This window comes from Carassius gibelio, chromosome A20 (genome assembly GCF_023724105.1).
Source record: "Carassius gibelio isolate Cgi1373 ecotype wild population from Czech Republic chromosome A20, carGib1.2-hapl.c, whole genome shotgun sequence".
Lineage (NCBI taxonomy): Eukaryota > Metazoa > Chordata > Actinopteri > Cypriniformes > Cyprinidae > Carassius > Carassius gibelio.
Genome location: NC_068390.1, coordinates 24,951,965 through 25,008,467, shown reverse-complemented (window position 1 = coordinate 25,008,467; position 56,503 = coordinate 24,951,965). Strand labels below are relative to the sequence as shown.

General features: G+C 34.9%; 2 protein-coding genes across 8 annotated transcripts; both read left to right on the top strand.

The window, feature by feature from the left end:
• The first annotated feature begins 5,506 nt into the window (after positions 1-5,506).
• On the top strand, positions 5,507-26,360 carry LOC127938500 (glycerophosphocholine phosphodiesterase GPCPD1). Of its 5 annotated transcripts, XM_052535162.1 has the most exons (21): positions 5,529-5,725; positions 6,342-6,429; positions 8,014-8,104; positions 8,199-8,283; positions 9,534-9,609; positions 11,181-11,222; positions 11,314-11,437; positions 11,745-11,970; positions 12,116-12,278; positions 13,114-13,243; positions 13,821-13,875; positions 13,969-14,061; positions 14,297-14,374; positions 14,463-14,502; positions 14,977-15,035; positions 15,179-15,244; positions 15,336-15,472; positions 16,489-16,624; positions 16,761-16,921; positions 23,371-23,423; positions 25,480-25,693. In XM_052535162.1, exons 2-21 carry the CDS (start codon positions 6,381-6,383, stop codon positions 25,521-25,523), a joined length of 1,908 nt encoding a protein of 635 aa, XP_052391122.1. In that variant the 5' UTR covers positions 5,529-5,725; positions 6,342-6,380; the 3' UTR covers positions 25,524-25,693. The 5 variants fall into 5 exon arrangements, with proteins under 5 accessions (XP_052391121.1, XP_052391119.1, XP_052391122.1 ...); XM_052535161.1 differs by lacking the exon at positions 23,371-23,423 and having other exon boundaries at positions 5,507-5,725; positions 25,480-26,360; XM_052535159.1 differs by lacking the exons at positions 23,371-23,423; positions 25,480-25,693 and adding an exon at positions 17,455-22,871 and having other exon boundaries at positions 5,526-5,725.
• A 797-nt stretch (positions 26,361-27,157) lies between these two features.
• LOC127938524 (beta-soluble NSF attachment protein) lies at positions 27,158-35,709 on the top strand. Of its 3 annotated transcripts, none has more exons than XM_052535187.1 (11): positions 27,167-27,347; positions 29,786-29,865; positions 30,119-30,235; positions 31,019-31,065; positions 31,434-31,511; positions 32,319-32,374; positions 32,526-32,610; positions 32,706-32,810; positions 32,895-32,963; positions 33,627-33,677; positions 34,251-35,709. In XM_052535187.1, the coding sequence occupies exons 2-11, from the start codon at positions 29,817-29,819 to the stop codon at positions 34,350-34,352; spliced, it is 759 nt and encodes a 252-aa protein (XP_052391147.1). In that variant the 5' UTR covers positions 27,167-27,347; positions 29,786-29,816; the 3' UTR covers positions 34,353-35,709. The 3 variants fall into 3 exon arrangements, with proteins under 3 accessions (XP_052391148.1, XP_052391147.1, XP_052391146.1); XM_052535186.1 differs by lacking the exon at positions 27,167-27,347 and adding an exon at positions 28,367-28,579; XM_052535188.1 differs by lacking the exon at positions 31,019-31,065 and having other exon boundaries at positions 27,158-27,347.
• Positions 35,710-56,503: the final 20,794 nt, after the last annotated feature.

Genomic DNA, 56,503 nt, shown 5'->3' with positions numbered 1-56,503 from the left:
TGATTCAGGACTCGAGGGAGAGGGTGATGAAAGATGCTGATAAGAAATAGCAGCCAATTAAGTGACTTAATCCCATCCTTCCAAAAGTTTCTACGTCAAAAATGACCTACTGATCCTCTTTCAATCATCAATTACTCTCCGAGGTCACGCTTGTCAGCTGATCGCAGCCCCAGTGCCCTATCTGAAATCAATCAGACATCACTGATTACCTCTGCAGTCCAGATCCAGATGAGAACCCGCAGTGGCAGATGTGTTGAACTGAGATCTGACATTTGAACACTGTGCACCAGACTGATGCCTTGTGTCTCTAGGTTACAGACGTGATCTCCCATTTGGATAATATGATCTGAGTGTGTTATAAACATCAGCCTGGTGTTCCAGCATGACCTCCGGCATTCGATGCGGTGTGAAACTAAATGAAGAGAAAAGTGTATGTAAGACTGCACCGTTCTTGACTTATGGGCAAAGATCCTTCAAAGATGAACGTTAAAGAAGTTGACCCAATGCTGCCCTTTAGCTATTTGTACATCGTCTCTGGTAGAAAAAAAAGGACAAGAATTCAGACTGACAACAGTAATGTGAATGACTGCTTTCATCAGGTGAACATCATAGCTTTGCAAGTTTACTAAAACTAATACAACTCTTTAGTACATTGCCATTTTTAAAACAATATACACAACTGTTCAAATGCATTAAATTGAAAGACATTTACACAATTATTTAATGTTACAAAATAAAATAAAAAGCGTCAAAGTGACAAAAGTGGGCACATTACAATATAGAGAGATTTTCATTAAGAAGAAACTCCTTATCTCAGGAAAAGATGCAGTTAAGGATCAGCAGAGGGGAAAATTAATGCTGGAAATGTATATATATGTATATATGCCACTATATTAAATACCAAGATCTAAAAAGTACTGTCAGAATATCCAGAAATCTTTAAAAAGTCTTTATAGGTCAGTATCTTGGAGTTTTTCTTTTTCAGCAGAGATGACTAAGGGCCAATCCATCAATAAAATTGAATCTTTGGTATTTTTATTCAGGTGATAATTGTGCATGAACAGACAGGATGCTATCAGCAAATGCAATTGCAATATGCAATTTATCTGCCATAATAAGTGTATTTATGCTTTAAAATGCTAAATATCTTTGCTCAACTCTCTCATTTTCATGAAGACATCTAAAGCCCGATATTCTATTGTAACATAGCGCCGCCTGCTGGCGACAGTATATGTCACCCTTTACTTGAACATACCAAGTTCAATGTGCACTAAGCTTCTCATGTTTGGTAAGAGTCTTGGCCTGAAGACATCTACATGCCAATATTCAGTAATAGTCATAGTGCCACCAGCTGGCAGCAGGAAGTTTGGCACATTTAAATGACTGTGACATAGGCCTATTGATCCTACATTGACCACTTTAAATGCATATTGCTCACCGTTCGCTGTTTTCCTAAAGCCACCGGGTGGTGGTGAGCCCGAGTGTGAGGACCCTTACATAGCTGCTTCCAGCTTTAATTATATACATTTTCCATATTACTGAAAGTTTGTTATTTCATAGATGTTACAGTAAATTATTATTATTATTATTCTAAAGTTACAAAGTTGCTGTATAACTGCAATAACCCAGGAAAGAAACTTTGATAAAGTTGGCCGTTCAACTAGTGTCTTGAAAGTTTGCTCTGTTTCAAGTTGAAACAGAGCAAAATTAAGACTGAAACAAGCCCTCTGGCTTTTCCTTGTTATTCAATTACATGAATAGCAGTCTAATTCTAATTCAGTGAACAGTCTACATCAGTTAGTCTTAAAAATGCCAATGGGAGCATTCAGAGTGAATCACACCACTTGTTCATGTAAATGAATGTGAACTGCATTTAATCAGATCTCTGATTTTCTGATTTCGATAGCTTTTTGCATTGTGGATATTCTTTGTGTGTGGGACATACAACAAAAAGTGCAAGGGATGAACAAAGCATGTTTCTGTTGTTTGTGGTTTTCTGTGTGTGTATGGACTTACAGTTGGGTTTATTTATTCGCATGCATAATTTGAAGCCTCCACTGCTTGCCCCTCTCAAAATAATTGAAATGCGAAGGTCACATATAAAGGCTTGTCATCAATGTCTAGTGTGTGATGTGCAAATGAATCAAACCACATGCAGCCCCGAAGTGCAAATGGCCTCTGAGTGATGTCAGATCCATTATAATGGCATCTGATCTACTTTAAAACACGTATGCTGTTCACACTGGCAGCGTTTCTCTTTATTAATGATGGTGTCATTATGCATGGCAGGCCATCTGCTGGTACAATACAAACTGAGTTTGATTGAGGGTTAGAAAGATTAAGTTTACTTTATTTTTAACATAAATAGCAAGAAACACACACACACACATACACATATATGTAGGCCTATATATATATATATATATATATATATATATATATATATATATATATATATATATATATATACGTTTATTTTTTTTATCATATCATAAAAGTCTATTATACCCTTTGATATTGTTGATTTTATCCAATACAAGTTTATAGTTGGAGGTTGGAGATGATCAAACTTGGAGAATTGCTTTAAAAGCGAGATGCTTTATTGGTTCATTTGTGGAGAGCTGCAATATAAAATGTCACAACATCCGAAAGACTTTTACTTGTGTCAGCTTCTACTTCTACTTTTTCAATATCTTTCTAAATCTGATGGTTCGCAAAATGAGGATCTATGCATTTCTCTGCAAATCTACAAAAGAGCAAATGAGCTTTATTAGAATTGCTTAAAATGGTTGTTGTTCCTGTTACGTGCAACACTCTCAACATTACAGACCTTGGTGAAGAAACCACAAAAGAGACAACTTTTTTAAAACTGATAGTCTGCTTACTCTGCTACCTACAGGATAGGACTTATTGGGCTGAGATGTGGCAGATCAAACACCTTTTTTTCTGAAATATTCAGGTGGTTTTCAGCTCTTCCTACAGGGACGGCTCAAGTGAATTCTGATGCCTTGAATTAATCATCACAGTATCTGCTCAAACTGCTATGAAACTCCACTGAACTCTGAATACATTAGAGGTACTTTGGTTTAAAGGCTACAAACCACGATTTTTCATCTGCACACTCACCATCTCTAGGAAAAAGATGATTGAATGTTGCAAACAGAAATGGACAGGCTACACTGCAGCATGTGAATTGAGTGGCATATACCATCGCTCCACTAGGTGGCGTGGTTCCTTCTACAATCTGAAATCTTATTAAAAAATTATTTTGAATTTTTCTTTATATCAGGACTACAACCACCTCTTAGAATTGTGTAAATACAGACAGAAGCTTATGTTTACCAAGACTGCAAATATTTAATGTAAAAATACAGTATAATATTGTTTAATATTATTACAATTTAAAATTACTGTTGAATTTTTAAATATATTTTAAAATGTAATTTATCCCTGTGATGAAAAGCTGAATTTTCAGCATCATTACTGCAGTCTGAAGTGTCACTCTAAATCAACTGCTTGTTGAATAAAAGTATTAATTTATTTAAAATAAAATCTTACTGAAAGATATAGTGTATACAGTATGAAACAAAGTATTTCTATTTCTTGAAAAATATTTAGCTTCTTGCAATTGAATAGCTCATTTACTTAAATAAGAGACAGATCTTGCACTGTTTAAAGTAGAAAACTATAAAATAGAATAAAACATTAATGTGTAAAAGTAATTACATAAATGGATAAAAATCAAATTAGATTTTTAAAAACAAACTAACAACAAAATTCAAATTATATTAGTTATAGGCCTAGTTCTGATTTAAAGAGAAATATTTAATAATAGTTTTTGATTCCTCAATATTACTTTTTGAATAGAGGCAAAAAAAAAAAATGTACTTCTGTTAAAGTTTCTGTGTATTAAAAGTTTTTTAACAATTTTTGTATTAACAATGTCTCCATTATCGTTTCATCTGAACTTTCTAAACATTTCAATTACACACACGCATGCTATTCTCTAAAAGTTTCTTTGTATTAAAAGGCTTATTCAGACAGAAAAAAACCCTCAATCACATTTCCCAGCATATTTCCAAAAGAAGTATTGAAACGTTGAAAAGAAGAACTCAGCGTTCTTTATCACACGAAGAGGTTGTCCAGAGTTCTCACTTCTTCTCCTTTCTTGAAAAATACAAGTACGAAAATAACCAAGAAAACATCATTTGTACTAATTGCATTCTGAATAGCTTCATTATAATTCTTTTCTTTTGTATGCATTTTGGGGTGAATTGACACTGTACTAATTCAACATTTAAAGATGTTCTAGGCACACACTTTGTTCATTATCTGTCTATTATCTCATACACAAGGCAAATAGTGGGAGGGTGAAAACATGGTATAAGAGAGAAAGAGACTGACTCATTAAATATTTATAATCCTGCGGTCTCATCCATTCCATTGTGCTTACCCTGCATTCACCATTTTGAGAGCAATAGCCCTCTTTTCAAAAGACCAATTGTATTTTATCTCTCAATGGCTCATGCATGAAACAGGAAGAGCTACCGGGGACAGCAAACATCCATCATAAAGAAATCAAGGACACAGCAAAAGTAATTTATGACTGAAGATATGGTTTATCTTTTGCATTGCATGAATTCATGACATGATGTTCTGAACTTTCATTTCTATTAATCTGTTTTCACATAAACTTTTTCTTAAACATGCATGTGTCTGACTGACCTCTGTTATGCAACTCAGAGTTCCAGACTGTGTTCTTTCCTTAGGCACGTCATTATGCAACCAGCTCTGTTGAAAGAGGGGCGACTGGGAAAGTCTCATTTTACAAGTTACAAGGTTCATCTGACCTTTCTATCCTTTTCAATTTCACACACACACACACACACACACACACACACACACACACACACACACACCCTCACTATTACATTTTAATTTGAAAATATAACTTGCCCTGTTTCTTTGAGTAAAATAACTTTATCTGGTTAATTTATTGATTGGTTCACCAGCTATAAAATGAATTATTCTCAATATATATATATATATATATATATATATATATCATTATTTCCCTATATATTGTATGGTGATCACTGAACCCTTCCAGAGAGCTATAGAAGTATCAGTGTTTTCAAGTTTAATGATCATACGCCCAAATGGATGGCAGTTAATTTATTTTCCTGCAAGGATTACTCTCAACATAAAAATACTATAGCAGAAACACTGTATTATAAAGCAATTAATATACTTATCAAGAAGAGCCTACCATCGTTAAAATCGTCGATGTCATTTAATGTCATGAATTGAGTTCAACTAAAACGGGGAAAAAAATATGAAAAAGGCTGTTTATTAATTTATTTAATATTAATCTCTTTATTACCATAGACTGTAAACTCCACCCAACGCGTACGTCAAGGAAGAAGCCTCGCCCATCGAACGTCAATAATTTCTTCCACCAATCACATGCTTGCCAACGCTATTTTAAATATTTTACTATTATTATTATTATGATTTATTTCAACCAGCACATGGATTCACATAACTGATATACGTAATAATTGTAAGCCTAATACCTTGACAAATTTCTTTTAAGAAATAGTTCACCGTTAACAGTGCCGCATCACCGGGCTCCCAGAGATCCGCGTGCGTGTAAACATGGGCACGTCAGCGAGGGATTAACGTTTCCCAGTACTGGAGAATGGATATTTGTTTTTAAACTCAGGTAATTGTCATGTTATCATGCTTTAAATTACTGTATCGACTGAATTAGACACTGAATGTACGCTAAACATTTCGGTTTATGCTACCCATGTGCACGTTTTCGCTCCGCCAAAAAAAAAGTACTAAAAAATAGGCTGCGTCTCAAAACCTAGTGAGGTCCCTGTCTAGGAAGCGTTTTTAAAAAAGTAACGATGTTTTGTATGTAACATTAGGCAGTTTAACGTGCTATGCTTGAGCTCTCGGATACCGGGTGTTGTTGTTGACAGTAACCGGCTGCAGCCGGTTCAGACCGTGTTGATTTTTGCTTCCTCCACTCAAACAGTTGAGCTTCATCAAACGTGGTGAAAGCTTCTGTTCAGCTCTCAAGATCGTGTTTAGATTCAAGGATCTGCCATAACATCATTTCACTCTCCAATATTGCACCCAGCAGTATTAGAAAATATGTGTGTTGATGTTTACGGCGTGTTCAAAATACATGTATAATGTAACGGATTCTAAAAGTGCACAGCAGTTCTACAGTCAGGCAAGTATCAGACCACAAATCAGCTGATGCTGTTAACTTGGCTTAGATTTGTTTTGCACCGGGGATCAGATGTGTTTCTTTCCCTCTGTGCTAGGTCACTTCGTTCTCTTCTCCATCTGCCTGAGTGTCAGTCATGGACAGCACTAAAGTCACTCTGACAGTCAGAGGGACCACAGCAGTCGGTAAGAGGAATTATGAAATATTAACATTGTGTGTAACTAATAATAAGTCATTAACAAATATTGTATTATCAGTGACACTTTAGAATAATGTTAATGCTAGATAACATGATCTAAGCAAGAACAAACCTTCTACAACATTTATTATTCTTAGTTGGTGTTAATTTCAACATTTACTAATGCATTATTCAAATAAAAAGTTGTGCTTGTTAACATTAGTTAATGCATTCACTGTGAATAAGCATGAACTAACAATGAAAAACTGCAGTTTCATTAACTAACATTAACAAAGATGAATAAATACAGTCATATATTGTTCATTGTTTTTTCATTTTAATTAATAAATTAAATAACGTTAATTAATGGACCATTATTCTAAAGTGTTACCGTATTATCAATCAGAAGTTCAATGGTGAAATATGTATTCATATCTTTTGACATAAGGTTATCTCTTAGCCACTTAATACTAATTGTGTAATTTTAAAAGTTCTTATTAATAAAAAACAATGAACACAGTATAATTAAAATAATGTAAATGTGACATTTTGGAATTGTTGCAGTGTGTTAGGGAATATCTGACCAAAATGCTATATATATTTCTGGATGATATAATTTAAAGAAGTTGCTACATTGATGCTTTATTCGTAAAACTGAGAACATCCCGTTGAACTTGAGTAAAATAATGACAATTTCAGATTTCTTAGTCACTTGGTTTGTATGCTGTTTAAAACTTGGTCAACTCAGTTTTACCGTGTTTTATGGTTATAGTTATTAAAGTCGATTGTTTGATGTGATTTAAATCGTTATATAATGCAATGTAATAATGTAATTATGATATAAATTCAAGTTATTCTGTTATAAATTACATTTACATTTTATTATTTTAGCAGACATGCTTATCCACAGAGTAATAGGTTTTTATAAAGTGTTGTTATAAAGCATTTATAAAATGTTAACAATTGAAATGTAATATTTGGTTGAATAAAGTAACGTTTAGTTAGTAATAAGTGTTTCTAAGCAAATGTTAACTTCAAGATAGATCATTAATCATTTTTGCATTTTTAACAAATGCCGACATTTATCAAAGTAATTTTATTTCTTTATGAATTATTATTATTATACTTATTCAGAATCAGAAATATATTAATGGACATTTTAAAAAACATTAATCCTCGAATAACTTAATTTTTTTAAACATATATTAAATTGAATTATTAAATTATTACCTTTTGGTATTATTATTGATTTAAATGTATATTTTTGTATTGCGGTTGTTAAGATCAAATTGTTAAATTATGTTAAACAATGTATTGAAATTATATTGTAAGCATAATACTGCTGATTTTGCTATAGATGTGGCATTTAATTGAAATAAATGCAATTATTTAATAATGATCTAAATAATGTTATTAAAGAAACGTATTACAAAGAATACAACCTGTGTCTGTTTATCTTATGGCAAATGTTGACATATGATACTTAAAGTGTTGAAAAGAATGTAATATTTCTTCTGTATCACCTGGAGATACATTCGTTTGCTTAGCACAAAGGAGAGAAATGAACTACCATATTTTGTTTTTTTATCAGGTGAGGTGATTGCAGTGGTTGGCAGCTGTGAAACCCTGGGCAGCTGGTGTCATCAAAGAGCCGTGACCCTACAGCCAGCAGAGGAGGATGGGTACAAGTGCAATGCCATTTTATGTTTGCCTTCCAGCACAAACTTAGTTACCCATGACCAACATATTTGTCTTATGTGTCTGGTCTCACCCCAGCACCCTGTGGAGAGCAAGCATTCAGGTTCCTAAAGGGGGTGAAACCAAATATCGCTATTTCAAGGGATTCATTTTGGAATCTAAGGTGAGATTTTCTTTTCCTCGTAAACAAGTAGAAGTAGAAGTGATTCCTGGAAGGTTCACACACATTAAGGACTAATGATGGATTGATTACCCAACACCTTTAAAGGGCAGTCTCGTATATTTATTTTTAGATGTTGTTGTTTATAATTCTGTTCATAACTGGTTCATTTGTAGTCCATTCACACAGAACAGATTCAGAAACATGAGACGTTGAATGAGGAAAAAACAGTAGGAGCTGTTTTTATTTTTTCTAAGTTGAACTTCTTGAACCTGAGCACTGTGTTTTTAGAACGCAGTGTCATTCGAGACGCCCAAAGAGACATGATCAGAGTCAGTCAGACATGTCGTTCTAGCTTGTGTTTAGACATGTTTATATAGAAAAACAATGGAAAAGCAGCACATTGAGATCTAAAAATCTGTTCTGTGTGAACGGCCTCTTAAAAGCATATCAGAATTTATGCAGTATCTATTGTTTGTGATATACTTTTGTGATTTTCTTGAATATGTCCAGCTGTTTTCTTATACATGCATGACTAGATTTTCTTTAGCGAGTTCTTTCACATGTGGGATGTGTGGGTTATGTCTTTTTCAAACATTCCTCTAGGGCTTTCTTTTAATCATCTTTATTTTTTAGGGTACAAGGAATTAACTGTAATATTCTTTAAGTTGCTGAAATCCTTCTGTGTGAGTGTGTGTGTGTGGGATTTCCAGGTCATTCTTCTCACAGAAATTAATCTCATTTTAGCTGAACACCACTCAGTTCTGGGTAGTTTTTGTTTTTCGTGAAGAATGACATTTTCTGGAACAGGTTTCCTGCGAGCCCTTTCCTAACATGCTGTGTATTTCATAACTTTAGCTGTTATCTCACGGCCAGAAATATTCTTTTAGAATTTATAGTGGAAATATTTCACCAAGAATTAAGGTATTCATAATTAGGGAAGTATTAGCAGAAATGTAATCTCATTTTAAGGGGGTAAGTACAAGGATTTAAAAAGTTTATTTATTTATTTATTTATTTTTTTACATATAAATAACCTGGAGATCTCTAGTTAAACACTTTGAAAAATGCCAATGTGTTTCTTCTGACTAATCAGTCCACTTTTCAGATGTCAACCAACTGGCTGGCTGGCAGAAAGTGGTGACTATATCTCATATTCTTTTTTCGGGAGTGAGACTTTGGTTCGAATGGCCAAAGTGGGCTTTGTTTTTCCTAAATCTGTCCATAATCTTAACCCCCATTTGGAATTACAGAATGCAGGTGGGCCATGTCAAGTCATAGTCAGTAGATGGGAGACCCATCAGCTGCCACGCTCATTGAGTCCCTCAGGTATCTGATCCCAGAATAGTCCACACATTTGAGTGTATCATGCAACCCGTAGACCCCTTCCTTCATTTTGATTACATTCAGATCAGTTTGTCACGTTTAACTCTAGGTGTATGTTATCAATACATGCTGTCTTCAGCTTTTTAAAGACAACATGAAACATTCCCAACACATTTCAAGTTTGAAATATATATGATGTTTTTCAACATTAATGAAACTAGTGGAAAGTAATGTTATGTGGACTTGATTTGACCTCTCAGAACGCTGGATCTTAGAATGGACATGATTGTTGTTGGTTAATATTATTTTCCCCTGCCCGCATTATTTTCTTGAGAAAATGCATCATGCACATTAAGACCAGCAACATTTATTTTTCAAAGTAAATAACCCTATTTACTATATAAATAACTACATAAAGTCTTATTGTGCATGCATTATTGATGCAAGTTCTAAAGAAATGGTAAATTTAGACTTCATGTTGTCTTTAATGTTGATTTTAGTGTCATTTGTCACGGACAAATGTAATGTCAGTAAAAGCCACTTAAGGGAATCTAATGGAACTTAATTATTAGAAACCATAACATTTAGTAGGCTATTACTCCTCATAGACAAACAGAACAAAGCAGTTTTCACATGTGCATTCTTGGTTTGACAAGCAATGCTTTTTTTTTTTTTTTTTTTTTCATCCCCTAACTTAGCCACTTTAAAATTTTGAGTTCAGTTATTTTAAAAAAGTTTTTTGTTTTTAAATAATTGCATTCATTTTTAATTGTTGATTTTTTACATTAGAAACTACATTTCTTTTTTTATTTTAAATCACATTATTTGCATGCACGTTGCACAACACATGTTTTTTGAATAATTCTATTAATAATTTTGAGTTAATCTTTATATTTAAACCATGTAAAGAACACATGCATTAAATACTCCTTTATTTACAAGCACAACACAATTTTTTTCTTTTGAAGTTTTTTGTTTTTTTGTTAAATAACTGCTAATATTATCTTGAGTTGATTTTAAATGCACACTTGCATTTAACACTTCTTTATTTACATATACAACCCACCCTTAACACATGCATTTAGCACACTATGCAAAATAATATATTTTAAGGGCATCTTTACTTTTTTATTTTAGTTTTTGCTAGACAGGGTCCATCATTTTAATCATGTAACTGTTTGCTCCAGATGTGTTATGTTCTATGTTTCTTACAAGTTTCTCAGCATTTTTTTGTGTTTGTGTTGCCAAAAAAAATGTTGCTTGCATGGTAACACTTGCTGAATTATGCATTCTGATTATTGTTTATTAACTTTTGGCAACCAAGTAATAATCCCTTTTAAATTATCTCTAGTGTTACTCTTAAATTATATAATATACAGGCTACAAACGTGAAGAGCACCAGCCAGTACAGAGCAAACTGAACACATATTTTATCTGTATAATTTGTTTGTTTAAGAAACAAACCAGAAAATGCACTGGAAAATGTGTTTGCTCTGTACTTGTACCTCTTAACTTTTGTAGATGTGTAGCAGGAGTGGTTGACCTTCCTTATTAAATTTGGTAATATCTTGCAGAACCAGAGCTTGTGATCGACGATGGACATTTTGGAATCCATAGTAAGTTTAATGAACTCTAGTTTTAATGCAAAACAAAACAATATCATGTCATCTTACTTTAATATGCAAATCAATTTTGTTTGATCTGCAGGTGGGATTGAGTGTGTGGACTCTGGTTGGTTGACGTGCCAGACAGAAATTCGTCTCAGGCTTCATTACTCTGTGAAACCTCCAGTATCTATTACTAAGAAAAAATTTAAGAAATCACGCTTCAGGTAATATCCTCCACAGAATACATATTTAACTTTTAGAAAACTTATCTCAAGGTCAGCCAGTCACATTTAATTAGAAAAGTTAATTAGAAATCAGTTCTATAATATAAATAATTATTAGTCAAATTGATCTGTTAATTAATGGTAGGGATGCAAAATATTGCAAGCAGTTTAGTAGAGCTTTTTTTTTTTTCAATTCAAGCACTATATTTTCTTCTAGCCCACATACTAAACTAAACATTTGTCTTTTCAAATTCACATTAAACTGTTTTGATGCATATATAATTCATCCAATCAATGGCTGCTTTAGATTGAAGCTGACGCTGGATGGTTTTGAGGAGGACGAAGAGGAAAGCCCTTCACCACGGCATAAGATATCGACTACGCTGGAGATCAGTATGATCAGTGACAGCGGATATAAGTCTCGTCATTCCCAGCCAGAATGTGGATACGCCCTTGAACCCTCGCAGTGGATTGAATACATTATTCACACCATGGACCCCGACAACCTAGAGCTCACCTTTGAGTTCTTTGAGGTACAGAAATCTTTGGTATTGTTTTGACCACAACTGCATCACAAAGCATTTTGATGATGGAGTTTGTATGTTTATTTTTTTACATTCATTTTGCATGAATCATGTTGCTGATTCACGGCTGTTATGTCACATTGTTGTTGTTTAGGAGGACCTGAGTGAGGCCGTGGTTCAGGGTGATGTCCATCCAGGCCACGTGGGCATCGCATGCCTCTTGTCATCTACTTTTGTGGAGAGTGGTAATGATCAGGGTGTGGTCACACTACCCATCATGAGCCGAAATGCCAGACAGACAATTGGAAAAGTTAGAGGTATAAGCAGTACCAAAATGCACTGCTATTCAAATCTCATTTGTACACCATAAAACTAATGCACATTCCTGCTGCCCATGATGGTATCTGTTCTTCCACTGCATGCACACAAAATTTGCTTCTGTAAACACATTACAGACTATGTAAATAAAGGGTAAAGTTTCTCATGTTGGCAAGATCCACTCTGCTTGAATTGTTGCTAAGTAGCTAGATAATGCGATTATGATATCATTCTTTTATTGATGTGCTAATTTCATTAATTGTATGCTACATTTACACTAGTGCGTTTTCATTTTAAACCAGCGTTTATCGTTTTAATTTTTCAACAATTGAAAACGTCAGGGTTGTGTAAATGTCAGCGACATTGCAAAAGTTAAGCTTTTTAAATTGTAAGTGCAATAGTGTACACATAGCCTTAAGCATTAAAGGGATACTCCACCTCAAAATGAACATTTTGTCATTAATCACTAACCTCCATGTCATTCCAAACCTGTAAAAGCTTTTTCCTCTTCGGAAAATAATTTAAGATATTTTGGATTGTTACTGTCCCATAGACTGCCAAGTGAGTTATGCTGTCAAAGTCCAGAAAAGTATGATAGACGTCGTCAGAATAGTTCATCTGCCAGTAAAAAGCCTCACGGTTTTCATCCAAAATATCTTAAATTCTGTTCCAAAGACTAACAAAGCTTTTATGGGTTAGGAGCGACATGGGGGTAAGTGATTAATGACAAAATGTTCATTTTGGGATGGGGTAACCCATTAAGTTTTGACTTCACTAAAGTAAAAAATTAAGTATCAACTAATGTAAATGCTTTTATTCTTGATGTGATTTCAGTGGATTACTTGGTGACACGTCCTATCCAAGGCTTCCAGTGTGACATGAGGCAGTCTTTTACCAAATACTGGAAGAAAAGGAGCGCTTTGGATGTTGGACACAGAGGAGCAGGAAGCACTCTTGCTCCCAAGTGAGTAGCAACAGTTTGGATGATCGGCATTTCAGCATGCATCTACAAGAATCCTGAGTCTGTCCGCTTTGATTTAGTGTCTTTCCTTATGGGTAGGCCCACAAGGCATCTGTGCAAGATTTTTACAGAGGGGGAAAATTATGTCTGTGTCACTTTTTACCAAAATTAAAAGTGGTATTTCAGGACCATTAAAATGTTGTGCTTTATGATGATAATGCAAAAAAAGGTTAACGGTCTTATGAATTAATATTTTTGATTACAAATAGAGACAATTAGTATTTCACAATAGTAAAATCCATTCAGATCCCCTGACGATTTGAACTGAATTTATAAGTAATCACAATTTAAAAATCACATATTCATCAGTCCTATTTTATTTTTTTACGTTTTAACAAATGTTGCTTTTCAGTCATCTAAGGTTTATATTGACTCTCTAATTTTTGCACAGCCTGTATAAAACTGTGAAGTAGGACAACACAACAAGCACGCCTGAGGGTTGCTGCATGAACAGAGTTAGAAGTGCATGGGATAGAAGTGCATGTTTAACAGAAATAAATATGATTCTCTTTTATTTCAGACATCACAAGATCAGGGAAAACACAATTGCCTCATTTCTAAGTGCGGCCAACCATGTGAGTGTAAATGAAGAATGCAACTCATCCAAAATATATTAAGTTTTGTTATATGAAATATAAGGCTAAGGCATATCTGTTTTTTCCCCACAGGGAGCTGCTTATGTAGAGTTTGATGTTCATCTCTCTAAAGATTTAGTTCCAATTGTGTACCACGATCTCACCTGCTGCATTTCTATTAAAAAGGTAGCATTCACATTTGGTTTCTATTACTTGACAGTGAAAAGTCACTATTTGAACTCTAATTTGAACAACTCTTTGTGTTCTTCAGTGTACCTTTTGTTTTCACTCCGACTGAAGACTTCCTACTTAAACCTTTCTAATTCAGATTTGAACAGTCATAAACTCTGATTAAAACTGCAAAACAAAAGGAAGAAGAATAATCTCCTTTGTGCTTTACATTTCTTGTGTCCTTTTATAGAAAACTGACAAGAACTCAATGGTATTGTTTGAAGTTCCTGTCAAGGATCTTACGTTTGATCAACTTCAGCTTTTAAAAGTAAGACTCAAATTCTTTTACTGTTATTGATCAATGAAATTATCTCCAGTCTAATATTGATGAGTGCGCATGTGTTTGTCTTTCTCAGCTCGTCCACACAACTGCCTTGGAAGTTCATGACCACAAAGGTAGAACTTGATTGATTTATATCACAAAAGCACAATACATATGCAGATCATTATATATCTACTTGTCAAACTAGTTGATGGACTTAATGAAAGATTAATGTGCATTGTTTTGTCTGTTAAGGTGTTGATAAAGAACAGTGTACCTATAGAGAGCAATAGTCAGCGATAAGAAGGAAATCTTTCAAGACAGACTAGTCATTAGCTTTGAGGTTGTTAAACAATGTTTTATGCCTATTTCAACTAACATTAGTTCATTTAGGATGTGCATTAAATACAGTCAATGACAAAAAAGAAAACAGTTATTTAATGCATAATGGGGTAGTTCAAATACTCATTTGCTGTAAATCAGTATTATTTTATCTCAGATCTGGTCGGTATGGTTTAAGGCTCAAAACACAAGCCTCTGTTGAGCTGTAAATAAAGAGTTAACTGTTGAATAGATAAAGATTGTTTGTGTGGTGTTGATTTGTCTAGAATTGCAAGATGAAGAAGAGTTTATAGATGAGCACCAGCCTTTCCCTTCCCTTTCACAGGTATGACATCTTTAGCTCTTCATATAAAACTTTGACCTCATGAATCTTTTTTTTTCTTAAGTTACTTAAACAATTTTTTTTTCATAGATGTTTGCTTATATTGCCCACCTCTACTGCTTATCTCATTCGATATCATGTTCCAGATATTCCAGGCTGTTCCAGATCACGTGGGATTCAACATTGAGCTGAAGTGGATTTCTCAGTTCAAGGTTTGTATTGCCTAAAGTGATGTGTGCGTTGGTTTGATCTCAGTGTTACTGGAAAGAAAAGCACCCTTGTTGTGTTTGTTTCTCTAAACAGGATGGCTCCTGGGATGCTAAACTCTCCACCTACTTTAACATGAACCAGTTCTTGGACATTATCCTCACCTGTGTACTGCAGAACGCTGGCAAAAGGAGAATAGTCTTCTCATGTTTTGATCCAGATGTTTGCACAATGTAAGAGGCCTTGTTCACATGCATATTCTATAAATGCACTGATGTTTAAGGTTATATATATTTTTACTATAGCAGACAATTTAAGCACAGTTTAAACCAACAATATGTTTTTTCAAATGTATAATAAGTCCAGGGACATTTATCAAATAAATAGTTCACTTAGAAATGAACATTGGCTGAAATTGTACTTACCCTCAGACCATCCAAGATGTAGAAGAGTTTGTGAAATGTAGTATTGCATCATTTGCTCAGCAATGGATCCTCTGCAGTGAATGGGTGAGAGTCCTAACAGCTGATAAAAACATCACAATAACCCAGAAGTAATCCATACCACTCCAGTCCTTCAATGAATGTCATAAAGCAAAAAGCTGTGTGCTTGTGACAAGCATCAAGATTCATCATCAAGATGTTTTTAACTTCAAACTGTTGCTTCAAACTAAAATACAAGTCCATAATCTACAATATTTCTTTCTCCGGTGTAAAAGTTATCTAGTCTGAATCAGGAGAGAAATATGTACAAATCAAGCACCGTTTAAGCATTTCTTAACAAATATGTTGTCAGATTTTGATGTGAGAGGACAACAGGTGACTTTTTTTCCTCTGAAGGAAGCGTTATTATGGATTATAGACTTTTGGTATTTTGGCCAGAAGCAATGGTTTGAAGTTAAAATGCCTTAATGACGGGATTTGTTTCTTACAAACACAGCTTTTCTCTTCACAAGTCATTAACTGATGGTCTGGAGTGGAATATTGTGGATTATTGTGATCTTTTTATCAGATGTTTGGACTCTCATTCTGACGGCACCCATTCACTGTAGAGAATCCACTGGTGAGCAAATAGATGTAATGATAAATGTTTCCAAATCTGTTTTGATTAGACTATCAATGCATCTTGGATGGCTAGAAGGTAAGTTTTTAGCCGATTTCCTTTTTTGGGGGAACTATTTCTTTAAGGAAGTAAAAAGTCAACCTTGATGTTGTTTTTAAGTTTAAATAAGTGTTGTTGTCTTCTTCAGGGTGAGGCAAAAACAGAACAAATACCCCATCCTTTTCCTGACCCAAGGAGTGACAGACCTATACCCTGAATTCATGGACATCCGCTGTAAGACCACTAAGATCGCCATGAGCTTTGCTCAGAGTGAAAACATACTGGTAAGAGAAAGTGTGTGGGGTGACAGCACAGCTGTTGATACTTCAGAGACAGAGACAGCCAGTTTGGCAGCATCAAACTGTGCCATGTTAAATTTCATGACAAAGACTAAAAAAGGACTTTTGTTTGTGTTCACAGGGAATCAGTGCACACACTGATGAGCTCTTGAGAAACATGGAATTCATCAGAGAGGCTCAGTCTAAAGGTTTGGTGGTCTTCTGTTGGGGCGACTATAACAATGACCATGAGAACAGGATGAAGTTGAGGGAACAGGGCATCGATGGCCTCATATACGACAGGTGGGCTATAATTTGTCTTTCTGTACAGTTCCTCCAACAGCAGTCTTTAGTAGGGCTGAGAATATTGATTAAATGTTTACTTGCACAACATACTGACAATATATTGTTGAACTTTTCACATGTGAAAACCAAATCAGCTAGCCATAAAGGAACCGTAGCAATATCAGTCTAAGAAAAGGGGTGAAAAATGGTCATTTGTGTTTTTGGCGTAAGAAACAAAAACTATAAGAACACATTGCATAAGCCCACAAGAGGTGATGTCATGTATAATTTGACTGCCATGTTGACTCTTTCAACATCATCAATGATCGTGCACTTTTTCAGTTAGTTACAATCAGGCATAACCTCTGGCTGTGTAATATGTATACGGAAAATATTTAGCTGTAAAATGTATCCAGTAAAACCACTTCTGAGGTCTTTCAAGCACTGACAGATGTTGACGTAACATGCTGTGTTTGCTGGTCTTTTTTTTTTGCAGTTTCTGACAGTTCAGCTAATATTTGTTCTGTATTTTTGTTCCTTCTCTGCTGTAGTAAAACCCTCAAGACCTGCTTAGAGAAACTCTGTTGCTGTTTGTTGAAATTTAAAGGAACAATTCCCCCAAAAATTAAAATTCTGTCAACATGTACTTACCACTGCTCATTCCGAACCTGTAGGATTTTATTGTTTTGTTTAGTTTTAGTTTTTCATTTATTTTGTGATAATTATTTTCTTAGCAATTTTGAATTAATTTTTAAATCAATATTTTTCATATATATATATATATATATATATACACACACACACACACACACACACACACACACACACACACACAAACACAGACACACACAATACTTAAATATGTACTTTCAATACATGTATACAGTAGTTATATATAGGGATGTAACGATTCACCGCGATACGGTACATCCGGTGGCGGTGGCCAGGACACGCAATTCTTCTGTTGTTTTTGTTTGTTTGTTCTGTTTTTTTGTCATTCTTCTTCTATAAGTTTTACCAGGGACGAACTCCTTAACGTTAGGCATCACATCCCAGACAATTTTTTTCCGGGTTTTGATTATTCAGACATTTTGTTGGACATTCTAGTCGGAAGTTCAACTGTGTTGTTCGTACAGACGCAGAAGAGGAAAATGCAACAAAACGGATGAATTTCTTCTTCTCACCCGCACCAATAAGGACTTTCTGAACTCTGCTGCACTGTGCTTCACTGAATCCTGGCTGAGTGAAGCCATTCCAGACAACACGCTTCATCTGCCGGCTATCAGCTGTTCAGAGCAGATCACATCGCGGAGTTAACGGGGAAAACGAGAGGTGGTGGATTGTGGTTCTACATCAATGAAAAAGGTATGCTGTCCTAACTTACAGGAACTCATCATAACCTGTAAACCTTTTTACTCACCGCGGGAGTTTTCCTCTTTCATTCTCATGAATGTGTACGTGCCTCCGGACGTGTGCGTGAGCGCCGCGATGCAACAGCTGGCAGAACAAATAACTGAAATGGAGCAAAGATTCCCAGACTCAATTTGAATAATTCTTGTACATTTTAACAAATCAAATCTCTCCCGTGAATTGCCAAAATACAAGCAGCACATTACTATCCAACCAGGGACAGTAATATATTGGATCACTGTTACACAGCAATAAAGGATGCATATCACTCTGTCCCACAAGCAGCTTTTGGGCTCTCTGATCACTGTTTGGTACATCTTATACCGACCTACAGGCAGAAATTGGAATCAGCTAAACCTGTATTAAGGACTTTTAAAAGATGGACTAATGAAGCAGAGAGTGATTTACAAGCTTCTTTTAACCTCACTGATTGTAGTGTTTTTGAAGCTGCAGTCACCGATCTTTACGAGCTCACAGAGACTGTAACTTCATATATCATTTTCTGTGAAGATATTTGCATTCGTACCAGGACATTCTTATCATTTAATAATAATAAACCGTGGTTTATTGGGAAACTCAAACAACTTTGTCACGCCAAAGAGGATGCTTACAGAAGTGGGGATAAAATATTGTATATCCAGGCCAGGAACAGGCTAATAAAAGGAGATCCGAGTGGGTAAAAGAAACTACTCAGGAAAGCTGAGAAAAGAGCTGTCAGCAAACAAACCAGTGTCAGTATGGACTGGTCTGAGCAACATCACCATGTACAAAACACCTCCCCCACAGTCTGGAGAATGGACAACTGGCTCACGATCTGAATGTCTTTACTGCAGATCTGAAAAGGATAGTCTACCACCCCCCATCGACTCTGATCTCCATTTCACACATTCACTTACCACCCCTGCAACCCTCCTCCATCCTTCCCGCACAATTCAACCTGTGCTTAATGTCTGTGTAGAGGACGTGAACCGGCACTTCAGGAAGCAGAAATCTAGAAAAGCTTCAGGCTTTCCTGACAGACAGGCAGCAGCTAGTGAGATTGGGCAAACTCACATCCATTACTATCACCATCAGCGCCGGCACCCCCCAGCGATGTGTTCTCTCCCCACTGCTCTTCTCTCTCTACACAAATGACACTTCAAATGACCCCTCTGTCAAGCTCCAGAAGTTCGCAGATGACAGTGGGACACTCACATAGACTCAGAGGTTGTACTTCCTTCGCCAGCTGAGGAAATTCAACCTACCACAGGAGCTGCTGAAACAGTTCTACTCTGCCAACTAGGCAGTCATGTGTTAATCCATAACTGTCTGGTTTGGTTCAGTTACCAAATCAGGCATCAAGAGACTACAACAGACAGACAGGACTGCTGAAAGGATCATTGGAGCCCCTCTGCCCAGGTTCTAAGATCTTTACATCTCCAGAGTGAGGAAAATGGCCAAAAATTACCTTGGACCCATCACACCCAGCCCACTCTCTTTTGCAACTGTTGCCTTCTGGTCAGCGCTACAGAGCACTGACCACCAGAACAGCCAGGCACAAAAACAGTTTTTTTCCCACAGGCTTTATTCAACCTGAACAAGGTTGAATAAACAACGTCCATCACAGCTAACATAGTTATCTGACATATTTATATTAAACTGCACACTTTGTAAATAACATATCTGCACACTAATAACATACCTGTTCATTTATCTAAACAATTATCTTTTTTCTTCCCTATACTTTTGTTTCTGTATGTATAGTACATTATTTAAAAAAAATATATTCCTTTTTTAATTTTTTATAAATATTAGTGTTATATTACATCCCGACTTTGTTATTCCTGTTTATGTCTGCACTATGTTGTATTTTCTTCTACACTAGAAGCTCCTGTCATCAAGTCAATTCTTTGTGTGTGTTAACATATTTGGTAATAAAGCTCTTCTGATACAGATTCTGATCCGGATGAAAATCAGTACAAATATGTGATGATTCAAATCAGTTGAGATGTTACACGAATGGCGATACATTTGGGGATGAGTTTTTTGAATGTATCTCTGAGGGCAACTGACTGTCTTTATAAATCTTTAGATGATGTTTTCTATTCATCTCGTCTCTGTATAATTCTTATTAATGTCCCCATGAAATCAAAATGAAAGCTTTTTGGGTGTTAGTATCAATATGTTAGTCTTAAGGTTATATGTTAGGGAGTGTGCCTCAAAACTGACAAAATTCACATTTTGAAGATATAAGCATTCAAAGCTTGCAGTTCATCTATTCTGCCAAAATGACTCAACGAATGGTTAGACGTCACATCGCACTTCATCTTCTCATCATAGCTTCTGACCAATCAAATGCTCTCTAGAATCTGAAGTGCCCGCCTCCTGCACTATAACTATAGACACTGAAGCACCTGCTGAGATCAGTCACTTGTTCACAGTGTAGTATGTCCTGTACAGTGAATGCCTCGTAGTGCACAATGTAGGTGATTGGGAATGATTCAGACAGTGTACCGTATTTTCCGTACTATAAGTCACACTTTTTTCATAGTTTGGCTGGTACTGCGACTTATAGTCAGGTGTGACTTATTTATCAAAATTAATTTGACATGAACTGAGAGAAATTAACCAAGAGAAAACATTACCGTCTACAGCCGCGAGAGGTCGCTTTATGCTGCACAGTGCTCCTGTAGCCTACCACTGAGCAGTATAGAGCGCCCTCTCGTGGCTGTAGACGGTAATGTTTTCTCTTGATTCTTGGTTCTAAATAAATGCGACTTATAGCCCAGTGCGACTTATGTTTTTTTCCTCATCATGACGTATTTTTGGACTGATGCGACTTATACTCAGGTGCGACTTATAGTCCAAAAAATACGGTAAATATGCTTTAGATTGGTGCAAATGAGGTCTGGCTTCACGTTGTTTCACGCGAACTGTGGCAGCACACACCCAGACTTTTCTTGACTATAACCCAGAGACGTGATCGAAAACAGAGCGGATCATTTACACGAGTCAGCTTTTATTAAAAACTTTAACAACTACACAACCTCAGCATGTTTATGATCACTATTTAGTTCTACTAAAAGTTTCATATTGCATCTAGGGAGTAATCTATTAGACCGTGGCTGTCAAATGCGGCTTTACCAAGCTCAATGTCTCTTGGCTGAGGACAGCACACATAATCAAAATGCCAATGGCTATTTTAAAAAGGGAGCGGGGATGCTCAGTATGTCCTGTCCTCTCTTCCTGTTTCAGTTGAAATTAAGTCACCACATAGAATAATGCTCTGTGTTTTAAGGCACTTTAGGGGACCTTTAAAGCAGCGTTCATAAAAAGGCCCTGATATACTTCAAACAAAAGGGGGGAAACAAACTGATATGACATAATTTCGAACAAAATTTGGCAGAAACAAAGTTTGTTTTGAGTTCGTTTTGGCAGTTTGAAACACCTGACCAAAGCAAACTTTCTGGAGGAGTTCGTTTTGGCTCCTAAATATCTTTATCTGAGATTCCAATGGTCCATGGTGGTTATGCAATCGGTAGCAGTGTTCTGAAACTCCACTTTCTTTGACATGCAAATTTTTCGGTTCGTTTCTCATTCAACGGAGGTCAGGCAAGAGAGAACAATATCTCCGGCCTAGTCACTAGCAACAAGAATACACTGGAGTGTCGAATAGCTGAGCTGGCACAAATACATCCGCACCTGTACAATTGCTCGCGGAGAGACTTTAAAGATTCAGAGAAAGCATTTAATTGCAGCGGAGCTTGCAAAGAAATTGCAGCGGAGCTTGGTGTCAACAACCAGGAGTTATGCAAAAAGCGACGTAGAGAACCATCCGAGACAAGATTTCCAAAGCCATGAAAAGAATGAAAGGAAAGAGATTAGCAAGTACCAAATACATGTTTCAAATAAAAATTACTCCACAGTGCAGTTGCTGTTGTTTTTCTAAGCAAATTTAAAGAGTATACAATAGATTAAATGCCAAACAAACATACAATAAAAAAAACTTTTTTTATCATAAGTAAATCATGACACCACATAAAATATAAAAAGGTGTAACAATTTATCCAGTTTAATTAAATAAATTAACACTAATAAAATAAAGTAACAAACTGACTCCAATATATAATTTTCCACATCATGCAAAAAATGTTGGTATTCTGACCATTGGGGCCAATCGTACACCTAGATTGCTTGTTTAGGGCATATGCACAAGCATCAGAAAACATTAATCTACACCCCACTTCTAGCAGCACGGAGATGTCGGAATGTTCGAAAACAGTATACCAGTGCTCAGCCTTTTTGAACATCTTTTTGCCCCCAAATGAAGAACGAAAATTAACTTTGTTTGAAGTAAAGCGGAGCCTTTTAGGCGCAGCGCTGCTTTGTTTACAGTGGTAACCAAGGAAACGCTGTATCTGCTGTTCCATAAGTGCCACCTGCTGTCAGAGAGCATCTCATTCAGCGCTTTTGCTCTTTGTTCTGTGCAGATGTTTCACGTAGTGAAGTTTCACAAAAATAAAATCAGAGCAGTCTGGTTTTGTTTTAAAATGTCAAATTATGCAATCTAATTTAGATTTAAAAAACTGCTCATGCTGCATGTATTCAGCATCTTTGGATTGTGATTCAAATGCAGTAGATGCCTCTAATTTTTAATGGAAAGAGCACAGTAGCCTTTGTTAATATGAAAATAAAAATTGTTTGATTGGATTTAGGGTTTGTTTAAAAAAATTATTTCACTAAGAAATCTGCAGCATTTTCTCCCAGCAATAATAAAAGGACACCTTTTCATTTATAATTAGTCTTAAATCTAATTTTGTTTAGAAAAAATTGGAAATTGGTATAGATCATTTAATCGTTAGTTAAGTGAATCGTTACATCCCTAATTATATACAATAATAAGGTCTTACTACCAGACAGTTTGAGAAAGTGTTCGATTTTAACCTTTGCTTAGTTTCGTGTTATTTTTCCTTGTTAACCAAATATTTCTATGCATTATTGACTCTATTGACTTTTAGTCCCTTTTTTAATATATATATTTCTCACACCTTTTCATGGTAATGTGCCTCTTTTTTCAGAATACATGAATGCTTGGTGCCAAAGCCTAATGCTTCGACTTCCTCTGATGCCCGTAATGTCACCTGTTTTCCAGTTGTTTGTTTGTTTTGTTTTTTTATTAGCATTTGGCTGCTTCCTCACTTATCATTCTCACCGACTAGCACCAAGAGAACCGTATTGTTTAACAGCAATGATGTGAGGCAGTAAAACTGTGGAAATTAGTTTTTCATTCAAATGATTCAGCACTGGGTTGAGGTTCAGCTGCCTTTTACATCATTCTGAGCATTTGAGACTTCCTCTTTATATGGGCGGCCTAGATTTCCTCCCAGAGCCCATATCACACAAATTACAGTGCAGATGTGCATTTGTTTTATTTCCACTGTGAATTTTTCAGTACTAGCCACGTTAACAGTGCTTGAATCAACCTCAGTGGACCTCAATGACTTCATCATTGAAGGATAAATAAATGAATGAATAAACGGATGGCTTCTGCTCTCAAACCAGCATGATTGAGGATCTTGATAAAGGCATGGCAGAAAAAAGCTGCATTTATCTCCTTAGAAATGATCTCACCTTAAACGTATTTGCTGTGCCAGTAAACCCTACTTAAACACAACTAGATCAGATTATTGTCTGTTATTGTAATATTATGCAAATGTGTTAGAATAATTAGAGTAGATTATAAATCCCAAACATTTAGAATGGATGACTCCTTTTTCATGAATAAATTATGTTTTATTCCTTGGGGTAACCTATGGAATATATTTTTAATAGCTGAGTGCTTACTGAACATGTTTTGGCATGTCATTTGTAATGGATAATGAAGAACATAAATACAAATGTTCCAAGCGCCAACAGAAAGCCCATCAGTATGCATAATGCTCTTAATCACACATATATCATCTGACACCATGATGGTAGAAACATTGTGGTAGAAGACTTGTTGATGTCAACTTTGACTTTCCTCGTCACACATATTTAGGTGCTGCACACATATAAATTAATAAAGTGGTTCCAGTTTCCACGGATATCTTTTAAATGCTATCATGTTTTCTGAATTTATTACACTGGTGACTAAACTTTGAATGAATATCTTGTTCTTGTGAATCTAAATAAGATCCCTGAGCCTCTTTCAGCTGTGAGAAGTCCCAAGCAGAGGTTGGATTTGTTTATTCTGAAAGAGAATGCGGCTTGTTTTTAATTTATTGACCTTTGTGAGAGTAGACATCATAAAGTCAACATGAAATTCTAAATATATGTTTTTTAAGTGTTCATACCTGATCTTAATATAAACAATTTCTATTCCAAAGAAGGAATAATAATGCATAATCTTAGAGGAATATTTCACTCAAAAATTATAATTCTGTCATTATTTACTCACCTCCATTTGTTTCTTTCTTGTGCTAAACACAAAGAAGACTTTTGAAGAATGTTGTTTTCAAAACAGATGATAGTACCCATTGACTTTCCCATACTACTTCTGTATTATATCTGCTTTTGTGTTCAGCGGAAAGAAACCTTTTGGTTTGGAGTTTTTAAAAGAATCTTATTTAAAAGAATCCAGTCTGGAAACAGTTGTAATTTGGAATAAAAATTGTATATACCTTTTCATTCAGACTGCAGAAGTACAATAGGTTGCGACAGCTGTTCATGTTAACTTTAATTTGATATGGATGAAAATGAGGCTATGGGGGTACAATCACAGTCTGTTTAAACTGTCTCACTGTCCTAAAGTGTCATAATTACCATGTTTTCTGGAGATGTTATTTTGCCCAACAAAGATTTTTAATTTTGTTCGTTGCACAGACTATACTTGTAATGCTCAAAGCTTCGTTTTCATTTGTCATATTAAATATTCTGTCTACTCCAAGGTCTGTAGCAGAAATGAAAAGCATGATATGGCACAAATATGGAGATGCTTATCATAAAACACTGAAAACTACAGTAAAATCCACTCACATTTTGTTTTTGCCTTTGGTCAAAACCTTGGTATGATCCCCTCCCCTTCACCCCGGATGGCTACTTTTATTATTTATTATTTGTACTTCTTGTTAGATGGCACTCCTTTCCTTTCCCTCAGATTGACCCAGAGCTTAAACAAATGTTTTGCAACGTTTCTTTGTCCACAGAATTTGTGATGACAAACTCGAGCAGCCAAACATCTTCAAAGTAGAGGAACAGGGTGGAAGTCTAAAGGAGGTCATTCAGACGTGTGCCTGCTCCTCCTACAGCATTCCCTGCTCCTCCAGTCCATGTGCAGGAAAATCCCAGGAGTCCAACGGGGAGTGCGATTCCGGCCTCAGTTCCTCTTGAGACGCACACAGCCTGTCCACTTTCACTCGATGTCTGTAATCTTTCAACAAAGCACCAGAACTAAGCCACAAATGCACTCCGTCATTAAAGCCAAACTTAAGCCTGAGATATTTTATAATCGAGTATAACCTTGTAAAGAATGATATTGGGGACAATTACACAATGCTAACTTCCACAAAGGCAGCGTTTTTGCTTAATTAAGCCAATTTGCTGTATATGGTGATGCAAAAAAATGGTGTATAGAATATAGAATTTTTTTGTTGTTGTAATTTTTTAATATTCTGTTGAGGAACACCTGATTTTTTTCTCTTCAAGTATTTATCGATTTCTTTATCAAAGTAAGTATTTAATATTAATACAGCGTAGTATTTCAATTTCTCGAACAACAAAAATGCAGGATTATTATAAAAGCTAACAATAGCTATTGCATTTGAGTAGCTAAGAGTGAGGCCTGCTTCTTTAAAAAAAAAAATCTCGGTTGTAAAAAAGACACTTGAAAATGTTTCTCGCTTGTATATTATTATATTTTCACTACTATACTGTATCTATCCACAAATTCATTCTTAAATGAAACTAATGGTTTCAGCAGAACAAAATTGAATCATCTTTTTATTCAGATGTGAAGTTGGCATGAGCTCTTTACTGTAAATGGGATATATATTTGAATGAATGTGCCTCATTAAACCTGTATATGCTACTGAGTGTCAGTGTGATCTTGTCTCTCAGCAAGTTTTTATTCTGCTTGTCCTCACTACAGCACATGCAGTTAAATCATGCATGTTTGCTGTTCAGTGCCACACTGGTCTCTAGCTTGCTGTATGAATTCACTCTCAGACAACATAAACCAGAACAACACTCTGAGAGCCAGAATATTCATATTTATTTACAATGAAAGTTGGGTCTTTGCTTTTATTCTGGGTGATCCCAAAATTACCAAATGCTTGGGCACAACAAATACGATGCATTATGGATAGAAAGTAGTACATAGGATAGGAATGAAAGTGCACACTTCAAATTCAGGTTTTATAATGGCTGCTATGTCTTATAGTGCACTATAGGAAAAGGGTGCCAGTTTGCACCAATATATTGTTCACTCTCCATGAATAAATTGTGATTTTTTTTTTAAAGAAAAATATATCATTTAATGTGAATATTTGATAGGCCAATCTTAATTTAGTATGCAAATATTGCTGTGCTATGGTGCTTTTTGGTTGGATTTTGAATGTAAAATATGAAATATAAAAATAACAATACAAATTATAATGATAATATATGTAAAAAAAATATATATATTTAGTATTGAATAATATAAATTAAAAAAGCTATTTTCCAGGCATAAATAATAATATTTAATTAATAAAAAATGAATAAAACATACACAAAGTAAACATTTACAAAAAAGGGTTGGATGTAATTTTTACATTAAATAGATGGAGCTGACTTAATTGTGGGTGAAAACAACTATAAAGATGAAAAATAAAACGGAAGTAAGAATTCAAATGCTGTTAATCTTTGATACAGGGTGATTGTAAATGTTAGAGTATGCTGACTTCATAGATGTGACATTTCAATGTTTGATGTTGAAATGCTCTTTTATCTGACACAGGTGAGGTGGCCTTTGGTGTGACGTCATTCTGCAGCTGTGTCCTGTCCATTAATATTTAACATTCTTTGCTGGCCGCAGGTGAGCATTTCCTCTTTGTTCTCTTACATTATACATAAAAGCATCAATGGAAAATCACCAGCAAAACTCCATTTTACTCTGAAGGCTGTGTCTGAAATCATAGTGAGCTGCCCACATTCTTAAGCTACTTATAATGGCCAGAGATACTGGCAAGTTTTAATACAAGTTACCAATAGTTATTTTCCACATATTGCTGCAAACGAGTGCAGAGGAAAGAAAACAAACCATGCTTTCCTGAAATGAGTCTTATATAAACAAAGGAAGGAAAGGTGTGATGCTTTTATTGTACTTTGTTGATGATTTGATTCTTGAAAGTACACACTCCTATAAAGTTGTTTTCTTCAGCCTGTTTCTTTCATTGTTTTGCTGTCTTTACAACTTTAAGATATTACCTATGTTATGTTATATATCACTCTATGTCACACTCACATTTATGTTTATAGATTGGTTATTCTTATTCAGTAACTTTTTCTTTGGGAGTATTTTACAGTGCATATTCACTGTTTGATGAAAGACCCAAGCAAACTAATACTGAGCTACTTTCAGTGTTTAAGCCCTTAAACTTGTAGTGAACTAGTCTTGCGATCTACAGTACCATCTAGTGCTCAGTATGCAATGTGATTACTTCGTCATAATATTCTGCAGTGGCATGGCAGGAGCTTGTTGCCGATTAATCAACATCGTGGTGAAAGCAAAGCAAATTATATATGAGTCAACCTGAACCAACATTAAGCCTACAATATTTATCTTCACATACTCTAACTAAACTAAACCACACATCTAATCAAAAGGGGGGGGGGTAAATAATATAAAATTGAGGGTAAAATAATTTAAAAATAAATCTAGGCATAATTTCTTACAATATAAAATGTGCAATATTACGTAACGCGCATTGATGTGTGTGTATATGGGAGTTGTAGTTTATTTGTGTTCGATTCTTTTTACCGGCCGTTCATTTAAGCTTGGTTGCAAAACAACAAATCCCATAATGCTTTGCTCGAGCGTCCTGAACGCCTACGCTTAATAAACGCAATGACAGTAATCCCCCGCTGTCATAGTGACAGATCGCGAGAGAAACGAGCAGATAAATGAAAATAGGTTTTAGTGTTTATCTGTTCATTTAACTAGGAAATAATGGACAATTCCGGGAAAGAAAAGGAGGCAATTCAACTTATGGCTGAAGCCGATAAGAAAGTGAAGTCTTCCGGCTCTTTTTTAGGAGGAATGTTTGGGTAAGATTAAATACACGCTTCTTCCTTCCTTTTTATCCGATCAGTCCGCTAGTCTGTTAAGATATACTGTCAATATGATCATGTTGCCAAGGTTTAGCTTTATGTAAATCAGTTAAAACTGAGTTTTTAGTTCATAAAAACGAAAAATAAATGTGAATTTTATTGTACAAGGGCCCAAGCTGTGACAGGCCGCTTTGCGCATCAACCGATGGAAAAAAAGGCTTGTTCATTATAATGCATAGTTGATCTTTTTGAATAACGATTTTTGTATGTTCATAATTAATTAATTAAATAATAATATAACTGATGCGATTTTATGATTTGGCCACCAAGTAAAGTGTTATTGCGTTGATGGCGTATTAGTGGCACAGTGGCTTGTTTTTATGTCACTATAATAATATTAAAAAAGGGAACACATGTACAATGCTACAACCTTGTTTATTAGATACAGATTTTATTTGTTACTTCTTTTTTATATTTACATATGCACTTGAATTTTTAGTCTGTTGCACATTATATAATAGTTATTTAAAATTAATATGAAACAAATATATGGTACTATTTTAATATTAATATTATTCGTATTACATTAAAATATCTACGTGTACTTATTTTAAATATCCTGATTAATAAAACAAAATATTAAAATAATTTAGAATTTTTAAATATAACATTTTTCAAATATACATTTAAAAGTATAACTTTATTTTAATAATTATAATTTATGGATTTAAACTTTACAACAATGTCTGATTAAAGCCATTCTTCAGTTTAATTTCCTTTTTTTTTTTTTGAAGAGCTCTGTGTCGACAGTAACAGTGAGATGCTTTATTGACAGTCCAAACATATTGAGCACTTATTCAGTCTTATTTATAGTAAACAAGCTCTGACCTAGTATGATGTGAAACAGATTTATTTCAAATAGGTTTAATTAATATGATATGAGGCACTTGAAAACTGACCCGATTGAATATTCCCACCAGGACACAAGTTTTCTAGGCCTTTCTGTTTATCTGTCCAGCTATAATTTTCTGACTTAACCCAATAATATATATACAATAAAATTTGTCTTGGTACATCAATATTAACCAATATTAATAAAGTGTTTACCTTCTAGTTTGTAGATTTGTTAGGGCAAACGTTATAGTTTTCATTGAGGTATTAAATTGCAAAAAATGCATAACTGAATCTTCTCACATCTTTCAGAGGAAATAATAAAGTGGAAGAGGCATGTGAGATGTACGCCAGAGCAGCCAACATGTTCAAAATGGCCAAAAACTGGAGTGGTATGTGCTTTTTAGTGGTGCAGACATGACAAGCTTCTGTAAATCTTTAATAAGCAGAATTGTATTATATAATGCTTAAAAGGTCATTATGTAATAGACCATGTATAACTGCTAAAATATACATATTTCTGAATGAAAATAATCTCATTAAGGAAGTTATCCTAATGTCATCTTGAATAATTCTACAGCTTGGTTTGTAATTGACAGGATATATTATGATGTTTATTATATATTCATATTCTGCTGTATCCAGCTGCAGGCAATGCTTTCTGTCAGGCGGCCAGACTTCACATGCAGCTTCAGAATAAACACGATTCAGCCACCAGCTACATCGATGCGGGAAATGCTTTCAAGAAGGCAGATCCACAAGGTGAGGTTCACAGATAACTTCCAGCTTCATGACAGTCGGTTGATTTATTCAGTATTAGCAGATGTTGATACATGTCAAGATGAATATGTAATATATGACTGTTGCTGATCCATCATATATGGCCCTGGAGCTCAAAACCAGTCTTAAATCACTGGGGTAGACTTTAAGCAATATCCCAAAAATCATTGTATGGGTCAAAATGATAGATTTCTCTCTTATGCCAAAAATTAATTAGAATATTAAGTAAAGATCATGTTCCTTGAAGATTTTTTGTTCATTTCCTACCGCACATTTTGTCCTCATTTTCCTACATTTTGTTTAATATTTAATTTTAATTCCAGTTTTCACATCATAACGATCATATTATATAAATGCGTTCTAATTTTCATCTTTCCCTTTTTATTTAAATTAATAAAACAATATATATTCATCTTTCACTTTTTATTTAAATTAATGAAACAATGCAGAACACTGGCCCTCCAGGACCCATTGCCGCATTGCAATTTATATTAGGAGGTAGAAATTATGCCACAATCCACTCACAAATGTGTTGCAAAAATCATAGAAAGTGTGCATTTGAATATACAGTGTATTAAAAATGTAAGTAGGTATTTACACGCGTTTACATGGGCTGTATGTATATATATTATAGAGTAGATTCAAGAGTAAATCACTACACATATAGACAATAGGATTCAGATATATTGTGTTATTTCCATATGGTTGATCATAAGTCTGACTGTCTAACTCTTCCTCCTCCTTCTCTTTAATGCTTGCGATTAGAGGCTATCAAGTGCTTAAACGCAGCCATTGATATTTACACAGACATGGTAAGATGTTTTTGTAGCAGTCAAAATCATAGTTGATATAATGTTCATCCAGGCTGTTCCATTGCTGTACTATGTCATTTTGGGTATTTTTAAACAGCATTTCCAGTTTTAGCTGTCTAGCAATCCACCAACTATCCCAGCAGAAACTCACATAGAGCAGTTTAACATTTTATGACAGGCATCCCTCCCCTTTTCAAAATCTGGGAGAAATTTCTTAAACATCCCAAGATGAAGCCTAGAATCTGTATCCAAAGCACATATGGAATCAACAAAGCATGTAGATGTTCAGATAGAAAAGTTTGATGGATACTGAATGAGATATTCAACTGACAGTCAGGTTTATAAAGTCTCCTCCGTTCTGTCTTCAGGGAAGATTCACCATCGCAGCCAAGCATCATATCACAATCGCTGAGGTGTATGAATCAGAGCTGGTGGACATTGAGAAGGTACAAAAATGATATTTAGTGTAAACTGAAGGTGCATCTTACACTGAGAATGCAGAGTGCTGTGAGACAGCTATCATTTGTAGGGCGTTGTATTTGAAGTAGTACAAGTATAAAACACAAAAACAGCTGGATTGATGCTTCTAATTAAACAGATATTCATAATTCAGGTTTGAAAATGTTTATCTCAAAATACATTTTAACCAGATTGCTGTCTAGCCACCAGAAAGGCTATAAATCAGCACATTATAAATCTGCACATTTACATGCGCTATGTTTAATACACCAAAAATGTTTAAGGTTATGCATGAAATGTGCTTCTTTTCTCTGTGACAGATCATAGACAGTTAAACAAAAACCCAGTTGAGAAAATAATATAATTATAATGTACCGGTATTATTTATTTTCAAATAAGGTCACATTTTAAATGAGGTTCTTTTCCCAGAGACTTTATAAATGGTCAAGAGAAGAAGAAAAAAAACATCAAGAGAAAATAATATTTTTCATTCAAAATAATGTATAATATTATGTAATAATAATACGCAAAAAATATTTTGAGAAATATTTGAATGTATTTTTTTAATTATTATTAATGGATCATTAATCTTTCATAGTAATAATAATAATAAAATAATTTATTATAAAATCATTGAAATATTATTAATAAAAAATACCAATGTAAACAGCTTTTATAAAGGTTTCTGGAGTTTTCTTTTGATAGTTAGCAGCTATATAGCTATTTGTTATGAATGTAAACACTCAATGTCTGTTACCTTTAAGATTGAGATTTCTGTTTTTGATTCTCCAAAGGCGATTGCACATTATGAACAAGCTGCTGACTATTACAAAGGAGAGGAATCAAACAGGTAAGGCTGCTTAGTAGAAGCCAGATAATAAAGGTCTTGTTTTTCCTCCCACGTTTAACCACTTTGTTTCTAAGGAGAGGTTTCTAAGATTAATTGAGGTATTTTGAATGGTGCTTTAAGCTTTGATATGATCTGTTTGCTTAATTTACAGCTCTGCAAACAAGTGTCTGCTGAAGGTGGCTTCATACAGCGCTCAGTTAGAGCAGTACCCGAAAGCAATAGAGATTTATGAGCAGGTAAGCCGCCATCTGTCGGTCTCCTGCAGATTCTTGCCACATTACTCGCTCACCAGCAGTTGCTAAATCACTCGGGAATTCCTGTCTGTAAACAGGTTGGAACCAGCACCATGGACAATCCCCTACTGAAATACAGCGCCAAAGAATACTTCTTCAAAGCTTCCTTGTGCCACTTCATCGTGGACGAGCTAAATGCAAAGGTCAGCTCTCCGTCTCCATCAGGTCAGAATACATGATTATATATGGAGAACTGCTGCAGATAATATATGGGATTTCTGTTGTAGCTCGCTGTTGGAAAGTATGAAGAGATGTTTCCAGCCTTCTCAGATTCAAGAGAATGCAAGCTTCTGAAGGTTTGTTATAATACAGTTTACTACAGATAAAAACACATTTTATAATCAAACCATATCTGACAGGACTGCTATGTTTTCCTCTCCGGAAGTGATTTTCTTATAGCATCTTTATAAGGGTACATTTTATAAAGGTGGCATGCATGTATTTACACAACAGTTGAATAATGTTATGACTGTGATTATTGTAATTTTCAATAGCATACATGAAGTATTTAAAATTAAAAGGAACTTATTACAGAATAGGGCTGCAATATTATTATCTTTTTACGGCATAATCTTCTTTTTTACTCATCAAATCAAGAATTCACATTGGTTTTCTTAGTAGTGGTAAACTGTTATTCTTATCTGAAATAAACTGTATACAGAAAGTGGGCAAAGAATGTTCCCCATCACTGATGCAGTTTGCATTGCTGCAAAAACAATGTGTAAAATGAATTTAAATTTTAAACATGACAGTCGTAATAGGGCATTTATGTTCATTTTGATGCCATTTTTTAACCATTGTTAATTTCCAAACTCAGAAACCTCCAATTGCATAATATCATGATGAAAACCACTCTGAATTTTTCGCAATATCCAGGCAATCCCTCGCATTGAGTTTTGCACCACTTTCAGAAATGAATATTCATTGTTGTATACTTCTAAGAGGTTTTGTCCTTACAGAAACTTCTAGAGGCACATGAGGAGCAAAATGCAGAGGCTTTCACAGAAGCGGTATGACTTTCAGCTTCTTCTTCTTAAAAAAAATTGATATCATTGTTCCATTTTATTTTTAAAGAGTAAATGAAATATATTTTTCTAATGTTAAAATACTTAATACTTCAACCGCTGGCATGAGTCTGGAGTGGGTCATGTCGAAAAGTTCGTATTTACGAGTTAAACGCACATGTAGAAGAGGGAAACTGAACTTTCTTTATATCCCAGGTTGAGGGTATATCTGTTGGAAAATATGGCATTTTTTTCATTTACTGTAAAACTAAGATGTACAAAATTTTATAGTATTCTAAAATCACAATAAAATCTAAAACAGTTAGATGTATAGTACCTTTTTAACTTGATAAAAACACTACACAAAAACATAGCTGATGTGCATTTCTTTATCTTTGAGTTTTGCTGAATAGTTTTGTTGGTATATCGACATCTTTCTTTGATAAGTAACTTGAACTCATAAATTCAAACTTCCCAGGAGGAGTTGAATGCACCATATCTACTTCTTTGCAGTTTGTTTTTGTTGATGTTAACATCACAGATATCTCGTACTGTCTTCATTCTTTCACCGTCTTTTAGGTGAAGGAGTTTGACACCATCTCACGCTTGGACCAGTGGCACACCACCATGCTTCTGCGGATCAAGAAGACCATTCAGGGGGACGAGGGTGACCTAAAATGATCTGTACGGTGGGGCGATCACCCACTGCATGGCACCCTCCTTCTCCTCTTCCAGTTTTCATCAGTTTTGTGCAATGGCCAAGTCCAGGTTTCCCAAAACAGTATGTTAAAATGTATTGCTACAGCATTTGTAGAGAATATACTTATAAGCCTGTACTGATACATTGATATCCAGTTTTATAATATAGCACATATCAAAATATAGCTCCGGTTTCTCTGTTGCATTACGAGGGTATTTTTGGACATAACAGAGTGAACCGGTTCAGGAGAGGGAAATTCAAGAATACAGTTTGAGATAGTCCTCGAGTTCTTTTGCAAAAGTTACTGAATTGCATCGTGCTAGCGCTGCATGAATTGTACAGATAGAATTATTCAGTCAGTGCAGCAGCATTGTGTATTATTATTATTATTATTATTATTATTATTATTATTATTTTGTTGTCTGCTCACACTAGTTGGCACGCAGGCCTCGAAATGCTTTTGTGCACATTTAATAACATCAGATGTTCATGCAGAATGATAATTTCAGTTTCCCACAATGCACCATTTTGAATTGGTATTTAAGTGATTGCAAAAATGTCTTGTCATATCCAAATTTTAAATAATTTCTTATTTATTATATTATTTAAAAATGTTACTTCTGGGTTGTTTTCTTAAATGTATATTTATTTATTTCGTTAAATTGTTATTTGAACTATTAGTCACATAATATTATTAATTTTATAATATTATTAGTCTGAAATATTATAAATATTATTAGTCTAATAATATTGTGTTAAAAAAAGTAATTGAACTAAATTTTACACTGTCTATCATCTCCATTGGCACTGAAATTGATGTGTTTGTAAAATCCTTGTATAACTCTTATTAATATTCTCAAAGTGTGTGTGGTGTTGTGAATGCATAGCTCATGTACACTCTCCACTCCTGTGGTCTTTAGCAGCGTATGTCATTCTGTGTTCAATGTGTCGTGACGTCTGTATTTTACCAGATTCTAGAGTTTTTAAGAAGCCATGAAGACGTACAGTACCAAACAATGAGCTTTCCCACAGAGCCACCGATGTCTTCGCTGAATGTCTGTGAGAATGTACAGAAATAAAAACAAGTACTGAAATGGCTACACAATTTAGGCAAGTGAAAGTCTGCTATATTACCTGGTTAGTGGTGTTCTCTATGCCATTATAACTGTAATTACATTTTGGTGTGTAACTCCTGCACTGTTTGTGCTGCAGACTTTGACAATAACTCAAATAACGGTGTTTAAGAAAACATAAATATAAGAAGTATGTGTAAATATATCAATTTAATTTTGTATGTATGTAGAATATTTACAAAATAAATTTGCTGCCCAAATCAAATTTGATTGAGTACCGGTACCCACAATATATATATATATATATATATATATATATATATATATATATATATATATATATATATATATATATATATATATATATATATATATATATATATATATATATATATATATATATATATATGCATGCATGCACGCACGCAGGCACACACACACACACACACACACACACACACACACACACACACATATATATATATATATATATATATATATATATATATATATAGACACACATACACAGAGACACTTACATTTCACATAAATTCTCTATATTTCAACCAAAATCTAAAAAAAAAAATATTGAAATAAAAAGATAAATTAGAATTGACAGATAAATAAGGAAGCTGAATTCAACAGACATTTTATTGGGTTAAATTAAGAATTGTTGTCATGGTTATACACATAATAGGGTACTAAAAATGAAGAATTGTGCTATGTACTTGTATTGGTGAGCATAATAAATATTATCAATGATCATTAGTGACAAAAATAAATAAATACGTTTTACCAGAATCACTAAAAACCTTCCCTAGAAATGGAAGGGATTACACACCCACAGTAATATATGCATTTACTTTGACAAATTAGTTAAAACTGGTTGTTAATATTATGATAAACACTTAAGACAAAAAAATCACTTTGACTCTGTTTAATAATTACTAAATTATTATAACAACTGTATTCCTGTAAAGCGTGTTGTTTACTTAAATATTAAGCCATTTATTGTACATGATAAATTTTTAGCTTTGTTCGTTATGGAAACGGCCCAAAATAAACCAATTGTTTACAGTCCTATTCAAACGTCTTTTATTTGCATAATTCTTTATACGAGTTCATTTAACTACTTTGGTGCAAAAACTGACCAGAGAAAGGAAAGAAAATAAAAGGAGAGGCTAACGCAGTTAGCATCATTAGCTTTGCTTTAGATGAGCGATGAACTACACGTGAATAGGTCATATGTCTAATTTCCATCTGTGACAAGTGACATGCGGTGAAAGGAGGGTTTGCACAGCACGATGGATATTTCTTATCGTAAGGTCAGTAAAACGAAAGCCCTACACAAACCAAATCTACAGGCACAACCTGCCTATGGGCACAACAAGAGTATTTCCGATAGATGCCGCTCATTAGAGCCGAGGGCAGGGCATCATGGGAAATTCATCTGTTAAAAATAAAAACAATAAAAAACTTTAATTCCTGAAAGTATTTTGGTGTATTTTTAATTCACACATTCTGTGTAAAAACAACAACAATAATAATACATATATTTTTAATTAATGGAAATAAATGCAAAACTCTACAAGTAAGGTAACATTAGGATTTTTTAACAGTGTTAAAATTCTGTTTTGTATTGTTGGGTGAGATTTCTCTGACCCAACTTATATATAAACATGCATGAATAAAGCAATATTTTATTTTATTTTTTCAAATGAAAGTTGTATCAAAACAGAGTTGTGTTATATTTAAAGATTGGATATCAATTCAACATAACTTGCATAGTTTTTTTCTCAGACCTCTAAAGACATGGCAGTGGTGGAAAAATATTGCTCACCCTTTAGACACAGCTTCCCACTTTGTTCCTGTGGCTTGTGACCTTAAAGTACTAAAGGGCAACTGAGTTCATGGGTAACCCACGCTTACTATTTTTACCTGTGAATGTATACAAGGAGGTCTGCAGATACAATCTGCACTCATTTTGGGGGAGAAAAGACCAGTCAGCAGTTCTTTTTTTCATTTCTCAGAGCGTAGTGCAGGTGCGTAGAGATTTGTGCAGCCTCCTAGTACAATCTGAAACACCAGCCTTGAGACTCATGTTCACAGATGGACAGAGATAAATATAGATGAAGCCCAACAAGCTTAGTTTTTGGTTTTATTACAAAGCTGCTGGCAGTAAATCTCTGCAGTAAATGAATGGGTTCAGAACTGAATCTCATAAAACTGCATCGCACATGAAGCCAAGGTTTAAACACATCTTCAGATGATATGTAAAGCCTCTAGCTATTTAATATTAAAAATACAGTTAGGAATATTATTATTCATTATATTTCTGCAGTATGTAAACTATGTGCAATACATCTGTAATTACCAAATTACCAAAATGATCCATTATACAACAGAAGACAATATATTTTAGTGAATTTCTCTGAGACCATATATGCCACAGTTAGAAGTCTGGACGGAGCACATTCAGGGCTTTTTAGAGTAATCAAATGTTTGGAGGTTTGATCATAAACACTCCCTCTCTTTGTTCTTTTTATATGCTGATATTGACAGAATTAGGCCTATCAAATTTAGCACTCTTCGTGAATAGAAATATGATCAAGTTTTGTAATTATGATTAAATCAGACTCATTTTCAGATTGTTTGTTGTAAATAAACTTCTCAGAAAAAATGGTATATGGTTTCAAATCAGAATATTACTTTTTAGTATGAAACGGGGCATAATTTCCATTCGTGTTGTGTAGAGGACACCAGAACAAACATTCTGTCCACTAGATGGCGCTGTTGCACACAGATTAACTGAAAGCAGGCGAGTGGAACTGGACCAGGTTGCTATGCACCAGTAACATTTATTCCTGTGCATTCATTTGATCTGGACAGGATATGTCAAGCTCAACCTGACTGGAAGTGACACAGGCATATTTCTGGAGTTTCCACTGCCAAGATGTTTTCCCCTCAACGCAGCTCGAGTTTCATGCACACAGCGAGGGTTCATAAAAATAATCCGTTTTTGTTATTAATGATCTGTTGAGAGAAAAACGGGCTCTTTAATTATTAATTCAAGTCATGTTCCTTCATGCAAATCAGATACAAGTTTAAATGTTTTCACCGCCGCGGGGGTTGGGGGGTTGCGTGTCTACCAAGCGCTCTTTATTGACATAGGAAATCCATATGCCTCGCATTTCCCTTAATGAGTTCTGCAAGTGCGCGGCTCCTTCCGGTGACTCATGCTGCACTTGTGTGGACCGGAGACTGTGGTTTTCCATTTACCTCTGGAGCTCAGCCACGGCGTCGGCACTGCTGTAACCCCAGCTACAGAAAGCCCTCCCTCTCCTCTCTCCCCCGGCCCAAAACAGAGCCACATCTGCCCCAGTGCATTAATGCTGATGTTGGTCTGAAAGTCTTGTTGAGTGTCGGAGAAAGAGCGAAAAGGAATGCTAAAGTCCTACTTTCACACTATATATATAGTGGTAACTTGCATAACAAACACAGTTAGTGGCAATGAGTGATTTGTCTTTCTTCTTGAGGTGAAAATTGGGTTGCACTTTTATTTTACAGTAGCCTACATGTACTTAAATGTATTTTTAGTGTACTTACAGTGTATTTATATAAGGAAGTTCTGGTAATACAAGGTAACTACATGGGGTATGGTTAGGTTTAGGGGTATGTTCAGGGTTAGTACCAAGTTATTACATAGTTATTGTAATTACTATAATAAGTACATAGTATGTACACGAGGAACAGTACTGTAAAATAAAGTGCTACCGAAAAATGTATCTGTTAATGTATGTTCATAAGCTATAAGGGGAACCAGGGCTATTTGTCACAATGATTATTATCTTAGTAATATAGTGGAGTATAGTAGAGTTTTTAATCGTCATATATTACTTACATAGAGTCTTTTGTATTTACAAACATGTCAGTTTGGGGCAAAATGCACATATGTTTAATGTGTGGAAAATTTGTACAATTCAAAATAGCTAGTTTTTTTTATTATGTTATAAATTTATAAGTATAATATAGGTTTATTTAATATAAATGTATGTCATTTATTTGCTCTTTAATTTTCATTTTTTTAAATAAATATTTTTAATGATATTTTATTATATAACTAATGTGTGTGTGTGTGTGTGTGTGTGTGTGTCTGTACGTATGTATGTATGTATATGTGTGTATATATATATATATATATATATATATATATATATATATATATATATATATATATATATATTCATTGGTATTTTATATATTATTATATTCTGTGTATTTTTGCACTGCAGGCATGTTATATAACAAGTAATTATTTATAACAATGTACCAATAATGGTATTTTTTATTACATATTGTATTCAGGATAATTGTAATATTTTGAAATTATATATATATATATATATATATATATATATATATATATATATATATATATATTATAAGTTTGGTATTATTAATATTTTTTCTTTTACAATTTTTTTAAAATGTTTTTTTTCTATTATTTTCATACTTTCATATAATAATGTTTGGTAGTTTTTGTAGTCAAAATTGTAATGTTTCTTCACAGAAACTGGCATTCAGAAGCAAACCTGCACTGAGATATATTTACTGGAGTTGACAAGTGACAACTGTCCCGTGTAAGTAGCAAATATATTACCATTATGGGTTGTGGGAACTTATTCTGTTGATATACAGGGAAAATATGAAAATATTACAGATGCTATAATAAAATGCAAATATGGTGACACATATTTCCGAATTTTGGAGTGGACAGAAAGAAACCAAACAAGCCCAACTTCTGAAAATATCTTCTGTATTTATATTGGCGGTTTTAGTAGATGCCGCTAAAGTGACCAAAACAACCACTTAGTGTTTATATGCCCTGGTTATGAGCTGCAGTCATAGTTTTCCTCCTATATTGCTGGAATGGAGGAATGTTGTCCTAGACTGACCCGGAGTTGCTCTCAGATCTACCCATTTGCTGGAAAGCATTAACATGTTGGACCATAGTGAGTTTTCAATACAAAATAACCATGTAAATCTCTGCCCCGTTTCAGATTTAACCACATTGTTAATAGTCCTCCAGTCAAACGTACTTCCAGGCCAATGTTCCTCTGTGGTTGGTAGTTCTTCCATCTCGATTCAAAATAAATGTTATCATGGACATTACTTGGCTTGAAACTCAACAGGCAGAAGCAATGGAAGTGTGTAATGATGTTGATGATGAGAGGACAGGGTTTCAACTCTTTAACTTCCTGAGTGTGTTTCTGTCCAATCGAAATGTCTGTTATGGAGCTTTTAGTTTCAATATACTAGAACAAATAAGGAGGTTTGGAAAGTTTTGAACTGTATTTTTTTTTTTTTTACTTTTTGAGTGTGTTTATGTATATGTAAAAATATTTTACAAAATGTCCCAACTTTTACTGATTTGGGGTTGTAATATATTAAATTAAAAGAATGATAACATGAAAATTTCAAACCATTTTTGCCAGTAGCAGCTTGCCCTGAACTGACAACTACATTAGATTTTATTTTGACTGAAATGACATTGGATTAAACTAACAGTTTAAAAATATTAACAAAACTATAAGTTTTATTTAGAATAATACTAAAATAACACTAAATAATCAACATGCCATATCTCTAATGACTAGTTGTTGTTTTTTTTTTATATCAATTAAATTAAATTGAGCATCGAAAAAATTCAAACCAGCACTTTAGGTTACAGTGGTGTGTCTGACTTTGAAGTCATTTTAAATGTCATTAATTTTTTTTTTTTTTTTTTTATTGCAATGATTAAATTACATGCTTAAAAAGAACACAGACATCAGACAAAAAAGAACTGACCTCTGCAAGATTTGGCTTTTGTGATGCATAAATTGATTTCATTATTCCACTTAGCCCACTCTTTCAGTAAATGGATCCAAGGCTGTTTAATTTCTCTAGTCTGAGAAACAGAAATGTAGATTATCTCAGCACTGTTTAAAATGTTGTACTGTCTTGTTGAAATAAGATATTCAGATGAACGTGTGCCACTGAACTCTTGTTTCATTGACAAAGATATCCAGCTTGGAGAGATAGAGGAGTGATTTACTGCCATGACTCACTGTTTCCTGAGTTTCTCCTTCAACCGTCCTTGTGTTTTATCCAGTGTGTAACAGAATACGGCTCTTAACACACTCTCAGCCTGACTCAAGGACAACCACAGGTTGAGAATAGAGCGTTTGTGAGATGGTTGGTTATCGATTTCACTCTAAAATGGGCGAAATTAGAAAGACACGTTTGACCGAGAGTAATTATGGTTTCTGTATTTTGTGCATGGATATTTGAATGTCACAAGACAATCAGTGTACTAGCAGTCTATGTTCTTTACTGTGACACCATATAGGAGTGTTTCCTCAGCAGTGTAAATTAATTAATCCATCGTTTTCCTTTTTCTGAAATTTCCAAAGTCTAATTTCCAATGCATCTCTAAATATGTATTATGTTATGGCATTTTAATGGCGCTGACATTTTTGGAAGGGTTCATGTCATAGCTACCATTCTTGTATCCTAAATACACACAATTAAATCTTATTTTCAAATCTTTTTGCATAATTTGACAGAATTACAGCTCAACTTGAAATGGTGCACAATAAAATATTCTGATGATTTTTGATTTAGATTTTTACCTTGATGTTTTCCTCACATATACAACCAAGTACACAATCCTTTGAATACTTTATTAGTGGCAAAATACATATTGAAATGAATTTTAAATGTGTTAAATAATGAAATGTATTAGTTGTTTAATTTTTGAAAACTGTGATATCTCACCTTTTCTTTTAGATTGTCATAGATTTATTATTATTATTATTATTCAGGGGCGGATCTACCAGGGTGGCAAATACCACCCTAAAAGAAAGCCTTGCCACCCCTGCTGCCACCCCAGTTGGCAGCAACGAATTAAAGGTTATAGCCAATTTACGAGCGCGAATCTTTCTGATTCGTGATCCCGCTCCGAACTCCCGAACTGATTCAAATGATTCGTGATCCCGCTCCGAACTCCCGAATTGACTCAAATGATTCGCGAACTCTCCACGAACCCCCGAACTGATTCAAATGATTCGTGATCCCGCTCCGAACTCCCGAACTGATTCAAATGATTTGCGATCCCCAAACTGACTCAAATGATTCGCGAACCCGATTTGAACTGCCGAATTGACTCAAATGATTCGCGAACCCGCTACGAACTCCCGAACTGAAATGATTCGCGATCCCGCTCTGAACTCCCGAACTGACTCAAATGATTCGCGAACCCGCGCCGGACTCTCGAATTGATTCAAATGATCCGCGAAGCCGCTCCGAAATCTCGACCTGATTGAAATGATTCACGAACCCACTCCGAACTCCCAAACTGACTCAAATGATTCGCGATCCCGCTCCGAACTCCCAAACTGACTCAAATGATTCGCTATCCCCATAAACGACTCAAATGATTCGCGATCCCGCTACGAACTCCCGAACTGATTCAAATGATTCGCGATACCCAAACTGACTCAAATGATTCGCGAACCCGCTTTGAACTCCCGAACTGACTCAAATGATTTGCGAACCCGCTCCGAACTCCCAAACTGATTCAAATGGTTTGCGATCCCCAAACTGACTCAAATGATTCGCGAACCCGCTTTGAACTCCCGAACTGACTCAAATGATTCGCGATCCCCATAACTGACTCAAATGATTCGCGATCCCGCTACGAACTCCCGAACTGATTCAAATGATTTGCGATCCCCAACCTCTAATAATTTACAAAGTATTAATATACTGTAATATTTTGTTGTTGTTGTTGTTGTTGTTGCTATAAAAACAGACCTAAGCCATCAATAGCCTTTAAAATAGCTTAAAATGCATTATATAAAAAATAATGAGGCAATAATGATTGGTTAATAATAACACTGTTAAAATACATAATGTAGGCAAATACAAAATAAACAATTTATGTACATGTTATTACAAATGCCATGTGATTGCTGCTGTTACACTTACAGGACAATCAAATCCTGGTTTAGGCTACTGACCAAACATTTCATTCAAATATTCACTTGATAACTGTGACAAAATTCAGTACATATATGTCTGCCATATGTTGCCACCCCTCAAAAATTTCTTTACTTTTACAACTTATTTTGTGTATAGTTATATCATCAGCATGGATGTGATAGTGGTGTGTTTTTGAAGTCACACAGTTCCTCTTGTGTGTTTAATCCTAAGGTAGTCACAGCAGTGAAACTGGAGTTTGGATGACCACAGACATGAAAATAACCTTCACCATAACAAGTCACACTGCGGTTGTGAATAGAGCGAGTGTTATCTCAATGAACCTGCGGCACTGGATATGATGTCATTATCCTGAAATAGATATTGTCATCTTGTTAGCCAGACAAGTCTAATATTGTCAGTTTGATCATCCCGAGGGCTCAGGTTTGCCTGTGTCACCCTTGAATAACTCATTTCTATTTGCTTTATCATTGATTGCTTGATCTTCAGCCAATCAGGACGACTGATCACACTGTGATGCTTCACAAATGTGTGGTGATTAATGCATATCTCCCTATCAGATAACCTTTTAACCAATTAAAACTCATGCCAGATGCAATTGCCTGAAGTCGCAGTTGAAAGACATTTGATATGTTCAGAATAATATACTATCATGCTAATCTTACTATTTCTGCAGTATATAAGTGTATTGTGCAAAGTATGTGAATTATCATGTGCTTGAAATCCCTTGATGTTAAAATGTGAATTTACAAAAGAGGACATTAACGGATTATATCTATACAGTATCTCACTGCATGCACATTTTAGATCAAATATAGGCTTTAAATTGCATTTTTAAATTAGTATGTACAGAATGCAAGTAGTTTGTCTATATTTAGTAAATGAATCCCTGATGGCCTACTAAATTTGCCATAAAGTGCAGTATCTAAACTAGAGCACATTGGATGCCACAATGCAATGCATTTGACCTGACCGTTTGAGTGACACAGAGGAGGCCGTCGACAAAGGAATTATTGAATAAAGTTGTTATTTTTGTTTTCTTCACTTACAAAAAGTGTTCCCGTCACTTCATATAACCCAGATTGCACGTCTGATGGTAGATAGAGTATTCTGACGATGACTTTTCATACCTTTTCTTTGGACCTTGTACTGCATCCTTCATAACTCCAAAAAGTCTTTAGTTTTATTATATTTATAAGAGAAAGATAGTCTGTGCCGATTTTTCCCGGAAAAACACGACCGACTGGAGGCATGACGTGTGGGCGGAGCTAAAGAATCACGAGCACCAGTAGGCTTTTGCGTTGAGAGCGTTTGAAAGCTGTGACATTACCTTGAGGAAAAAAAACATCATCCGAAACAAACCATGGCTAACAGTCAGATTCAGCGTATATTTATGATCCAGAATCAGATCCCGAGGCTGAAATTGAACAAGAGCAGCAGCAGCACGACGTCTCTATGTGGTATGTACTGAAACTGTATATATTTGCTTAGCGGTTTTGGAAAATGACTAAGTTCCACTTTATGTCGTCTTTTTTTTTTTTAAGCTGTACATGTGGAAAGTGCAGTTTTATGCCAACATCGCATGTTGTTTACTTGATGTGCTTACGAGCCGATAGTTAAGTTAACAACACAGAGATATTTGAAGCAGTTTTACTCACCGCATGCGGTTCCAACACACAATCGTGACCCTTTTTCGTTGGGATTGCATTATCCTTAAGAAATAAACGATACGCAAATCCGGCGTCAAACTGGGCCTTGTTTGTAAAACAAGCATCTTCGAAATGCAGGGAACAAACACAAACACTTGCACAACTCCGTTGATGCTCTGTAAAAATAAACTCCATCCACTGGTCCCTTAATGCTGTTTTTTTTTGGTAATCTGTGCAGGGTTGTTTTGCCCTGGCAACCAAAAACACACTTCTTTTTCCTTATACGTGCCCTCAGGACCCATATAAGGAAATTCCGCTCCATCTAACGTCACACAGACCCATACTTGAAAAAAACTTTCTGAAAGTTGTGACAAACCGGAAGGAGTATTTTTGGAACTTTGTCCATGTTTAGCATGGGAATCCAACTCTTTAACAGTGTAAAAAACTCAGTATGCATGAAATAGCATTTCACCCCCCCTTTAAGCATGGAACAGTGCGGTCATGTGCCGGACACCAGCCATGCTTGTTAATTGGTGTTTTTCAGTGCCAGGTGATTTTATCGGCCATGTGTTTGTGTATGTTCTCTGTTTTGTCACTTTGTGTTTTAATTTGAGGAGACACATTCCTGACGAATGGAGAAACCATTAAGTTTCATCTTGTCCTCCTCTTTACCTCTCTCTCTCTCTCTCTCTCTCTCTCTCTCTCTCTGTGTGTGTGTGTGTGTGTTCCTACATTTATGTTCGTTATGCTGTATCTTTCCATGTCCTCTCAGCTCAGTCATTATGATTACATGTTGCCCTCCTCTGTGCTTGTTGTATGGGACACCCTCTCTCTTACTCTATATCTGTCTAAAACACACACACAGAAAAATTCTTTCATTTTGCTTTCTTGATAGGAATTTCATTCCTGGTTAGCAAAGGGAGGTGCTGGAGGCTGACCAGATGCTTTCCCACAGTGGCTATTAGACCCTGGCTATTTTAGATTAGCATACTAGCATACTACTTTTAGTATGTCTTCAGTATATAGTATGTGCAAAGTGACAACAATGCAGGTCGCAGTGTTTGCAATGTTTATCATAGTGTAAATCATCATATTTTTAGTAATAATCAACAGTATGCAGTATGCATGAAGCAGTAGTGTTCTACTCTTTCCTCTTTCTTTGTCTGCTTCTCATTGGCTTTGTTTGGAAGAATACACTATTATACTTTTACTGTTTCTGAAGTATGTAGCATGCATACAGTGAAAGGAAAACTTTAATGCATTCAGTTTTCAGTGTTGTGAATGAACCAGTTATGTTGAGTAATATAATATTTAAAATAAATTTGAGTAACAATACATTTTGATGTTAGACTTCATCAGTCAATTCATTTGCAAATATGTGACTGGATTCTGAGGGTGCAAAAAAATCTAAATACTAAGAAAATCTCATTTAAAATTGTCCAAATGATTCCTTAACAATGAATATTATTAATCAAAAATTAAGTTTTGAGGTATTTACGGTAGGAAATTTGCAAAATATCATGGAACATGATCTTTACTTAATGATTTTTGGCATAAAAGTAAAATTGATCATTTTGACCCATAAAATGTTTTTTTGTTTTTTTTTTTGGGTGGGGGGGGGGGGGGTGGGCTATTGCTAAAAATACACCCCAGCGACAAAAGACTGCTTGTGGTCAAGGTTCACATATATGACTGCTTTCAAACAGGTTGGTTGAACATACAGTATCCCCATTTGCCATGTTTATTTTTTGAAAAATATTAATTACTGGGATAAAAAGTCTACATTTTGCCATAAAAAAATGGAATTTATGGCATTAAAAAAGTCAAAATTATGACACAAAGTTGAAATTATAAGATAAAATTCATAAGTCATGAAAAGATGAAATTATGACAAAACCATAATCATGACACAAACTGAAACTGTGACAAGGTCTAATACGATGAAGTGGAAATTATGACAAAACATCAAAAATGACATAAATCAAAATTAAGGCATAAATCAATTATGACATGAAAAGTCTAAATAATTAATGTTACGACAATGGCATAATTATGACATTAAAAATGTTGAGATTATGACAAACACGCGAAAATATGACATTAAAAGTAATAAAAAGTTTAAATTATGACCTAAAAACATAAATGTGACATTAGAAAAGTCCAATTTATGACAAAAAGTCTAAATTGACAGTCAAAATGATTACATAAGATCAAATTAAGAAATACAAATTTATGTTGCAATTATAACTGTTGTTACATCATGTGTTTCATAAAAAGACAGCATTCAGTGTATAGTACACAGTGTGTAGCAAGCAGCATGCTAGGATCCATTAGGAGCACAGTCTCTCTCTCTCTCTCTCTCTCTCTCTCTCTCTCTCCCTCTCTCTCTCTCCCTCTCTCTATCCCTCCTCTTTCTGCCCTCAAGCTCAAAAAAATACCCTGTGGTTGAGGTCTGATCTCTCCGGATATGCCCTTATATAAAACACATGCCGGGCTCTGCGTTCTCCAGAGATCGTTCTCAACCACACAATTCAGCCAGACACTCGCTCTCTCTGAAGGGGTCCAAGGCCGCAGTCAAACAGCTGCCTCACGGGAAATGATTGTGTTCCCATTAGAAGGGTTTACATGGCTAAAATAAGATGCTGTGGCATGGGCAGGTTAGCCCTTTCCGCAGGCCATTGCATAACGTGGTCAGATTCTGCCTACTTGTGTAAGCTGGGTGAAACGCTCCCTCTGTAGTCCTGTGTCTGAATAGAGCTTTCATGAATGTAAACCTGTAACAAGCTTATAGAAAGACTGGTCAGTGATATTTGTTGACACAGTAACGTCCCAAGAGAATCAACAAAAAAATGTGTACATGACACAGGCAAAACACACTCTCAGAAAAAAAATCACAAAAGTTGTCTCTGGGACGCTACCTTTTGAAAAGGATTTTTTACCACTAAAGGTTGCATATTAGTACCTAAATGGCACATGTTAGTATCTTTCGAAATGGTACTGCCCGAGTAATAGTGTGTTTTAATAATATTTATCATACATGCATTAATAAAATACTAATGTCATTAGCAATATTATAAATCTATACTGTTTGCCTATTTTTTAGGCTTCACAATAAAAATATGGATAGTAACAGGAACAGTTAAACTATTAAATAATTTATAATTAATTTTTAATAAATAATAATTAATTTTTTGAAAATGTGCTTTAATTAAAATTTAATATTAGAGAATTAACAAAAGATAGGCCATCAAGTTTTAGGTAAAATGTATATAAACATAGGTGTAGTTTAAGTAAATTAGTGTAATTTTAATTTAAATCAGATTTAACTTAAGAATTTTATAAATAATAATGATAATATATATATATTTTTTAATAAGGGTTTTATAAATAAGGAGGAAAGGATTTAACTGAGAAAAGAAGTCCCGGTACTATCCACTATCGAGCAATAAAATCTATTTAAACAACTAGAAACTTTTTGGTTATTCACCTGAAGCAAATTTAAAATGAAAATTCCATGCTTTTAATGTTTTTTATGTAAGGATCTTTTAACCATTTTGTGTTAAAAATATGTGCCAGAAAACATAACTTCATTTTACCTGAAATTACCTGTCCAGCAATTATGAAAAACATTGCGAATCTCAGCATCTTTTCACCTGTATTAGAAGTGTATTAAATCTGCACAGTTGTCAACTACACAGAAGATTCCTTTAGTCTTACACTAAACACTAAAACCTCGCAGGATTTTAGTTGATCTGTTCTACATTAAATTAATCAAATTAAGACAGAATGTCCTTTGAATTACTTTGAAGTTCTTTGAATTAGACCTGTCACCCATTTTACCTGATGTACAAATGCATAGAATAAATCACATCTGTTTTAAACTTAAACAGATTTGATAAGGAATCCATGTGTTGTGACTCTATTGGCTGCTTTTTTGTTCTATGATGTGAACTCGAGCAGAATTGAATAGGCAGCGTCTCTGATTACATCAGAAGGTCAACAGCTAAGGTTTGCCTTCTAACTTATTCATAAAGTGACACTTTTTCAAGTTCACAGTCTGGCTTGTGTACAAACCCAGACAGACTGATCATCCTGAACGTTTGTTAGTATAAAGTACAGGCTTGTATGTTTGCCAACCATTTTATTATTTTGCATTGTTGCAGAGTATATGATGTGCTGTCACTTATGACAGTTATGTACTTGAATACAAAAAAATAAAAATAAAAAATCAATTATATAAATTTCTATATAGCCAAGCCAAGAGTATGTGCAATGCAATGCAATCATTTCATGTTTTGATCTCTTATGTCTCCAAAATTTCATGCCTGCATGTTCTGCTTTAGCAGCATTTGTCTCACAGGTGACATCCAGCAGGAAATGTGGTTTTTCTCTCTGGTGTTAAAGCCAGACATGTTTGCTGCTTGTTATCCTTTTCCTCTTTTGACTGCCAAGTCATAACCGCCTGGGGTTTTAGTGGAAAGATTTAGATATCACAGATTATCCAGATTTTGAAGGATTTCCTTGATATTCCATTAACTTTGACATTGTGTTCGACTGGCAAAGTCAAAACCATTGGCACCGGTCGCACGGATTCGGGCGTTTCATTAATCACGATTTCAAAAGGCCAGTGCGACAGTCACGATTACAGATACTGTAGAGGAATACATTAAAATTTGAATAATATCTACTGTGATAAACAAAATAATCACAACCCCCGCCTTCTGCCAGCGATGACATCATCCATGCAAGCGGGGGAGGAAGGCACGGATACAGTCAAGCACGGATAAAAAAAAGTCTAGTATAAGAGATGTTTATGCTATAGTTGCATTGTGATAGTTTTATTTTCTAAATTATTTATGGTGGTTGTATTATCAGTCGTGCCTTCCAGGAGAAAAATGTGCAGTAAATCGGTCCCACACGACTATTTATGTGGCTGTTTTTCATCTTTCGAGCAGCAGGCATAAATGTTTGACTAATACTTGTAATGAGGCTTGACTTCATGCCACGTCTTTTGCTGGACAGAAAACCACTCAAATTACTGCAGATATCAATCTCTCCCTGCTCCAGGTCACTTTTTGGGCCCAACATCTGCATCCACCCTGTTGGGTTTTCTTAAAAATACCGAGATCAATGTGCTTAGGACAGAAAAATCACAATTATCTCTCTAAAGCATGTTTGATTAAATGGATTTACATTTACATTTATGTTTGAAAAGTCTTGTATGGAATGTCAGAAAAGATTTCGATAATGGCAAACATTATTCTCAGATTTGCTTTGACCAAATCATGGAATCAATAGTCTCCATATTATTATTAGCATTTGTATAATTTTATAAAATAGTATTGTATAATTAAATTTTTTTTATCTCTAATTGTGACTCTGTATCTGATTATTTCAATGGTTTAAGTCTTAGTTTCAAAGACTTTTGAATCTATGAACTGATAAAAATGCATTGGAAGCAAAATTCTTTGGCTAAAAGCATCTACCAAAAAAAGCCAATTCGTGTTTTTTATTAAGGAATATTGTAAAGGCATCTAGGACAAAGCTGGTACTTATATAAAACCTACTTGATGATGAGTCCATGAAGTATCCTGAGTATCTATGAAAGTGCAGTCTCTACAGTCTTCCTCTAGTTCTCCCTGTCATTCTAGATTACACAATACGCTGAAATGCAATGCCAAACACTGAGAAGACAAAAAAAGAGAGTTAAATAGATGCAGTCAGCCTAGTTGATGAATGAATTGAGATGTAAGCTGTCTGCTGTGGAGTCTGTCTGGCAGTCAAGTCTAAATCAACAGGTGTGATGTGAATCGTACCATGTGCCGCAGCCCCGAGTGGAGAGGGAACACTCTGTATCCCTCATTAGGTGAACTAGCTCTCTGCAGCTCAATGAGTCAGGTTGCCGTGGTGATGAGCACGTTGTCATGGTTGTTTTTGGTTGAAGTCTATATCCCTGGTGATGTGAGAGCACGAGTCAATTTGTTAGACTGTAGAACTGTATGAATCTACTTTAAATAGACCAAAGCAGTGATGCAACACATGCTGACTACAGTAAAGAATACACCATTCACACAGACAGCAAACACTGGTTTATGTTTTTAATCAACTATTATTATTAGCTAATAGGAAGTATAGCATCAAGTATGCTAATACTTGAAGTATAGCATACTCTACTGTGCAATAGTAGGAGAGAGCAGGGGTGAAAGTACCATTTTTCAGAAAAACTTCATTTTAAAAGATAATGTTGTATTCAGAGATATATATCTGCTGTGGCCAGTAAGTCAGAAGTGTGGTCTAACAATACCAGGTGGTATTTTGTAGAAATGTAGAAAGACTTCAGTATAATTTCACTTTGAACATAAGTTGAAAATTGTTACTTTCGACCCCATCGGTTGGGATGAAAGTAACACACAGGTGGGTCAAAAGTAACACAACAATATAAGCTAGATTTGTTTCTGTTAGTCTTATTTTTCTTAAGTATACCTGATTGTGACCTTGTTAATAAGTAACTGCAAACATATTTTGATCTTTATCTTTGCAAAAAAAATTACATTTTCATATTTTCATTTTGAATTTAAGTTCATCAGATGCCTTAAAACCTGACTGTATTTTTTTATTTTAAATTTCAATGTATTTTTATATAATAAAAAAAAATTCTACAGAATGCACAATATAAAAATTTAATTACATTAGCATAATAAAAAAAACTCTAAAAATAATGTAACAGTGGGCCTATTTATGTTTCCATCCAGTTGTTTTCATACATAAATTGAAAATGTGCATTGAAAAATCTGGAAACACTGCAAAATCATAGGTGGAGGTGTAAAGGCTAAGATATGGCTAAAACCTAAATATAAATGTGACGTAGCAGCTGCCCAGAGAGAGATGTTCCTCTATGTCCAGAAACTCCCTCTCAAAAACATCTGGATAAAACCAGACCGTCTGTCTGTCTTTCTGACCCTCACTCGGACATATTCTTTTGGTATAATATGACAAAAACATTTGTAAGAAATGATTCAAGACACAGAAATTCACAAAATAGCTTGCACTGGAACAAAATAAATACTTTTTGTGACTGTAGCGGGACAAAAGTAACAACTGTGAATATTAACATTTAAGTGAATGTTTTAATGAAATGTTTGGTCAGTAGGCTAAACAAGGATTTGATCATCCTGTAAGTGTAACAGCAGCAATCACATGGCATTTGTAAAAACATGTACATAAATAGTTTATTTTGTATTTGCCGACATTATGTATTTTAACAGTGTTATTATTAACCAATCATTATTGCCTCATTATTTTGTTATATAATGCATTTTAAGCCATTTGATGGCTATTGATGGCTTAGGTCAGTTTTTATAGCAACAACAACAGCAACAACAAAAAAATATTACAGTATATTAATACTTTGTAAATTATTAGAGTTTGGGGATCGCAAATCATTTGAATCAGTTCGGGAGTTCAAAACGGGTTTGCGAATCATTTGAGTCAGTTTGGGGATCGCGAATCATTTGAATCAGTTCGGGAGTTCGTAGCGGGATCGCAAATCATTTGAGTCAGTTTGGGAGTTGGGAGCGGGTTCGTGAATCATTTGAATCAGTTCGGGAGTTCAGAGCGAGATCGCGAATCATTTGAATCAGTTCGGGAGTTCGGAGCAGGATCATGAATCACGAAAGATTCGCGCTCGTAAATTTTCAAATTGGCCATAACCTTTAATTCGTTGCAGGGGTGGCAAGACTTTCTTTTAGGGTGGAATTTGCACATGTTCATTACTATTATTATTATTTTAAATCTACTCTTTCTCATTTTTAATCTGTTATTTTCACAAATATTTTTTATATAAAGGTGTTTGTGTATATTTGTTGGGAGAATTATTTTTACAATTTACTTTTTTTTTTTTATAAATCTCCATATTCCATATAGGAAATGTTAAATATCATGCTCTCACTTAAATTATATATATATATATATATATACATACATACACACACACACACACACACACACACACACATATGTATAATTATACATTAATATATATAACTATTAATTATATGTATTATATAATAACATAAAATTATATCAACTTTAAACCTAACCCTCACTCAAACCTTTTTGTATTTTCATTAAGTTATGTTGCATGTTTGCACATGATGTTAATCTTAATACATTACTCTTCCCAGGAACTTGCCAGCATTTGGTGCCATATTGGTTGGTCTGGACATATAACGAAATATGTCATGCCAAAGACAAATGTGTCTTCTCATTCAAAACCTTTCAGACGTTTTATCATTACAGGCTGGGAAGCATTACATTTACATATTTAGCTGACACATTTATCCAAAGCGACTTACAATTGCTATATTTGTCAGAGGTCGCATGCCTCTGGAGCAGCTAGGGGTTAAGTGTTTTGCTCAGGGACACATTGGTGTCTCTCAGTGGATTCGAACCCAGGTCGCTCACACCAAAGGCATGTGTCTTATCCACTGTGCCAACACCACCCCATTAGCATTAACCAGGACAAGCTCAATGTCAGCAGAATAATAGCTCTGTGAAACCAGCCCATCTAAATGCGTCCAATTATCGACTTCACTGATGATATATGTGCTGTAATGTGTGAAAAATGACAGCTTCAGATGTGGCGAGGACACGGTATGTATCTTGAATAAAAATATACATGCATTAACCTTTGATTGAATGTTCTTATTATTGCACAGTTCATCACTGCCTTTGCAATAACGGTTGAGTATGTGTGTGTGACCAACCCATACGGTCGATGACTCATCGTGCAGATGAACTACCTGAAACGTCAGTGTCGCTGGACTCCATCTGCACTGCTTGACTGCTGGGGTTCTGGGCATGCGGAGAGGGGAATCCCGCCTAAGAGGGAGCGTGCATGAGAGTTTCTGCGGCTGTGCGGATGTTCCCGAGCAGCCAAGCATTAATGAGGATGACTCATCCCTAGAAACCCCACTGGATGGGTGCGGAGGTGATTCACCATGTGTCTGTGCGCTATCCAAGGATGCCCTTCTAAACCCCAGAAAAGTGTCACGCTGTGCACAGTTGGTTTTTCCACTGAGAGTTTGTATCGGCAGAGGAGGTTTGAGGTCACAATCTGCTTGGGGTCCTTTTTGCCTTCATGTTTCATTAATTAGTAAGACTCTCTGATTACAGCCTTAGCTTTCATTTACAGCTATTTTGAGGATGACATTGTTTTTGCACCGCCCACCTTACGCCCTCCAACTGTGTACACCGTGCAGCTTCGAGCTCTTAGAAATACATAATTTATTCTTCTTTAAAAGGTTGTATGGTGGCTTTTCTATGAGCCTTTTTTTTCTTGAAGCTTGTAGCAATCCCGAGGTCACAGGAATTGATCAAATGCACAGCTTCAATGCAGTATGGAGAGAGCTGCTTCAGTTAAAATACAAGTAAAAGATGGCAATGTTCTTTAAAGACATACTTTATCTTTCCAGTCTGATTTATGAAATGAAGCTTTTAGTTAAATAGTAGACAGAAACACAGAATTTACAAATAATAAAATACAAAATCTACAAGGATAAATAAATAAGCTGAAATAAAATAATGACAGCAGATTCATATTTTTTACTCTTAATATTATTTTCTAGCTTTTCAACATTTAGCATGTATATCTAGATTTTTTGTTTTTTTTATCAGTGCATTTAAGAAAGTCAGCAACATACAAAATTCAGCCATAAATGCCTTAAAACATAATTTAACACTACTCCTTTTGCTTTTGTTTATATAAAGTGTAACAAAGAAAATTATATAGTTCATCAGGTATATTTTTTCTTTCTGTTCAACATACAAAAATCGTCTCAGATATGTTTTGGAAAGGCAACCTTCAAAAAAGAAAAAAAAAAGGTAATGCAAACTAAATGGTAACTGATGCAAAAAAAAAAATCTATATTTTAAGTGGAAATATTATATTAAATTTCTGAATATATATATATATATATATATATATAGTATTCTGATGCAATATATACTGTATATATATATATATATATATATATATATATATATATATATATATATATATATATATATATATATATATATATATATATATATATATATATATATATACATTGCATCAGAATACTTCAGAAAGGCTGCATAATGCAGAAGATTAAAGGACATGAAACTGCCATATCAAAAATGTAATTCTTCTCTCTCTTTTGTTTTGGCTGCAGGTTGCACTTTGCTGTCCAAACCTTCTTCAAGTCATGCTTAGTAAGACTTGACTGGCTTTCTTCTAATAAGCTGCAGTGGAACCAGCCCCAGCAAACCCAACGGTCCACACTATCAGGAAGTAATCACCAGTCTAATCAGCCATGAAGATGATGTCTCAGCATAGACAACAGGTGCAATGTAGCTGATCGGTATTCCGTTGGGACAAGACTTCCTTCCCAGAGAGAATGCATGGTAAGCAGTTCACCATCAGGCCTGATGTGAGCCCGGAGCGATTACATTCAAATGTATTCAGAAAATCCATGTGAGAAGGATGTACAGTGACTTAACATCAGTATACACTGAAATCCACAACGAGTACATGAAGATTAAACCGGCACATATAGCTTGATTGCTTCATGCTTTTTAATAAGCTGAGAAATTATTTAAAGTGCTTCATATCTGTTGATATGCCATGAAATGCAAAGCAAATGCATATAAATGTTCCCCATTCCTAATTAATCCTACCAGGAGTGGGGTACAAACCATTATGAACGTTTGTTCACTGGATCTATCCCATCAAACTCAACCATACTATATATCCTAAAGTTTAGACATCTTAAAGCGATAGTTCACCCAAAAATGAAAATTACCCCAAGATTTATTCACCCTCAACCCATCGTAGGTCTATACAACTCTCTTCTTTCAGACTAAAACAATCCGAGTTATATAAAAAAAAATGTCCTGGTTATTCTGAGCTTTATAATTGTACTGATTTTCAAGATTTTGAACACCAAAAAAGTGCATCCATCCATCATAAAAAGTGCTCCACATGGCTCCGGGGGGTGAGGGGGTTAATAAAGGCCTTCTGAAGTGAATCTATGCAATTTTGTAAGAAAAATATCTATATTTAAAATTTTATAAACCGTAAATCTAACTGCTGTACACATGTTGACAAGCGAGTGTGGAGTTCTCGTGGATGATGGACGTAGGCATAGCATAAGCTCCACTTTTGTTTTCACCTCTAGTATGAGTTCCATAAAGGCCTAATACATCAAAAAACACATATGCACATTTTTATATTAAATTCAAAGGTTGGGAAAATAGATTTTTCTGGCTATTATTTCATATTGTCAGGCCTTAGAGGGTTATGTATTCAGTTGTCCTGTCCTCTGA

What these genes read in the sequence shown, in the direction of transcription:
- LOC127938500 (XM_052535159.1), top strand. Translation starts at nt 6,381, where the DNA reads ATGGACAGCACTAAAGTCACTCTGACAGTCAGAGGGACCACAGCAGTC. An exon ending in CTTTCCCTTCCCTTTCACAG is followed by an intron (nt 15,036 to 15,178) that starts GTATGACATCTT and finishes ATCATGTTCCAG; the next exon opens with ATATTCCAGGCTGTTCCAGA. An exon ending in CTCAGAGTGAAAACATACTG is followed by an intron (nt 16,625 to 16,760) that starts GTAAGAGAAAGT and finishes TTGTGTTCACAG; the next exon opens with GGAATCAGTGCACACACTGA.
- LOC127938524 (XM_052535186.1), top strand. Translation starts at nt 28,482, where the DNA reads ATGGACAATTCCGGGAAAGAAAAGGAGGCAATTCAACTTATGGCTGAA. An exon ending in AATGGCCAAAAACTGGAGTG is followed by an intron (nt 29,866 to 30,118) that starts GTATGTGCTTTT and finishes TGCTGTATCCAG; the next exon opens with CTGCAGGCAATGCTTTCTGT. An exon ending in GAGAATGCAAGCTTCTGAAG is followed by an intron (nt 32,964 to 33,626) that starts GTTTGTTATAAT and finishes TTGTCCTTACAG; the next exon opens with AAACTTCTAGAGGCACATGA.